Source organism: Mytilus edulis, chromosome 7, assembly GCF_963676685.1.
Source record: "Mytilus edulis chromosome 7, xbMytEdul2.2, whole genome shotgun sequence".
Taxonomy (NCBI): Eukaryota; Metazoa; Mollusca; class Bivalvia; order Mytilida; family Mytilidae; genus Mytilus; species Mytilus edulis.
In genome coordinates this window covers 43,476,356-43,548,444 of record NC_092350.1, presented here as the reverse complement: position 1 = coordinate 43,548,444, position 72,089 = coordinate 43,476,356, and the positions used below count along the sequence as shown (strand labels likewise).

Here is a 72,089-nt window from a genome sequence, read left to right as displayed (position 1 = left end):
ATGAATGAATAGACCTTTCAAGTTATGTCCTTTACCGGAAAAAAGTTCCACAATTATGCTTGCCCTTACGAAGCCATTTACCAGATACAGGTTGCAATCTTGTAATTGACTGCTCCATAGGACTATATGCAAAACAGCTGATCTTTGAAGATAAAATAAAAAATGCATCATGTTCATATCATGTATGTGCTGAGGTGAAATTGTGATATAATTGAAAAAAGTGGGTTATGCCACGATGAATAAAAAGGTACGCACCCTTAAGTCAAAGTTTTTTTTCTACTTTCTGTTTGGTATTTTACTAGGCCGCACCACTTCCAGTAAACATGATATGCTTCCACTTACCTGGATTGATATCCTCAAAAAGATGCAAGATTCTATATATATATGTTTCAATTCATCATAAACTTTTAATCAAACAGAAAAAAAATGGACTATTTTATTTCCCTCCATGCACCGGAAACTGGAGTTTTAATACATGACTGGTACCTACAGGGGAATGCATGTATTCCTGCACTATCAAAGTTCTGCAAGTGTCTTCGTGATCGTCATTTGACAGGATAAACTAGAAATAATTTGTGTTCCGTGGGTATTTAATCACAACTCAATAATGATAGCAATTATCAGTTATAAGACTTTAATTTCCCATATAATTCGTTCAATACAGCATTGTGTTGTTTTCAAGCAATCGCTCAACATTGGGAAGGACGTTACGACGCCTATAAACGCACGAATGATGTTTATTGAAATTTCACTTCCTATTTAAAGTCGGCTTGTACAGTGCATAAAATAAAATAAACATACAGATATATATGGGTTCTCTAAAAATTGTTTAACATTTCACATTGTTATCATACTTTAACTTTGTTTAAACCTATTTATTTACTTCTGACCTTAATTATTTATCCCTTATAATTTTTCATAAACTATGTATTTGCATTCAGGTATTACTTATCAAGTTTATTCGTTCATTGTGTGTTATTTTGCGTTTTTTTTTTATTGAGTTAAGCTTTCAAATTGATATTTTATAGTGTGTCTTTCTATGTTGTGATGTTATACTATTGTTTAAGAAAAGGAAGACGGTTTGGTACCATTATAAAAACCTTTATTCCCGCTACAAATGTTTGCACCTATTCTAAGTCAGGAATCTGATGTACAGTAGTTGTCGTCTGTTTATGTTGTTCATACGTGTTTCTCGTTTTTATATAGATAAAACCGTTGGTTTTCTCGTTTGAATGGTTTTACAATAGTTATTTTGGATGCCTTTGTAGCTTGCTGTTGGTTGTGAGCCAAGGCTTCCTGTTTAAGGCCGTACCTTGACCTATAATGGTTTACTTTTATAAATTGTTACTTGGATGGAGAGCTGTCTCATTGGCACCCATACAACATCTTCCTTTACCTATCTTCTCACTCTATATGGAATTTTCGACCCCATTTATATCGAATACGGTTACTAGCACACTGTGTTATTAATATCAAACAGCGATGTTATATTGGGAACATGTGAAACTAAGTCAATTAACCTACAATTTGAAAAGGATTGTAGCGAGCCCGGTTTATGTCAATCGATCGCCAAATATGATGGTTTGTAGAGATATCTTCAAAATAAAACACTTTTCAGTGACGTCTATTTTCATAGAATATATATGGCCTTGCAGTTTGTCAATTGTTTTCAATATTCAAACAAACACTGTACTGAAAAGCCTGTTCTAAATTATTACGACTATACTCCTGCATAGCTTGATAAGAGGATAAAACAAAATGCTGAATATTGACAAATAAAATTCGGCATCGTTCATTCACACAAAATGCAATATGTATGAATGACTATCCAGGGGATGATACATTAGGAAGATACATTACTTGAAAAAGTAAAATAACAAAGATACCGAACTCCAAGAAATGTTTAAAACGAAAAGTTTGTCAAACAGATGACAAAATCACAAGCTCAAACACACTCAACAAATGAAAAACTACTGTCATATTCCTGAACTGTCAGAAATGCACTTTTGAAACTTTCAACATACGGCATAAGGCAAATATACGTACGAGGCACATTTTCAAGCTATTTTTAATTAAATAAGTGAACAATGTATTTATTTTTTAGATACTAACTGTCCGACTGTTTAATTTAGAACCCAACTAACCCATGACGTAACAAGTCCATCTGCTGATTTTCATTTCGTATTTGACGATATTAAGCTTAATATTGGTAACGGCTACAATAACCACCATGGTACCGTTGTGGCACCTGTTTCAGGCATATTTTTCCTAAGTTACCGATATACCATTACTCCAGGTACTAGTAGTTCGTTAATTCGGCTTATCATGAAGATAAATGGGGAGATAGTTTCTCATGCCATGAGTGCGTATGAATCTCACTGCATCACGGCTTCGTACACGAATATCAACCATCTGAATGCCGGAGATGATGTTTGGTTAGAAGTGATAGAAAACAATGATTCCTTTGCGATCATTGGAAATATAGCAACCCTTGGACCTTATTCTGTATTTGAAGGATTCCTTATCACATGTTGACACACCAAAGCATTTCATAAGAAATATTAAAAATATTTTGTAAACTGTGCGCATCTCCTTGCCGTTCTCTTCTTATTTTGATATGAGACGCAGCAAAAAAAAAACTAATTTCACATTCAAATATATTGATATTATCCATTAACAATCCAAACTTTTAAGATTGGGTTCCACCATGTATATATCATCTAGAACTAAAAATTAATGAAACAACAGATACGGTTTCCTCTTCCTCATTTTTAGACTTAATTTTTTTATTAAGAGATTTTTATACCTCAAATGAGTGGTCATCTAAGTACCGGAATCTATGACAAACGGGTTGATTTTAATTTTGTAATTATAAATTTCCCCAATCTTAGTAGCAATATACCAACGAAATTTAAATATGGGTTATGCATTTCATAACGAAGTGTCATAGCAGAAAGTTGATGAACCAGGCATATGTCAAAGAACATCTCGTCCTTTTTCCTCGAAAGATACAAAGACCTTATTGATAAATATTCCGTATTAACTTCACAAATAATACACAATGGTCTTGAAGTATAGATTCTATGTACCGTCGTTGTTTATTATCTTAAAAACGTGTTTTAGTATTCTTATATTTGTCTTTTTAAATTATTTCTTTTACTGTTTAGACTATTTTTTGTAATATTCGGTTGACGTGGCTCGGTACGTGTACATCCGGTCATTGTGGTATTGTCCTATGGTATTCTTGACTCTTGTTTTTGTAATTTGCTTTCTCTATATGCCTTTTTGTTTTCCATATAGACAAAATCTTTTGTTTATATAGTGGTTAAGAATAAACACAATTTTGACTGCTATACCCCTATTTTTGACATTTTTACCAATTGTGTCTTTGTTTGTTCACACATCGTTATCAATGTCAATGGAGTTCGGAGTAATAGTAAAAATGTTATTTTTCTTAATGGAAATTGGCTAAATACGGTAAATCTCAGAATTGCAGTTATAAATTTACTCTTGGACTTATCAATTAAATTCTTTTCTACACCTTTAGCAGGCTAAAACAATTACAAGAACGATTTTATGTGTGTTATAATGCGGATATGACAAAATCGGCTAATGCGCGATATCACCGGCCGCGGAGACACCCGGGACTCCACTGTAATGAAATATACAAAGTATAGCAGACGGTATTGAGCAGATAATTACTAGTATACTATGTCGGATCTTTATGTTTGAGCTCGAAGTATATTTTTTTTTTTAAACCCTTTTCATATATCTTAACTAAATTACTAAACAGTTATAAAAATGTCAAAGGTTAAAGTTAAGATTTGTTGTGCAATAGAAATTTGAAATCTTAAAACTGACATTATATATAATAAAACAAACTTACAGTTATTTTTTATTGTATTAAAATTTTAAAGGCTCCTTACTGTTTTGATAAAATACTTTGCTTAATACAAAAGGATTAATCCAAAATCTACAGATTTGGTCCGATAAACCGGTTAACATGTATAATAATTGACATTCGGTACTTCCAAGTGCTAATCGGTTAATCGTTGACATCACTAATAAATAATGATATATAACACAACAACAGTAATTAACAGGCTGGAATGTATAACGGATCACATCAACTATCAAAATGAAACCTCCTACACAAAAAAATACACGTACAATTCAATGCTGTTGTAGTAAATGCGAGTACTCTTGTATTGGTGCTATGTGTCTGTTTTATTTTAAGTTAGTTAAAAGTTATGTTCGTACTGATCTACTGAGAGTCACTAAACCATTTTATAAATTCAGTTTATATTTTTAATTTGTCCTACTACGCCGCTGACCCAGAGTTTAGTTAATTTTTGTTGTTGTTGGGGGAGGGGTGAATGCTTATAAACAAGTTAACCCATGTCAGGATCCTGTAATTCAGCGGCAGTCGTTATTCATTTTTGTCATGTTAGTTATTCGTATATCGTGTTGTCATTAGTAACACCGTTAGTTTTCTCGGTTTATGTGTTCTTAAATTGAATATTTGAAAACAAAATAGATAAATACAAGTTCCTCGTTTGACCTTCATGTGTTGCTATTTTAGCACATTTTGTGCATGATCCTTCATTTGAATCTCCAGCGTTGTTTTTTATTTGACCCTTTTTCCTCGTTTTATTCGAGCGTCACTGCAATACGCGCGTCTGGTGTACAAATTCATGGCAAAATTTGGGGTAATTTGTTCATTTGCATAGCGGCCATTTTGCCTTATTATGACGGCAGCCATTACAATCGGAGTATATAAGCCCCTTAAATAAAAATGCCAATATGCCAATACCTATGTCGAATGAACAATTTTGTCGCTTAGGTGAATTGTACATGTTTAAAGGCTTTTGTCTGGACATTGTCTTCTCTGAAATCATTTGGCCTTTTTAGTTTAAAAATCGGAAGCGTAACCATAGTATAATTGCTATATAAGATCATATAAAATGACGGAAAATCGTAAAATAGCAAGATTCAAATCAAAAATACATATGCAAGAAGATACTGTTCATGATTTGTTCGCATACAGGGAAACACCTTGTAGGTTGAATTTTAAAGTTAAATAACTTTTAACTTACCTGCTTTCTCAAGTTTTCGACCAAAATCTTTTAAAAACATGATGATTTCAAACTTCCCATTTCGTAAAAAGTCAAATTTTAAGCATTTTCCATTAGAATTAAACAGCAGTTTTTGAAAATATCAACCAAAGGAAGTTTTTAAAGATACACTAGTTTTAGATACATGACGGAAAAGGACTGGATTATCTGCAAATCTAACATAAATTATATTTTCAATCTTAAGCTAAGGGAGGTAATTTGATCAAACGGGACAAAGTCACGTGGTGCAAATCATTTGAATAAAGAACCCTTGATTTTGCCATATGCAGTTTATTTTTTTAAGCCTGGTAATTTTAATGAGTTTATTGGCATTTGAAAACATTAGTGCACTAATATTTTCTTTTATGACATCCTATGCTAACGTGTGACATTTCAAAAAGACTATAGTTCATTGTTTGCTTTCATTGGCGTTTAAATAATGAAAATTCAATGGATTATATATTTTTTTTCTTTCATTGTTTTCCTTGTTCTTCTATTGAAATACACGTACATAAATGATAGTTTTATAAATTTCATAGTATTCTTTAAAATAAGGCATTTTAGAACAATATAATGAGTTCCTTGTTTGATATGATTTTTCCCTATTGTTGGTGATTGGGTGTCATTTGTTAATTTTTGTCCTCAATTCTCTTCAACTACGTATTTGTCCTTTCACTGTGACTATTTTTTATTCCAACGTCACTGAAGAGACATTTGCAGACAAAAGTCACGTTCCTCGAAAATGCAAAATTCCAATCCTGGTATCTATGATGAGTTCACTTGCAGCATACGGTAGCAATTTACTCTCTTGTTATGTTTCCTGATAAGTATAAATATGATAATGATACAAAACATTATCTCATTTTTGTATATGTAGGTAATATATTTGGGGATAGAACCGCACACTTATTCTGTTCAAAGACTCTAAGTTTGAGATATAGTCATATACTTGATTTCATTACCAAGTAAATAAATACAAAAAATTTGCATAAAATTAAAAAAAAAAATCCCCAAAAAGAGATGGAGAAAAAAAAAGGAATATATTTTTCCTTTGAGCATATCTGAACTATGAAGCGATAGCAAATCCCAATATCCTACGTATACACCTACATTATTCATAAAGGTAAGATGTGAAAACTCTATATATATTATTTTCATTTTTATTAACTTTAAAAATAGACGACGAAAAACTTTTTTAGCCGCCTTTTCGTTTTCTTTTTTTGTTTAATGAAACAGCGGTGCCAATCAGGATTCTAAATAAGTTTTTAAAAAACTTCAAATCTTGAATCAACATCTTTTTTAAATATTTGCAACAGTATCAAGCTATTTTCCCCCTTCAGTACCATTGTCAACGTCTACTTGTTTCGCCTAACAGAAGTTCCAATGAAACTTAGTTATAAACATTGTCATAATATTCTTGTTGGAACAAATATTATATACCATTTATTCCGTTAGGAACATATACTGAAATATTTATTCCTGTGGAAAAAATATTCCAGAATTGTGTTTCTTTTTGGAACTTGCGTTTGTATATTATGAATGAACTTCTATTCCGTGACACCATTAACCATGCTCATGAAAAAAAATATAAATACATTGTAATTCTAAATAAGAAAACCTTTTGTACGATGAAGCTTAATTGTGTACGCCTTTAGCGCGTTTCCGTCGAAATGTCGACAAGGACTGGCGAATTTAAATTACAATCTACGACATATCATGTTTTGCTTTTGTTCAGGAATTTTTGAAGAAAACTAATTCTAAAGCAGGAAATGTTAAACTACTACTATTCAAGGAGTCGTCAGTTAAAATACATGGCGTTTACGGAAGGTGAGGACTAATGTTGGGTTTTCAGAACTAAAGAAGTTATAATTTCTCATAAATAAAATTTAAATGACATTATGGAATCTAAATTATTTAATAAGGATGTCCTGAATAGTCAGTGTATGTAAAGTGCGGATCCTAAAATATCATTTTTACTGTATATGCAATAAATGTCTAATGTAGAATGATAAATAAACAGACGAACTTTTTTTAATTTTTGAAGAAAATGAAGAAAATTAGTTAAAATGTTTATGTTCAGAAATATATAATACTAATAAAACAAAGTAAGAGATGCGAGCGGGGTTTTATCGCGCCTAAAGCCATCCAGCTGTGAAATATATACCAAAATAGGTGAATATTTAGGACATTTCACGAACAGATCGTGCAGGTGCTTTATAACTAACAGGTAAGATGTTGTTGCAGTAAAAAATATTCATTTTAATACAATTATTAATGTTGTATAACGTAGAATATGTTTTGTCATTCAGTTTCTTCATATTTAACTAAATTCCACTATGATGATTTCGTAATGCTAGTCATGTTTACTGTCGAATAATGATACTATGCTTTCATTTTCACTGTGGAGCGAATCATTATTATTGTATATGCGGTGCATTTTCACTGTATAATTTTTTTATTTTTATCTATTACAGCTCATTTCTTTAAGCATGTAGAGCAAGACTTTAGTTGACTTGCTTGCTTTTTTCATTGGATAATCATTATGATAACACCCAATTTAATTCAAATATTAAAAATACAGGTTAAACTATGCCTATTCGTTTTGTTTAAAAATGTCAATCTTATTTACAAAGTTTGTATAAACAATTATACAAACAAAGCAAGCATTCCAACCAAAGTTTTGCTTTACATGCATTAGGAAATTAGCTGTAAAGCCTTAATTTAGCCGACTTGCTCAAACAATAGATAAAGTAAGAGAAAGATTTGATAAAATTTAACTTACGGAGGAAAGTTTGGTTTTAAAACACTCTAATAAATTCAATAGAAATAACATTTATTTCAAATGTATTCCATTTAGTTTCTTATAAAGCGTATAGGGATCTTTATCCTTATTTTTTTTATCCATTTCCATGACACTTCACCACTAATTACGTACATCTTGATATAGATTGAACCTTTGTTTTCCCGTTTGAAAGGTTTTACACTGGAGCCCTTTATAACTTGCTGTTCGATGTTAGCCAAGACTCCATGTTGAAGACCGTATTTTGACGGATAATGGTCTACTTTTATAAATTGTGACTCGGATGGAGAGTTGTCTCATTGTCACATACGACATTTAAATAAGGCTCAAAAACGAAACAAGACGGGATAAAAAGGGATAAAAAAATCCACGCTACATTTTTAATATATCTATAATGGGCTTAATATGAGTCAAAAATTGTCCTTTCTTATGCTCCACTTCAGGTACAACCGGGAAAGTTAATCGTTTATAAACTTTTCTGTCACCATTGCGTTTCAAGATGCATATTTCTGTGTTCGCATGCGTATGTATTGCATGGCAGATAACGTCCTCAAATGTACTCGTCTCAATTTTACACAGACTGCACCTAAACTCCGCCATATCAATCTTTAAACTGCAAAAAAATATAAAAATATCTTCTAAATTTTGGTTAAAATCAAGGAGAAACGTAATCTGAAGAATACAATATGACATTTTGAGAATCGCTTTTGTTACAAGTTTGAAAAGCTATATATTTGATGAAGAATGAATGAGGAGTTTGTATTTCAATTTGAAAATACATGTATCATAAATCCTAAACTCATCATTTAAGTTTGTTCATTTGTTGCAAGTGCATTTATCACATAATTCTATAATAAAAATTCCTCGCATCTTTGGAAATTCTACATTAATAATGACTGCACTAACAGTGATAGTTCATCGCATCTATAATTAAAATGGATCGCTTTCAATAATCGATATGCTATATTATGATGCTTTTATAACACTTATTTGAACTTTAATGCTATGTTTGTATATTATAAAGACATATCACAATGAAAATATGTTAAAACTTACCTTCAAATCACTTAACTTGATATTTTCAAAACGTAAACAAATACAGTTTTCCCATGATCCTTTATTCTACAATAGACATATCCGCATATAACAGTAAAAATGAACTAGCTGGATTCGCACTTTATATACACTGAATAGTTTCCATATCCTTGTTGTGAATCTTTTTGTTGTGGATTTTTTGGTCTCTTATTACACAAAAAATCGATCGATTCACCTTTATTGACATTTGATTGATAGCAATTATGTAATTGATTCTATCACTATTCACAATAAGCTGTGCAACATATGACCAGAGTTATCTTTTGTTCGTCGTATTTTTGATCTGAGTGTCACTGATGAGTCTTATGTAGATGAAAAAGAGGGACGAAAGATACCAGAGGGACAGTCAAACTCTTAAATCGAAAATAAACTGACAACGCCTGGCTAAAAATGAAAGAAGACAAACAGACAAACAAAAGAACACATGACACAACATAGAAAACTAAAGAATAAGCATTATGAACCCCACCAAAAACTAGGGGTGATCTTAGGTGCCTCGGAAGGGTAAGCAGATCCTGCTCTACATGTGGCACCCGTCGTGTTGCTTATGTTATAACAAATCCGGTTAATAGTCTAATTCGGTAGGTCACATTCATGAATGGGAAGGGGATTGTAGTTCTTGCGTATTAGATCATAAACCTTGTATCTTTAATTATTAGCATGCCGAAATGTACTGTTGTATTGTTTATTTCTGTATTTCTCTATCCTGAATGTTCTTGCATTTATTTGTACCGTAGTCCTTTCATGTAATGTTGTCATTTTAGTTCCATATTTAACATTGCCATAAAAGCGCGAGGTTTAGCTAGCCACAATCCAGGTTCAACCCATAATTTTTCTTAAAATGTCCTATACCAAATCAGGAAATGGAAGTTAATATCTTTCGTTTCTGTTTGTGTTACATTGTCGTTTGGTTATTTGTTGCATTTTAGTGTTTCTGTTATTTTGTTGTTTTTCTCTTATACATGATGTGTTTCCCTCGGTTTTAGTTTGAAACCCGGATTTGTTTTCTCTCAAACGATTTATGACTTTTGAACAACGGTACACTATTTTTGCCTTTATTTATATACATCTTTCCTCTTCCCTGTATCGTTTTAAGAAATAACTCCTACATTTAACCTTGACCTTCCTTTGCATAGGAGGAGGGTGTTTTACGTAAAAACTGGTGAGTCATAAAACATAAAAGGGTTAAACGAATATCTTATTAGAATATACAATTTTGTTACAAAATAGTGCCTGTGTTATACTTTCAACTATTTTCTTCCATGAAAGTCCTATTTCTATGGTTGTGTTCTATTTTCTTTAAGCAAGGAGACAATGTTCCTGGGTTTTTTCTTCTTGCAAACTAGTACCTGAAATACTTCTCTGCACACCATTGATGTGTTTCTACATAAAATAATTGTCACATGTGTGTTAAAGGTTATCACTTATAATTAATTCACGAAAAATCATATGGGACCTGTTTAAGGAAGATACTGAGACTTAAAATAGTCACAAATCAGGATAATGTTTATATAATGTTAGGACTGATTTCCGACATGCCTGACTATACACGTCGAAGTTAACTAAGGAATTCCCTATTGGTTTACAGTGTGGATATCTTGATCGCTGTTCTAAGTCTTTGGTGTATTGATTACGGACATGATAATCTATACTATTCAAATGTTTTATCAAAATCCGAAAGCGTTCTATTTCTATACCAAAACGTAGTTGCTCTTCTTCTTAAAAAAAAGTAGATAGGCTGCAGCCATATTTGTTTATAAATTAGCTGTCGTAAAATAAACCAAAGTTACGATCATCCTCAAACCATCTTATAAGTTTGTGTGCTTAACTTATGAAATTGTGAGGATAATGATATGTACTGATATGCATTTAGGACGTGTCCTTGTCTATAGTCACTTTCGATAAACAGGCCCCAGGTCTACAGATAACACGACTTTTCATCGAGGTAGACAGATTGCACTGCATGATTATTATCTCAACAACTTAAAAGACGCAAAGATACGCCATTGATTATTATGATGTTAATAGTTTCTCTTTTCTTCTTTTTTAATGTGGATGTTTTTGCATTGAATAACACACAATCATGCGACGGAGATCAATCAAGCAACATATGCTTTTTTCAGAAATTGAAAACTTTAGAACAAGAACTCACGACATCACAGTCAGAAGTTCTGACCTTGAAGAAGGCAGTTGAGACTCTTCAAGCACAAGGTAAAACATTTCATTACATTTGTTTCATTAATTCAAATTATGAGAATGATCTATATAATTGATATTTTCACTTTCTGATATACATGTAAACTTTGCTTGTTTGACTTTATAGCTATTTTGATCTGAGCATCACTGAAAAGTCTTATAATCCAGGTGCCTTTGATAACTTTTAATAAAGTACACACTTGAAGAGCATTGAGGACACGAGAAGTATTGCCAAATATAACTAAGGTTGACTATTCCTGTGAATCATAATCATTAGTAGTTTGTATTTCGAACATCACTGATTTGGAAAGCACACAAAAAAACAAACTAAAAACGATGGTGAATGTGGTGGATTCAGATTTCAGAAAAGTAGTCAGTATTACAAAAGGTTCTAAGTTTGCATCCCTACTTTCCGACTTGTTTCTGTATCTATGGTAAACAGAATTCATACAAAACCTTTGTACAGTCAAATAAACTTTGCGTAATTCTTCAATGTCACACTCAAATATATTAATTACGTCCTTCACTTAATAACCGACATTTGGACGAGTGCATCTCTTTTATCCCACTGAACTGGACACTCGTTAATTATAAAATTTAAACAAGAGCCTCATTTATAAATCTCCGAATTGACTTGGACTTTAAAAAAGGATCCATGACAAACGTAGTCAGTTTTCTTCTCTAATACAAACATTCTTTTAGTAGGGAAACATGTATGAGGAATAACATTGAAAATGGATATGGAGAATGTGTCAACGTAACAACAACCCCACTGAAGTGCAGAAAACAGTCCAAGCCAACTAATCGGTTTTAACACACAGAGAATATCCTGCACCCTGAGTTGTGTTTCAGCTGGCCCCTAAAAGATATGTACTAGTTCAGTGAAAATAGACGTATCACAAGTCCCCAAAACATATAAAATAAAAATAAAAACATACAAGACTAGCAAAGAGCAGAGGCTCTTGACTTGGGATAGGAACAAAAATGCGGCGGGGTTATACATGATTTGTGAGATCACAGCCCACATATTCCTGTAGCCTATGTAGGATAAAGAAAAAGTTACATACTACATAGATTAATAAAGGACTACTAGCAGTTAATGACGTGCCAGTTCTAGACCTCAATTTAATTAAATCAAAATATTATGTTCTCATTATATGAACAAGATTATGGAAGAAACAACAAAGTCAATAGATTCTTTCAAATTGTTAACATTAACACATTATATCAAAGAAAGGATATTTCAAACCAAAATAAAAAAAAAATGCTCCCTATAGTTTTCCCTCTGAATCAAATTAAAAGGTATACTAGTATGTTACTTCATAAAAGAAAAATATGTTACGCTCGTTTACATCTTCATACAGTAAATAATATATTCATAAAAGTAAGTGTCTACACAAAAACTACTTTCGTGTAATGCGTGTATTTGTAGCTATAACGTTGGTGTATAAATATTCTTTAAAGTATCAACGCCGATATTGGAATGTTGGATGAAACTATACTATATTAGCAGGTTAATTAATTTAGATTTGTTTTCTAAAACTGCAGTAAATGTTATTCGATATGATATTTGTTTTTCCAATTTTGTCTATGTATGTGTCATCTGTTGTACTGTCATTATTAACTTAGCTAAATTTTTAGCTAAATTCGTGTGACGATGGGGACTTGTATTCATTGTTTTAATTACTACACTCAATGACTCAGGTTTCTGCAGTTTTAAAAACCCATCAAACAACCCAGGCTAATAATTAGTTCGATATTAAAGGTATTTCAGAAATATTAACGGGTACATAAAACGCATTTTAACAATACAATCATGCAATACACTTGATAAACTGATAAAAGTCAAGTCTTTTATAAACATAAGCAAGAATTATTATCTGTCGTTGTGACCGAACAGATTACGGAACAAAAATCGGGATAATTGGAGTTTCTACGTGAAGGGGCCTGACAAAAGGATATATCATAAAATATACTATTGTATTGGCTCTACGCCAAATGAATAGAATTTCGTTGTTATTTTTTAAGTCATTTAAAAGAATCTATAGGACTAACCGAAGATTGCCAATGTGTCCTGCTATTATGTTTGATTAAGGTTTCTTTTGAAAACCATGGCCCATACAATCATATGGTGAGGTTTACGATGTTCCTTTTGAGACCCATTATGAAACCATTCATACCGAAACGAAATGATTTGTAGAACTAAAATTATTTGAAATTAACATAAAACACTGATACTAGGATTAAAGTTTGGTACCCTAGAGATGTGTGTGTCTACATTATATTAATAAGACACATCAGTGACCATCGAATCAAAACATAATTTCTCTACTTTTTAAACATGTTAAATGACTTTTGATCTGTCCTTCTTATTTTGTACTCTTTTAATTTTATCTTAAAAATTTAGTATTGTGTTTGTTTCAATGATGGTATACTGGACAGTTAAACATGTATTATCATTGGAAGTGAAACTGTTTTTTTTTGCCACTGAAATCCGCATGCCAAATTAAATCTACTAGACTTGTAGTTTGTCAAGTAACCTTTTTAATAGCAAAAGCTATCACTTAGATTACCCCTTTCGTTGACGTGTCTTCCTCTAGGGTATGTCAGTGAAGAGCACTATTGTGTTGCCATGATAAATGATTGCTATGACTCAATTTATGTAGGCAGAAGAAACATTCAAAACTCATTACTTAAAGAGAATCCGATAACGCCATTACAAAATGGAAAAAAAACGAAGACACAAATTAGTCAACAAAAGCCAAAGTAGAAACTAAATACCGAGTATCACGAACTCAACCAAAACAACAAGAGATGATAATATGTGTTACAAAAAGGTATGACAGCCGTCATATTGATCAGTGTATTACCACATTCCATGAAAAATCTTATTATTTAAATTCATCATATCAATAGGATGGATTTTGAAAACGACAATTACATCATCTCCTTGGCTATCTGTCAAACAGATACTAAAGTATTCAACTATACTATCAACCAGCTTATGATAGAATCCGTAAAGTATACGACGGGAAGTCTTCAATTTTTCTTTTCTAGGAACCATTAATGGTACAGCATCATTTTAAGCATCATCGTCATTCAATGAAAGTTTTAGGAAACGCAAGCACAGGAATATCATATCCACTGGGATATATATACTCCATATGCAGGAGATTTTTAAATGTTGCTTTATAGAAATGGAATGTTAAACAGTCATCAAATTATTAATAACTAGAGATGACATCATTAATATGGGGAAGTGATGTTAATGGATAATTCTATCTCCTTCGTTTTCCAATAGAAAGCTTTTGTACGAAGTTTATCTTATAAGAATGAATCAACAATTCGATAAAGAAATTTACACAGTTGGTTGCCATATGAATGCCGGTTTTCTGTTAAAAAAAAGTATCACTCAAAGTTAACAAATATGTTGCCAATGAAAAAAAAGGATCTTAAAGTTGTTTATTTGTTCAAATCAGAGTGCTTTTTATACAAAATATGATTAATTTCCTCATTAAATCATATATCTTCATCTACATTTACCATTCATTTTTATTATACAGTAATACTATATATGGTGAAAAGAATAGCGAGGTCAAATAATTATAAATTTTTGCAAGACGAAAAAGACTTTGATTGTATTTATTTATAATAGATCTTTGGAAATTTGTAGTATCCACAATAAGTTTTTTTACACCATAAAGCAGGCATTTTACAGTTACAGTGTCCTTGGTCTTCCGTTGTTTTCCTATTAAAGGTGATGTGTTTCCCTCGTTTTTAGTTTGTTACCCGGATTTGTTTTCTCTCATTCGATTTAAGAGCTTTGCACAGCGGCATACTACTGTTTCCTTATTTTACACTAGTTTTGAAGTTCGGAAGTGAAATGTTTGTCATACCTTGCAATACAGCATTGGTGGAACGGGCAATTATATAATTCTGATATCCGGTACAATTAAGGCAAGATTCAGTTAAAATACCTGTGGAATATAAAAAAGGCATATGAATATTTATGGTTTCTTTTTTTCTTTGGTAGGCGTAAAAGGAGTTTAATTGTCAAACCACTATCCCTGTATCAAGCAGTTGATATAATGTCATTACAAAGCAAAACATATTTTTTATCATTCTGTTGTTTACATTTTTTTAGGCTTGTTCAGCTAACTAAAAATCACTGACCAGTACATTAGGCTAATTGCCAAATATTGAAACAATCAAAATGATATTTTCGTCAATGTCCAAGTCGTGAAGCAAAGTATGTCATTGGCAACGATAAATGAACGTCTTTATTGACATACACAAGCAAACAAACATTCATTTCAAATATATTCCTCCTTTTAATCACAACACTACAAAATAAATTCAACGGATATTCGTTGGTTGTTCTGTGAAAATGCGTTATTTAACGTTTAAATTCTTCAAAGATTTTTGTAAGAAAAAGACATAAGCTAGTAACAATAAATAGTGAGTTATGTCTTTCTTCATAGCAAAAATGTGCATACGACATGTAAACTCCTCTCGTAAAAGTATACATTCAGTTGAATTATTTTAAATGATGCAATGTCCAAAATCAAAAGGTAATATAACGCTTTGGTATAAGTGTTATTAAACCAAGCAATATACATTTTACTTGGAAGTAAAACATCAAACCTTCATTGACTGATAAGTGCTCGTTAACCAAGTAAAGTTGTCGTTCTTATATCGTAAGCTAATGAAATGTCTGTCAGAAATGATAAATGTATTCGTATTTAAAAAAAAATTCAGCTCACATATCTCTGTTCGATTATTGTTAATGCCATTCCCTTATTACCTTTTTCCTTATTCATGAGCACAATGTATCTTAGGATATATTAGTATAGATTTTTGTCAGTTCTAAACACTCACCCATAATACAACTGAAGGTAAATTACACACCAAACCAAATATAAATAGAGTATGCTTGTCTCTAAATAAAACGCAGTATATTTATTTTGATTACAAATATCTTTTTCTTAATAAAAAAAGTGTTGTCAAAAACAAAATAAGTTTAAGTAGGTGGAATTATTCTTTAGTTTAAAGAGTTTTTATAAATGAAAAAATAGTACAATGCTCCATGAAATTCCCATATGAGAACCAGAAATAATTTTGGAAAAAAATTTATCAATCCGTCTCCCCTATTACAACTGTATTATTGAGCACTTTTAATTCTGTCTGATCTCTTCTTTTTTATGAATATTTAGACCGTGAAATGGAGTTTTTATAGTGTTTTGTTTTCTTATTTGAATTTTAACAATTCCAAATGACACATAATTCTTCGAATGTAATCATACGCTAAAATTAGAGTTCTTAGAAAAGCTATATACATTTGTAGACCCTACAAAAATAGAATTTGATTTCTGAATTATTGAAATTCATGGATGTGTATATGTTTATACGATAAATATTAAAAATGTTTAGGTCTTCAAACGGAATGCACTAGATGTAAACCCTTTTTAAGTAAACATAGACATATCATAAAGAATAGTTGCATTAACGGTACTTATTTCATCACATCAAATGCACATTTCGATAACTAGTTTCTCTTCAGTGATGCTCGAGGCCAAAATATTTGACAGTATGCATACGTTGAAGAGCAGATACAACTACAAAAGACTTTCATTAATATCATACCCGGTCAAGGAATCATAATTATGCAACATGGAGATACATTCCTTTTATTGTGAATGCATTGCAACAAATTAAGAGGGAACAATATGTGTATTGTCATGCAAGTAACGAAATATTAGCTACTGGGATAGTAATACCTTCGGGGACTAACTAGCATTTTACAAAGTAATTGTTGTCATTCTACACAATTAGCAACTTCGGACAAAGACACAAAATCTTTATAATTAGGAGCAAATGGTTTGAAGAAAAGATATGATCACCGTGGCAGTTGAAGGATACTAAAACTCCTTAAGTAGTATGAAGGATGTTTATAGTATAATTATACACATAATTGATATAATACACGGGAAAACTTTATTTTTTTCAAAAATCAGGACAAAAGAACTGTCATATAGAGCACACAAGAAATAAGAAAATCAAAAGTGCAAACATGTTAACAAACGCAGCATAATAAATGTACGAAAACATGTGCAAATGTGTCATTCAACAATAAAAAAAGATTTAAAGAGCAACAAGACTGTTACCTTATCAACCAATAACATGCATAACCCACGCCTCAATCTACATGCGTCCCGCATGATTAAATAAGACTAAAACATAATAAATAATACTTTATTTAACCAATATCTTTAGTTTGAAATGGATGTCCACTCAATGTCTGAAAAGTTTTAGTAGGCTTCTTTAACTTCCACTATACAGATTTTCGTTGGACCATCCCGATAAGTTGTTTCAGTTGTTACAGTTTTGGTATACAACATCGAGTCTTTTTGAACCCCACACGAAACTAAACTCGCTTTCGTTGTATTACATGTTGCACAGAGGGCAATACTTTCCTTATCATTAACTTTACTTCCGCTTTGTCAGTTTATTTTTCTAGGCTGTCAACACAAGAAATAAGAAAATCAAAAGTGCAAACATGTTAACAAACGCAGCATAATAAATGTACGAAAACATGTGCAAATGTGTCATTTAACAATAAAAAAAGATGTAAAGAGCAATAAGATTGTTACCTTAACAACCAATAAAAATTGCATAACCCACGCCTCAATCTACATGCGTCCCGAATGATTAAATAAGACTAAAATATAATAAATAATACTTTATTCACCCAATATCTTTAGTTTGAAATGGATGTCCACTCAATGTCTGAAAAGTTTTAGTAGGCTTCTTTAACTTCCACTATACAGATTTTCGTTGGACCATCCCGATAAGTTGTTTCAGTTGTTACAGTTTTGGTATACAACATCGAGTCTTTTTGAACCCCACACGAAACTAGACTCGCTTTCGTTTTATTACATGTTGCACAGAGGGCAATACTTTCCTTATCATTAACTTTACTTCCCCGTTTGTCAGTTTATTTTTCTAGGCTGTCAACCGGTAATCCTTTTGCTTCGGTATTCTTACTGCCAACTGCAATAAATTCTGGTCCCAGCCTTTCAACTTCGGGACGTAGTCTTTTGTCTTATTATCCGTCCTAATTCTTTGTTACAAACAACAGTACGTTCAAATAGTTTACTTGTCACCATGTCGTCATCTTTCTTATTTTCAGACTCTTTTAACCCTGTATCCTTCTTTTTCTTCTTGTTCACTGTGTTCACTTTCATCACTGTCTTGTTCAAGTATGTCTCCTGGATCCTGACTTTTCCAATCATCCTCAGACTCGGACTCTGATGAATCACTCAGCAGGTCTTTACTCTTGCTAGTACTTTTTTCTTCATCACTCTCGCTGTCATCATCTTTCTGATGTTTGGATGTCATGTGTCTCAGCAAGTTCTTCGACTTGTCTGTATGATTAAAACAGCCACCTTCAGAACAAAACAATCTTTCATTTCCACAGGAAGTCAGATGTTTATCCCTTTCTTCTTCACATTCAAATGAAGTTGGACAAAATCCACATTTGCACTGTTCTTTTCTTCTAATTGTAATTTTTTGTTTTTGCCATCTTGATTCTGCAAATATCAAACAACAAACATTTAATCTATATACAACAATAATCTAAAACTTAATCAAGTATATAATCAGCCATCCAGACTTGTCTTTTCCTTTCACGGCTATCACTTTCTTCTTCTATACCTATTCTGTCATCCTGATCTATGACGTTATTAAATATATCAGTTTTACATGGTTCTGTTACTTGGGGATTATCAATGTCTTCATACATTTCCCCTCTCAACACCTGATTGTGCTTGAGTTTTATCCTATCCACATGAATGATCTGTGGGGTCCCTCGGATACCAAAGTCAACCTTATACGTAAGGTCACTACTTTTCTCTAAAATTGTGAAAGGCCCTCTCCAAAAACAAGTCAGTTTTGGGGATTTTCCCGTTTTCCTTACAGGGAAGTAGACATATACTTGATCTCCAGATCTAAAACTTTCATATGATAATTAGAGATCATGATACTAGTACCTATTTTGTCTCCTCATTTCACCTGGCATTCTTTGCCTTACAAAATAATGTGCATCCTCTAACCTTTCTTTTAGTTCCCAAACCCATTTATGTTGTGGTATACCTTTAATAGATGGCGGCATTTCATTCAAGATATCTAACGGGTTTGTACTTTTCCTACCAAACATAAGACGGTTTGGAGTCTGTCCAGTTGTTTCATGTTCGGAAGCTCTATACGCCATCATAACAAAGGGGATATACGTATCTCAATCTCTTTGATGTTCTTGGACACATACACTAAGCATTGTCAATAATGTCTTGTTGAATCTTTCTACCATACCATCCGATTGAGGATTGAGGATGATATGGTGTAGTCCTGGTTTTCTTGATATCAAGTACTTTACAGACTTCATATCGTCGTCCCTGGTCAGAGAGAATCTAGGACGGAACGCCAAATCGAGCTATTAACTCCTCTACAATTATTTTGACAACAGTACTTGATTCCATATTGGACATAGGGAATGATTCTGTCCATTTGGTATAGTATTTTGAAACAACTACATTATTACATAGATATACCGATTGCCATTTTCAGTTTCCGGAAGATCCCCAAGAATATCAGTAGCTAACCTTTCCATAGGACTACTTGTTTCTACTATGGCCATTGGAGCACGTTTTTTTTTCGTTGGGGTTTTCCTAAAAGCACACTTATCGCAATCAGCGACATATGCTCTAACGTCAGCTTGCAAACCTGGCCAATAGTAAGACTGACGTATTTTCTCTAAAGTCTTACGAACACCTAAGTTACCTGCATACTTTGCATCATGACAGAAGTGTAAAACTTGTTTTCGTTCAGACAATGGAATTACAGCTTGCAATTTCACAACTTTCCGTTCTTTGTCATAAAAATGTCTGAATACAATCATCTTGAAATTCTAAACTATTAAACTGACTACATAATGACCTTATAAAGAAACCTTTACCGGATACCACCTTGTATAGTGGCATTTGACCATCTGTCTGCCACTGCTTTACTAATTTAAGGTCTCTGTCGTTTGATTGTTTATCTTTCAACGTCCAATCTGTATCATGGTCAGGCATCTGACTAGTTACTATTTTAACCTGACTTTCGTCAGTCTTGTAACTATCACTGCTCGTTTTTGACTGCCAGTCTAACGTATACCAACATTGTTTACAGGGAATACGACTTAGTGCGTCAGCATTCCTGTGTTGGGTACCTGGTCGGTGTTGAATGTGCATATCATAAGCACTCAGTGTCTCATTCCATCTAGCCACTTGGCCTTCTGGGTTTTTGAAATTCAACAACCACCGAAGTGAGCTATGATCCGTTCTGATCGTAAATTTTATCCCATATAAATATGGTTTAAAATACTTCACAAAGTATACCACAGCTAGCAACTCTTTGCGATTCACGCAATATCTACGCTCGGATTGGCATATGCTATTACCTTTTCCTTACCGTCTTCATGACATTGTGATAAGACACCCCTTAATGCGACATTACTAACATCTGTATCTAAGATGAACTCTTTGTTAAAATCGGGATGTGTTAATATTGGGGCGTTTGTCAACTTTATTTTGAGTAGATCAAATGCATGCTGACAATCAGATATCCATTCAAACCTATTGCCTTTTTCAGGCAAAACATGCAGACATTTAGAAATTGAGGCAAAGTTTTTTATGAACTTTCTATAATAGCTGCACAGACCTAAAAATGAACGAACTTCAGTAGGGTTTGTTGGAACAGGCCAAATTTGTACAACTTAAATTTTCTCAGGATCAGTGGCTATCCCATTTTCTGAAAATATATACCCTAATTTACGTACCATGGTAACACACAAGTTACACTTTTAGCCTTTAGCTTTAAGACTGCTGATTTTAATCTGTCAAAAACTGTCCTTAAATTAACCAACATATCGTCTAATGTCTTGCCAAAAACAATAATGTCATCTAGATATACTAGACATATCTTCCATTTGAGCCCTGCTAGAACTGTTTCCATTAAACGCTGAAACGTTTGTGCAGCACAGCAAAACCCAAACGGCATTACCTTGAACTGAAACAACCCTTTTCTAGTCGCAAATGCGTCTTATGTTTATCTTTCTCAGCCAGTTCAACTTGCCAATATCCAGAACAACAGTCAAAAGTAATAAACCAGCTGTTGCCTGCAAGATGGTCAAGTGATTCATCTACTAGTATTCTAGGTAGTGGACATGCGTCTTTATTGATAGTCACGCTATTCAGTGTCCTGTAATCCACACAAAAACGGTACGTGTCATCCTTTTTCTTAACCAAAACTAAATCTGCAGCCCATGGGCTGTATGAAGGCTCTATAACCCTATTTTCTAACATTTTATCTATATTGTCATTAACAACCTTCGATAAATGAAAAGGTGTGCGGCGAGGAGGTTCTTTGAAAGGCCTAGCTTTACCAGTTTCTATTTCATGTTTGACTAAACTAGTCTTACCTAGGTCTGAATCTGTTTCAGCAAACAGACTTTCATATTCTCGCACTGAACTTTTGACCTTCTGTTTTTCTGACCTTGATAATTTGTCAGATGTTCTGTTCAAAAGATCATGCAAATCTGACCTCAAACCCTTTTTATTTTGTCCGTCATTCTGAGAGGGCAAAGATTTTGCTACGTGGCTGTTTTCACACATCTGTGCAACAGTTGTGCCCGGACATATAGTCTTAGCCTCGTTCTCTACGTTCATGAGTCTGACTGGTATACTGTCATTTGATTTGAACAAGGAACGTGCCGTCAAAATGTAATCTTTCCCTTTATTTTCACTAGCTTCTACTAAAACATCATTTGTTGGCAATGTCTGACCTTCTGACAAGCAAACTTTTCCAGAAACTACTATCTCTGATGGAGCTGGTATCGTAACAGATTCTGTCGAAACCACCCTGAAACATTCTAATGTACCTTGAAAAATTAAGGGAACACAAAGGTTATCGATGTGAAATATGTTTTTAGACAACCAGACACTTGTTTTTCTTCATGAAGTCTAAACCCAGAATGCCATCTACGTGTAGCTCAGTTACTACGGCCTCTGAAGTAAACCTTTCTGTACCAAAATCTAGTTTAAAATAGCCTTTACCTCAAAGGTTCAAATAGTTTCCACATGCGGACTTAATTTGTGACTTAGTAGCACTCAGATGTGGCCTATACAAGTCGAGAATAAGATCGTACACTTTGGTAGAAACAAGAGTTAAAGTAGCTCCAGTATTCACTATAAACTTGACTAGTATATCATGAATAAGTAACTCGACATACATTCCTGCATTCTCTGATGCTGAAATGACAGCGCCTTTATCTTTATTTGCCGCCTTTTCTCCAGACTTCAGTGTCCTGACCGATTCGTCCGTATCAGGTCCTTTCGTATATCCTCCTCGAGTATTTTGTTTCTTAACATTATTGGGACAATTTCTTGCAAAGTGGCCTATTTCACCACAACTAAAACATAGGCAACCCCTTTTTCTGTTGCTTTGAGTATAACTTGTCTCCCCACGTGGTTGGAACTTCCTTTGAGAATTTAAATCCTTAAGCGTCATCATGTCTTTTGTTAAAGATTGTAAATTATTCTCAATTGTCTGCATCCATGTCGCCATATTCTCCATTGATACAACAGTATCCGGACTATTAGATGCTTCTGTCCGTTCGTCACTCGTAGTCTGTCGTAATTATATATAAGTGTCCCATGCTTTTCATTGTTCTACTCTCAGCTTTGTTATAATCTTCAAGCTCAACTGCCAACCGTATAGTATCTTTGAGACATTTAGGACAAGACTGTTTAATTCTAAGTCTCATTTCAGAGTCTACTAATGCGTCCAAAAATTGTTCCTTGGCAAGCGTGTCTCTTAATTCTAATGGGGCAGCAGTGTGTGCCAGATTAGACAGTCGTTTATCTGACTGACCTCACTCCGGTAGAGTTTCACTTGCTTTCTGGGATCGTTCTTTGAATTGAACGCGATAAAGTTCCGTTTGACTGGATAGAGCAAAGCGTTCTTCGAGTGCAAATACTAGGTCTGAAAATATTTGTCTCTTTTTTTTTGGTAAATCACCAATGACTGCTTGGGCCTGTCCAATCAGTGACACGGCCAAGTACAAACCTTTTTGATGTTCAGACCACATATTAACAAGGGCACACATCTCAAAGTGTGATAAATAATCCATCCAAGGAGTAAGGCCATCATATTTTGAAGGTTTGATTTTAACATCATTAGATCCAGAGCTTACAATATGAGCAGTGCTTTGATTTTTTGTTGATTCCTGCTTAGGACTAATAATTTGAATTTTGTCTTGCCCTATGGATTTTCTATTATTTACCTGATGATTAGTTATGATATCCCTATCTGGCAAAGGTAGTGCATCACCCACGGCTAATCCTACAGGTGATGATAGAAACGTCCCTGTCGTCACTACGCCTGAATCATGTTCTTTGTTTTCAACAACTTTTGGACGAACACCCTGACATCTAGGTATAGAAGATGTAAAACCTTGTCCATGTTGGATTGTGTTTTCGCTAAAAGGATGTATGTGTCTACTTATTTCAGCAATCTGATCGTCAATGTTTGACATATTTATTGCAATAGTTATCAAAGGTACCAGGATTATAATTTAGTACGCCAGACGCGTTTCGTCTACATAAGACTCATCAGTGACGCTCATATCGAAATATTAAAAAGCCAAAAAATGCAAAGTTGAAGAGCATTGAGGATCCAAAATTCAAAAGTTGTGCCAAATACGGCTAAGGTAATCTATGCCTGGAATAAGAAAATCCTTAGTTTTTCGAAAAGTTTTGTAAACAGGAAATTTATAAAAATTACCAATACAGTGTAATCAAAATGAAACAATTTTTATAAAATAAAACACTCGTGTTACAACTCAGCCGTTACTAACAACTATGCCTCACACTGTAATCTTTCACGTAAACACTAAAGTCAACTGACAAAAAATTAAATGACAATCAATCAATAAATCAAATAGTATATAGACAACTTGAATCCCAACCGCTAGCCACCAAATATGTAACGTGTAACCAGACGTTTATAGCTTAAACGAACGTTCCAGTAAATACTTGGATCCAACGCTTCCTTCTACATGAAACATGCATATATACAACAAGATTCCTCTTGTTTGTTACCCTAACAACCAATAAACATTACAGTAACAATCAATAACCACAGTTTTGAAAAATCACGGACAAATTCAACGGCTTTCTCAGTAAATAAAACACACTACAAAGGCAACTCAATTTCTTCAGTGCATAATAAAATATATGGGTCACAGTGCTTTTTTGAAGCCATAGTTAGAATGTGCAAAATTGTCAGATAGTACCTTCAATTAACTCCGGTATTTAATTGTCGTTTGGGAGTATTTGTGGGTTATAACCACTCTACTGTGGAGTCATTCTTTTAACGTTTTACGGTTCCGTTTTTGTTCGAATTCAAAATTACTTATTTCGACGTCAATTGAAAAATAACAACTTTCAAGGTATATAGAGGTTTCATAGATAGAATTTTTTAAATTGCATCATTTTGATAAACGCACCGTAACGCTCGGTATATTGATATTGACACACATAGTTCTATACATGTTAAAATGGGCATAGAACATGGCATGACACAATTATTTCTTTAATATGATAATTATATGACGTCCTTATTAAGCTTTGTAAACACAATTTAACACATGTAAACGCATCAACGTACTACTAGTACGGCGGCTTTGTGAAAAAATTGTGCACATCCTGCTATAAGCATGACATTTGGCATAGACCTTCCTCGACTATAACTCTTTTATTTAAGATAGAAAGGAATTTGAAGAAAAAAATGTCTCACTTCCGGTAAATCCAAAATGGCGCAGATCATACTTAAATCAGCACAATATCAAAGGCTAGTATGTGAAAATAAACAGTCGATGCACATATATGCATGGCTATACATCTTTCTATAATTTTTCAGTACATTTAGAGCATTTTGTTTTATTTAACATTTTAGCCGTTTTCATGGCAACGGCAGCCATTTTGAAAATTTTAAAGTCAAAAGTTGTATGAACTTGCCAAATAACATAATTGTCAAGTTTTATTTAATTTGGAACATTTTCAAACTTTTTGACTTTTTTGCCGTGTCCATGTCAACGGTGACCATTTTAGAAATTCCAACGCCAATTGACGCTTCCAAACATGACAGTCAACATTATGGTAAAGTTTCATTACGTTTGAAGCATTCTGAAATTTTTGAAATTTTTGCTTCTGTATCCATGGTAACATAGGTTCCAATGATTGTCCAAATCATTCAAAATCTATATATAGTGGACAACTAAGAGTTTGATGATTTTAAGTTCAAGCATACCAAAATTTTTCACCAAACCCTGAAGTTTTTAGAGCATTTTGACCTTTTTGCATTGTGTCCATTTTGGAAATTCCAACGCCAATCTGTACATCTAACAATGTTGCAAGAAGTTTCAAAAAATTTGGAGCATTTTGATATTTTTGAAATTTTTTGTGTAGTTTCCATGGCAACATAGTAGTTCCAATGATTGCCAAAGTCATCCAACACCCTATATAGTGTGTGTTTCCGTTGTGTCGTTTGTTTTCTCTTATTTTTGAGTGTGAATTCACATTACTATAAGACGTGTCACGGTACTTAGCTATCCCAAATTCATGTATTTGGTTTTGATGTTGTATTTGTTATTTTCATAGGATTTTGTCTAATGCTTAGTCCGTTTCTGTGTGTGTTACATTTTAATGTTGTGTCGTTGTTCTCCTCTTATATTTAATGCGTTTCCCTCAGTTTTAGTTTGTTACCCCGATTTTTTTTTTTGTCCTTGGGTTTATGAGTTTTGAACAGCGGTATACTACTGTTGCCTTTATTTATAGCATCACCAATAAACCCTTATTGAAAAAAAACATTCGAAATATAGTGATATACAACGGTAAATATGGTCATACTGAATTCAAAATTGTTTTTGAAAAACTAAAAACAGTGGTTCGAGTTAGTTAATATTAATATCTTTTAGGCAATCAAAATTCTTTTCAAACATGTTGATAACCTGCTTAATACTTGACAAAAAAATGATTATTAGAATCAAAAGTTGAAACAGCTCTTAGGTATAAGTATTATTAAATTGAGCAATATCTAATTAAATGTCGTTCCATGACGGTTGACTTGTGAAAATGTATGATATGCAATTCAGATGTCAATCATTGTTTTTGTTCATTTTTTCAATGTAAGATTTGTTTGATTAAGAATTTAAAAGGGACTCGCTACCATATAATGACTGCTTTGTTTTGATGGAATTTTAAAAGGGTTATTGCGAACATTGTTCATGCTTTTTGAATTAAGGTTTTTAAATTTTTCATCTAATAATATAATGTTCTGGGAATTTGGAAAAACGAGACATACTTATTCTTGGCTATTAAATTTTGGGAGTTCATTAATGAATTTAGATTAAGAAAGGCGCTTGACCCGAGTAAAAATCTAATTTTCTAGCTATTTTGAGTATATCAAACACTATTTAATTAGAACAGAAACATTAATTCCTTAATCTGAGCATATGATTGATACTTTATATCCTGGTCTGTTATTGTTCCGATAATCTGTGAATAAAATGATTTGCATGTAAGTGAAAACATGTGTTCTCGATATATTGTAAGCACGTAGTAGTTCATCATGCATTTTAACTCGTTCTAAAATCTTATCTAACTTAGTTCTCCGCACTTGCTCCTCATTGCATTCGGTTGTTTATATTTAATGCATGAGAAATTCACCTATGACGCGTGACATGTAAACAATCGATCAGTTAATAATGAGAAGTAATTTGAAGTGCAAAAAACTGATATACACAATATAAGCAAATACTTCACAACCATTTCTTAAGTAAACATATAGTTCTTGAATATTGAATTCTTCATTGATCAATACATTGGTATGGGCAGTTTACAACCATGGTTAATGAGGTCATGGGAGCATTATTGTAGGTGGAAAATAAAAGTTGCACCTTCTGAACTAATTGTCAGTATTTTTCTAATTGACAATTACTATGAACTCTTACAGCAATGTTTGGAAAATTTGACCTGAAATGAAAAGTGAAAATTCATCAAAATTGGTGGTTAAGCTAAATCCGGTGCAAAGTCAATTGTTAAGAATTGGTGTTGCTTTACCTAGTTTTTGGTGGGGTTCGTGTTGTTTATTCTTTAGTTTTCTATGTTGTGTCATGTGTACTATTGTTTGTCTGTTTGTCTTTTTCATTTTTAGCCATGGCGTTGTCAGTTTATTTTCGATTTATGAGTTTGACTGTCCCTTTGGTATCTTTCGTCCCTCTTTTACTGATACGATATGCTTATACTTTAAGCAACAAAATCAAAACTAAGTTTATTCTATGATATGAAAGATTGACCACTTATTGATATGAACTCAGATATACAGTCAATAAAAAAAAATGGCCAACGTAGATACAAGTATCTTGTCTTAGGGAGGGATAAATCCTACTTTGTAAAGGATCACTCTGATTTAAACAAAAAATTCTCTGAAACAAATGTTATCAAGATGCTTGATTTCTTGATTGACAACATATTTGTTACGTTCGGAGGTCGTATTTATCAACAGACTGTCTGTATTCCAATGGGAACAAACTTTGCCCTTCTACTTGCCGACTTGTTTCTTTATTATTATGAGGTCGCTTCATGCAGGAATTTCTTATGAAGAGAGATAAGGAGTTAGCAATATCCTTTAACTCTACTTTCCGCTATATAGATGATGTTCTTTCACTAAATAATTCAAAATTTGGTGACTATGTGGAAGGCATCTATCCCATCGAACTAGAAATAAAGGATACTACAGATACAGTTAAGTCAGCCTCATATCTAGACTTACATCTAGAAATTGACAATGAGGGTCGGTTGAAAACAAAACTTTACGACAAAAGAGATGATTTCAACTTTCCATTTCTTAGTAGCAACATTCCAGCAGCACCTGCATACGGAGTATATATCTCCCAAACGATACGATATTCCCGTGCTTGCATTTCCTATCATGATTTTCTTGAAAGAGGGTTGCTGCTCACAAGGAAGCTATTAAACCAAGAGTTCCAAATGGTGAAGTTGAAATCATCCCTTCGTAAATTTTACGGACGCCATCACGAGTTGGTTGACCGTTATGCAATAACCGTTTCACAAATTATATCGGATATGTTCCTTACGTCGTAACCACAATCCCCTTCCCTTTCAAATTGATAGGATATATAATATATTATACTGGAATGTACTGATATTAACATTTATTACCATTCTGATCTTCGTTTTAACTCACTGAGAATATGGAGCATATTCTTTTTAATGATCAACAATTTTTAGCATTGTGCACTTGGTCTTTCTACATCGGGAACCAGTATAGCATGTAGTGAACTACCATGACTTATATTACATATCTGACGTTACAAAAAATACTTTTGAACGCATCAGGATTTTGCAGCAACAAACTTCCCCCAATACTGTATTCCGGGCTTGTCCTTCATATATTATGACATTGAAAAAAAACAGCCAAACCTTAACGACCGAACAATGGGTCGATTGATGTATTCTTTAGTACAATTGTACTTTTAAAATTAAATTAATAATCAGGATATATTTTAATGTTTTTAGACCTAGAAAAAAAACCTACAAATACAGTCATTTGTAGTAACGGGACATTCGGTGTTTTTGTGACGCGAAAGTTGTAGGTGGGCGTGGCGTAGGAACATCGTCATTCTGAATCATGACAATGATTGAAGTGTGTATATAAATAATATACAATAAAACATCTTTATCTTTTGTTTTAACTATACAATGGTGATTTGGGATTACTTTATTCTATCTGCAATATGTATTTTTTACTCTCTTGCTCAAGGGACAAACGACGAAGGTAAAAGCAAACTTCAATTTCATTAACCTTTTTTTCAAGTCTTTTTATTTTTGTCATGTGGTTTTGAGGTCAATTAGCTTAAGCGTGTAGTTATAATTCATTTTCTGATATATTTTTGTTTCTATATTTACGTTTTGGTTTATCATTTGAATTAAGTCTTTCTCGTTTAATTTAACTTAATATTAAGTTTTTGTATAATAATTATATGTTATTTTGTGTTATTTGTCGCATTAGTTCAAGCCAGGTATTAGAACCGATCCATCTTTTAGATTAATATAAGCCCATACCGCATAGTGAGCTATAAAAGGCCCAGAAATTACAATGTAAAACAATTCAAACAGGAAAACTAACGGCCAGTGGTATAAAAGTACAACATCAGAACACACTATAACCTCATATCTGATAAGAAATATTGGTACCTTAGGGTGTTTTTTTTGTGTCTTTGTCTCCTCTGTTTATTTGATTGAGCCATACATATCCTTCTTTCACATGCAGTGTCAAAGAATTAATGTTATTAAATTATTATTTTTCGATTCAACGAAAACTTATGTAACTGAGGAGATCGATTGGCGTTTACCTCTTTCAACAATTTCAATTTTCAAACTTATAACTGTTATGAAATTAAAGTATTGGTGCGGTAAACCAAAGTTTAGATTGTTTGGTTACACTGGCATGGTCCTTTTTGTTCCAATGCTCAAAAACTTTAATCTATTAGGATTCTGATCATAAATAATTATCAAAGGAACAATGGTTATAATTTAGTACGCCAGACGCGCGTTTCGTCTACATAAGACTCATCAGTGACGCTCATATCAAAATAAAATGTTATGTCTCGAAAGTGTCCGGTGAAGGTTATTCCAGAAAATAACAATTCTATAATTCTGTTCGTCCAAAGCGCTATTAATCTTCATCAGAAACGCTCAAATCAAAACATTTGAAAGCCAAGATTGTATAAGACCAAAATAAGTGACGAGCTATATATTATGACCAGAAGGGACCTAAAAATAGCAAAAATGTATTTACGTCATGTTTATCCGAGGAAGAAGGAACCTTAGTTTATTTATTAGTTTTGATAAGTCAACGGAAGTTGTATTCTATGTTTAAGGGTTTTTTTTGTGAAAGGGGGAGAGAAATATTACATTTATTCCAAATATTTTTAGAAAAACATGTGACAAAAATAAAGTATTTTTTAAGCCATTATGCAGTATCTCAGGAGACTAATCAGTATTAATTCTTTATATGTACATATGTCAATAAAGTTTTTTTTTGGTTAAACGTTGTCACATTAAGTCATTATAAACGTCATCAATGACAGATGATAATAGCACCTTGTATAAACTTTAATTGCTGTGTAATACTTGTATGTCAAATATATGATAGTGTATATCAAAATAAACAACAAATATAAATATAAAATGGGTCCCTCTTTTAAGGTATATATACGGGCTCAGGACAATTTAGCCAAATATATAAGACTTCTAGGGGATATTTTGGCGCAAACATTATAAAAATAGATATAGGAAGATGTGGTGTGAGTGCCAATGAGACAACTCTCCATACAAATAACAATTTAAAAAGTAAACCATTATAGGTTAAAGTACGGCCTTCAACACGGAGCTTTGGCTCACACCGAACAACAAGCTATAAAGGGCCCCAAAATTACTAGTGTAAAACCATTCAAACGGGAAAACCAACGGTCTAATCTATATAAACAAAACGAGAAACGAGAAACACGTATATATTACATCAACAAACGACAACTACTGTACATCAGATTCCTGACTTAGGACAGCCCATTTTACCGCATGATTTATCCGTTCACCTGTATTTTCGATAGCCAGTTTTAACGAGAATTTTTTCGGTTTTAATAAAAATAAAAACAACGCTTTATAAATGTCATGCACACGTTAATCTAGACAAAATAATGATAAGGAAAATTTCGTATCGGAATGTTTATCAACAGTGTTTTTAAATAGGTGCAAATCACTGAAATCACTGAAAACGTACGTTCAATATAAACTCATCATATTCATAGATACCAGGATTGAAATTATGAATATGCGACATACGTGCGTTTCGTCTACAAAATACTCATCAGTGACGCTCGAATAAAAAAGGTTATAAAGGCCAAACAAAGTACAAAGATGAAGAGCATTAAGGTCCAGAAATTCCTAAAAGTTTTGCCAAATGCAACGGGACATTAATTGATTTTTTAATATTGTGTTTTGTATACGTTGTCTGTCTCTTGGTCTTTATGACCATGGTCTTTTTCAACTGACGAGTTTAAATGTCCCTTTGACATCTTTCGCATGGCTTCTGTTTGTAACAAAGAGACGAACAAACTATAAGCAACAATACAATACAAACACATTTTTGTTTTTGTAACGAAGCATACAATAACATTAACAAAACAGATAAAACATCTCAAACTATCGCTTTTTTGTGTGATTTGGCATTCACATGACCTTTTTATATTCAATGTTTTTTTGAATTATTGGAATACAATAAAGATAACAATAAAGTCGTATAGATGCCAGAAATAAAATTGACAGACGTGCGTTTCGTCAACAAAAGACTCATCAGTGACGCTCGAATGAAAAAAGTTTAAAGGTCAAATAAAGTACGAAACGGAAAACAATATAGTTCTTCTATATAGTTTTTTTTTTTGGTGTAATTTCTAAGTTTGTCTGTTTTATTAATATTGGTTTTTATATTTAATTGTGTAACAAAATCACTAAAAGTATGTCTGTTTTAACATTTGTAGAAATGGTAGATATTGCTGCAATGGACACCAATAATACGGAACTTATCAAAGGAATGCCTGAAACATTACGTTTTACGCTAAATACTATGACCAATAGAACACCCATTGTTCTGAATTTGAAACGTAAGACATCGGTTAAAGAAAACAGTTTTGTGTTCGTTGTACGTCGGGATAAGAACGGGAAAATGGTACTTGTGAAGGAAAATATTCCAGTCAAACGAGTAAGTTTGCTTAAAACTCTGTATGCTTGATGTCTTATAGACAATCTATTATTTTACTTATTCAAATGACATTTCAAGATTATATCAGATTTATTGATAAATTCAAATTAGGTACACGTATTCGTGATAATAATGCAAAAAATAAACCAATTATACTTTTTTTGTTCAAATATTTCCATATGTAGCCTGACAAAAACTATTTCACATGAGTCAGCTTCATACCAAATTTAGAATGATAAAAATTCTACTTTACTGGTCTCTTCGTAACAGAATGTTGGACTTTATCAAGATAAGAAAACTGGTGCAGCTTTTACAGTTCAATGTGAAGGATTAGAAGATGGACGTTGCAATCCAGTATTGGTAAGTTGATAAAAAGGTATTGTTGTCGAAAACATATTCATATTATTTTCGGTTAACCATGCTTTTTAAGAGTTATACAGCACATAAAACGTCTTTGCTTATTATACATGAAAAATGAGATCAGCTATACGTCCACAAGGCTGCAAATTCAACAACACAAGTAGACAGCTTCATGTAGCATCAAAATCAAATATACAGATTTTTCAACCATTGTGGCGATTTTTGGGTACTTTTCAATAACATTTTGTGCAAAAGAGTTAAAAAAAGCATGGACATACAGTGATTTAGAGGTTTTTTATCCCGCAAAATGAGAGTAATCAATATTTTAAAACCGAAGCAACGAATACTGTTCTCGTGATAACCAGTATACATTTAGTGCTCAGTTAGCTGCATCGATTCGTTCAAAACAAATTTTACAAATCACCATTATGTTGTTTTACTTTAATGTATCTAAATCAACAATTTACAGTTTTGTTTTTGTTTTGTTTTGTTTTGTTTTGTTTTGTTTTGTTTTGTTTTGCTTTGCTTTGTTTTGTTTTTCTTATGTGTTTTTTGGTTATGTTTTGTTTTGTTTGTCTGCATTGTTCTGTTCTGTTCTGTTTATTTTTGTTTAATTCTATTCTATTTGATCATATTTCCTCATTGGTAGTTTGGTAGTATACATATCGACAATGTTGAGTACGATTTATCGGAGATATCGTCAGCCGATATGTCAGCCCCTACAACTACCAGTCCAGTAGTGAGACGAAAGAGGCGTGCCAATAAAAAAGAAGACAAACATAAAGAGAAACAAGAAAAGAAACAAGCAAAGAAACAATCAAAGAAAGAGAGAAAAGAACAAAAATGGAACGAAAAACAAGAGAAAAAAGAACAAAAATGGAACGAAAAACAAGAGAAAAAGGCAAAGAAAAAGCAACAAAAAATGAAAAGAAGAGTATACAAACTTACAAAACGAAGGAATAACAAATGGTTTGAAGATGACTTAAAAATATTTGGTATGACTTTGTTTCTTATAAGACTTTATTAAAGGTTCATTATTTACTTTTACATCACTTAATATTTAGTTGACAATATAAGTCTTACTTATCGTAGAATTTTTATTAAAACATTAAGCCCACCAAACTCCCTCAGTCTCTCAGTATTTGGCTGATTTCACTTTGCAAGACTATGTTAAAACATTTAAGATGTAAAAGCACAGCATTTCAATATACCATATAATTCCCCTACATGTTCCAGAAAATTATGCAAATACAATTCATTATATAAGTCACCATACTTATTTTCAAAAACTACATTTGTATGATGTTGATTATAAACAATGATGAGCTAGTCGGATCTTCTTTTTTCACAGACAACACTGTAAGCAATAACATAATCATCAAAAAGGAAACCAGTAGACCACTTGGTAGAGCTATGCCATTAAGGATGACTGAAAACATCCTTGATATTTCGAAAGAAAAACTTCCGGTACTGGGACGTACCGTTGTATCTTCAAGTCGATCACGTGTAAATGTTGCAGCAGACGACACTTACAATGTAGAGCTTCTTTTAGTAATTGACCATTCTATTTATATGAGGTAAACTTGTCTCATTGGTACTCATACCACATCTTCCTATATCTTTTTATATTGAACTTCAATTTGGAAACCAGGTTACTATAGAACTTTCTGAAATTACAAGCCAACAATAGATGAAACCCATACTTTCATTACGGTTTGCGCCCAAGTGCGTTCTTCAGGAACGCCCTAACCGAAATCTTTTAAAACCAGAGATGTAAAATTTTATATTTTTAAAGAGGGGGGTCGGACCTTTGTCGGAACTCTGGGATCGGGTGTTTTTCAGCTCGGTATTTCGGGATTGATGTAGCAATTTACACAGTAAGGAAAAAAAATTAAAATTGACACTCATAATTTTTAAACACCCTCTTTCCCCTCCTGTCTAACAAAGAAGGCTTTATATATGTGTTATGCATGTATATACTTATAGAAAGAGAATCTTCCATAGATTTGATTTCTAATGGTCATAAGGGTGAAATGTAATCCCTTTTGGGTGTAACCATGGCAACAATCTGCATTTCTTAGATACAAAATATAGCAAAAAAGGGGGGTGAACATGTTACAAAAGTCTCCAAAATTTGGTCTAAAGGAAAATTTCAATCAATTACAGTGATACCATTCCTGAATCCATAGGTTTATATCTATCAAGTGGTCCAAAAAAAATTATATGCATTTCTGCTCGTTTATCCATAAAATTGAATTGAAAAGATCGAGCGAAAAATCTTTGTTGATAAACACTACAATAATTTATGGACCTATGGACGGTACGGATAGGAAAATATGGAGTGTCAATCATATAAATGGCCTATAAAACATGTTAAAAACAATCTAAATGTTCATATAAACCCACTAAGAAGGCTATATTATTCTTCAATTATCTAAAAATCAATTTTATTGTACAAAAACTTTCATATTTAAAAAATTCAGGGGCCATAATGCGAAACTAAACTTCTAACTGTGTATTGCTACCTGATCCTTTCGGGATCTGGAAATTCTTGTCTCGAATTTCGGGATGTGGGGATTTAAATTTCTTTTAAATTCGGCACCTCGGGATTTCACGTTTTTTAGCGCAGGATCACGGGATCTGGACCCCTCCGAGCCCTCTCTTAATATGTATTATTATATTAGGATTTGTCAAGTATAATTTTTTTTTCATGAATAGCCCACCATGGAAACTTGTGATGACTTCACCTTTCTATTTTGATTTTATACAACATATATTTATAACAAATGCTACGCTAATCGCAAATGGCATAAAACACCGGTTTAGTGTAAATTGTTGTGCAATTGAGTTCAGTATTCAACGTTCCATAAAACTTTATTATGTACAAATAACAACCATAAGGGGGTCAAAGGCAAAACAATTATAACTACAAGGAAAAAGCACAACGTTGGACTCGATGTCTACAATTTTTTCTCCTCGTGTTTCAGCAGATTAGATTTAACCTTTTTTAATGAAGCGTGGCTTTGAATCCTTAGCAAATTATATTCCACTTGATCGTAAGGGGAAAATCGTTTAAAATGTCTTTTAAATGTTGTTTAATTAATATGATTAGTTCTGATTTGAACCTGCTAAATGTATTAAAGCTTTTACATTAACATAACATTATGTTCAAATTATAATTTCAGAGAATATAATGCTATCAACGACCCTAGCGTTTTTAATAAAGATATGGAAGCAAAATCGAGAATTCGACAATATTTTGGTCACACTGTAAATGGAGTGAGTGACTTATCTATTGTAGGATACTGTTATAGTAAGATAGAGGCAGAATATATCGAAGTGATATTCATACGTCGACGAAAAACTGACAATGCCATGGCTAAAGAATCGAGAAAAAACCGGCAAACGACAAACAACAATCTACAAAACACAATAGATTTGAATAACACCTAAGAGATATTCAAAATGATAAATCGAAGACAAGCTGACAACACCATTAAAAAAAACGAAAAACGACGAAGAAGCAAACAACAGTATTCAAAAACACAACAAACAAAACTGAAAACTGAGCTTCACGATCTCCAAAACGTTTGGTGATCGCATGTGCCCTGGAATGGTTCCAAGATCATACACCACATGTGACCATTACTAGATTTTATAGTTGCTGCAAACTTTATACGAACCATTTGCTTTTTTTATATTTAATAATAAAACTTGAGGTGTTATTACTATTTAGTCCGCCAATCCTATAATCCCGTTTTCCTATTTTTATAAACACATCTTCTTATATATTAGAAGCAGTGGTCTAGTTTTTACTTAGTTTCAATGTGAAACTGACGATACTCTTGCATGTCTTGTGTTCTGACGCATTTTTTTTCAAAATACATAGGAAAACTTTCTTTTTTTTCGTTTCATACATTTTAAACATTTCAGACATACATTTTACGACAAACATAAGTCATTAGGTTTATTTGTATGTAATGTACATAGTGTAACGAATACATCAATGCAGTATATAAATTACCTTTTAATGACATTCATTTTCATTTTAGATGAATTTACGATATGACAACATAGAAACAAACAAGTTTCACATCAATGTGGCGGTGTCCGGATATATCATTGCTGATGTAAGAATAATTAAAAGTGGTGGTGTATACGGTGGTGGTTTTTTAAAAGATAAATTTCACTTGCACACAAAGTACTTCTTGTCATTAAAATAAAAAGTGATTTTTATCAAATACCTCTTGACACACCTTTGTCTTGATGATTTACATATGTTTTCGTTACCTTATATTTTTTTCTCTATTGTACATCATTTGGTGTTGATAACTGTGTCCTTTGATAGGATATTTTACGAATTAAAACTCGAAGGCTACTTAGATATTACATTTTGAAGGTCAAATTATAATCTCTATGTCTATTTTGGTACCCCTGTGCAGGGACTTTCTATACTAAGGTTAGTATAGATGCCCTGTGTTATATTGAGATTGTGTCTTATTGTCGATACCTCAACCTCCCTTTACATACGAGAAACACTATATATAGGTGATATTTGAACATAACAATACAATGACTTTACTGTACTGGTGTATAGCGCTACTAATTAAATAAATGTCTATTGATATTAGTTTCGCTTTATTTTGGTGAGAAATATAAAAAGGAAAATACATGTCATCAATGCGTATTTTACAAAACCAGTTATTCAATGAACATAACTTAGAAAAACATTTTAACCTCAATTGTGCAACAAAAAAATGATCTTAAGCGTAGTAAGTTTATCATAGCACTATTGTTTGTTCCCTTCATAGAAACCAGACATTGCTGTATGGACAGCTAAACGAACAGCCGGTAATCCCAGAGATTTGGTCGACTCGGACGACGCGCTCGATCTGTTACGTTCTTGGAGAATGGAGGTGTCACAGCTACCAGAGCATGACCATCTGATGTTGTTCACTGCGTATGTTTTGTTATTGTTTTACCATTATAACATGAGAGTCTAGATGGGGTCTTCATTTCTGTTTTTAAAGATTTTTCTATTACTATTTCCTTATTTTGGGGACACCATTTTGTATCCGCAACTTCTTCTATACATTTACAATCTATGGAAACTTTCTCACAATTTTATCCTAGTTATTCTTATGCGCACCTCCTGATTTTTTAAGATCATGTTTACAGTTTCCTTCAGCAAACTATTTGCACACAACAGAACACATACATTTGAATTCCCTTTTTGTCCTAAACCCCTTATCAGAATAATATGTACTTTTCTCAGAAATTTCACCATATAATGCAAAAGTTCACATCTTATTTTGCTTTTGATCCCAATTACTGTTTGACTTTTTACCATATCATGGCATTGCAATAGGTGGATTGTCATTTTGTAAGTTTTGCTTATATCTCCTCTTGTTTAATCTGCGTTCACTAGTTTGTCTTTTCTATTAATGAATGATTTTTCATATTCCATTTTAGATATGATCTGTACCGTTACAGAACCACTGACAATAAAGTTACAGGTATGTAGTTTTAATTATTAATACCTTTTTTCCCCCAATGAACGATACAGTGGGTCATGTCAGCAGGTGTTTAGCTGACCACATAAATCCTTCTGTACGGTGCGTAGTTAAGTTGTTGTACACCGTACACAAACACTTTATTTGCATACTCGTTTATTACCCAAAAGGTTTCAAGGAATGAGTAATCACAGGTAGGTTTATGATTTGTAACTATTTCGTTTGCCCTGTATTAGCTTTCTTTCAGATAAAACATGTAAATGTCTCGACAACTGTATCGAAATTGAAAGTTGGTGTTGACATTCACAACTATTTGCGCATGCACATGTTAATTGCTCTGATTAGAATATCAAAGTTGTTTTATAAATGGGAAAAAATCGATGCGAAAACTCCTTGGGAGCAGGAATTTCGAATGTTTAGAAATGTACACTTAATATTGATAAAGCAAAACAAAGATTTTCGTTACTGTACCCGCTTGGTTAGTACCCGCTGTACTGATGATACACAGTGGTCAGACAAACAACACATCCAGAAGAGAAAATAATTTGTGCAGTAAAAAAACATAATCCTTTAATTAATGCACCAGTTTTGATAGATCAGAAGTTGTACTTCTTCTTGGGACACAAATTGCGAGAAGCTTTGTGATTTTTATGTTTGTGTCTTTGTTCAAAGTAAAGTATTTTTGTTTTAATATAAAAGTATCCTTCAATAAAGGGTGAAAAAGAAAATTTATTGTCAGTCACAAGAAACATTTTTGAATATAACATGTATAATATTATCAGATTTGTCACGGTAATTGTTTTAATTAAATTCGATATATGCATGTATTATATTTTCTTGCTACTGATACTAAGCATAATAATTTTCCCCAAGTTTCCACATTTTGCAGTTGTCGATGCATGGAAACTTTTTTTAATTTTAGCTGTACTAGAGAGACAGAGAACAGTAAAGGGATATTCTAACTCATTAGACAGAAACAAACTAGCAACGCTATGGAAAAAAAAATAATACGAAAAACCAAACTAGTCTTCAAAACACAACAAAAAAAAACTAAAGACCGAATTAGCTGTGAAGCTTGGTGATAACTAGAATTATAAAAGTTCTGTCACATACACCCAGATGTATTCATCCTTCCTTGTTCAAACTCTCGCTTCTGAACACTCCTAGTGATTTTCATCCCGAAATATTGTTAATCCCGAAATGTGTATCTGTTTAATTGCAGAAAAATCGATACATTTTGCTTTTTTTCGAATATTGAATAATTATTCTGTTTTCATTTCTTTGTTATGGTCGTGCATTCTCAATAATAAAGCATTTATTTTTCAGGCCTTGCATCATTTAAAGCTATGTGTTCCGCGAGTAGTGTCTCTATAGTGGAGGATAATGGTGTCCATGGCAGCATAAGTACTGGTACCCACGAGTTAGCACACAGGTACGGAAACTAGTTTATTTAATATAATGTACTGTCATACAATATACAATATTGATACCGTTAATGTTCGATGTACACCCTTGTCATCAAAGTAAATTGATAATTAAACGCATGTTTCAAACAACGAAATTTTGCTTTTTAACGAGACCTCAGAATTACAGATTTAAAGGAAAGCAGGTATTATTATGCAATTACTTTTTTAAATAGAAACTGATACTGTAAATACTCATTACATTTAACTATCATCCCTATTAAGGTAACTGGGATTGAAATATTATCACTTTTGGCTACTTCCGACCGGCAGTAAAATGATTGGCATTGTTGGAAGTACGTTTGGTTATGCGGGATATTTTAGTACGCAGCAACATTCGGTCACAATGGGGACTTTAAATTCGATTGCTCGTGTAGAGAAAGTGTCACATTCTCTGCAAACGGAGAATCCTTGCAACAAATGTTTGAGGAGTCCATGGTGGCCTGTTGCAAAGCAAACTTCTGTCACTATACAATATACCCTAATTTTCCTGTGGCAGTCCAAATTTTCTCGACCTAAATCCTATATGGTCTCTATATGTATTGTTCATTTGTTTTTTGAACATGCATGAAATATTTGACACTGGGTGTTTAGCAAAATAATCAATCAATCAACTAAACCATCTATTTACAGTCTCGGAGCCAGACACGACGGAAGTGGCACAAATATCTGTTCATCTAGTTCCCAATACATCATGGCCGGCACAGGAGGAGTTACAGGGAACGGGAATGAACTAAATCCATGGAAGTTTTCTCCTTGTTCAATTGACGAACTTTACTCGTTTCTCTCTGGTCTGTAAGTAAATACTGCTTTAATAAGGAAAACAAACTTTGAGGTTGTTTTGTTTTTTTTAATTTTCATAGCACATTATATTAATGAATGCTACATACACTGCTTAGTCTGCCGTTCAATCGTTTTTCTCAACGTTTATCAATACATTTAGGAGAAAATATCTATGGGTTTTATTTTCAATATTATACAATTTTAAATTCCCATTTGTAAATTAAGATAACTTGTCTGCGTTATGGTGAAGAATATTGTTCATTTTTTTATCAACTAATTACACATTTCTGTATAATTTGTGTTACGTAAGAATTACATAAATGTCGTAATATCCTAAATCGAACATCTTTCAACGTGAACATATGGCTTATGTCAGTTAAAAAATACTAATTAATATGTCACAAGTCAGGGCCGTAACTAGTCTCTTTTAATATTGAGGCAAAATATATTCGCCGAGCGTAGCGAGGCGAAAAATTTTGGCGAGGGCTCTGAGAAAAATAACGCAAAATCGTGCATTCTGAGCGTTTCCCGGACTCTTTCTTACATAGAATCAAATCATTTTTAGCTATTTTTTCGACAATATTCTGGTCTCAAAGCAAAAACATAGATTCATTGTTATTTAAGACTTTAAAGTTTATGGGAAATTCAAAACATTAAAAGACCGATTTGTAGAATAAAGCAAAAATCGTAATTCTCATAATCATTAATACCGGATCTGTCTGTCTGTTCTTGTCTTGTATTGTGCTGACTTGAGATTTTTTATGACTAGATTTAAATATAGAGACAGTCATTAGTGCAGTAACATACGTTAAATACTAGTACTGCTCAAGTCGACACTAGGGACCATATTGACCTTGTTTTACGGTATTTATGATTCTTTCATTATTAAAGACACTCCAGCAACTATTAAGATGAAGAACAGGAATAAAAACTTTGACCATTGATCATTTGTATTTTTTTCTATACATTGACATTGTGTGCGATTATCTCCCGTGAACGTGTACTTCATATTCCTTTATTTTCTGTTAAAGGGTCTGAACACGACTTAATGCAAATTTAACCCTTGAATATAAAAGGTCATATGGCAATACATTGATGTTTTTTTTCAACAAATGATTTGATACCGGGAAATTGGTGGTCTTACTTTAATTTAAACCATGTCAGCTATCTAGTTTTATCCACAGGCGCTAGGGTATATGATACAGTTGTTTTTTATTTATTTTTTTGTTGATTAAGATATTAAATTTTCTATATTTATAATACATATCTATCACTTCTGTGCATATCTCACCTACAAAAAATACCTAATTTTGCAATCCATACTGAGAAAAATTGGGTATGGTTTTATATACAAGAAAGGCAGTTTCGTATTCTTTGATATCAAGTTCAATTCTCCATGCAGAAACGACCACTTTTTCCTGTGTCCTGTAGCATCATATATTCTTAAAATATTTTCTCGCATAATGCCTGGACATCAGTGGAAATGCAACATTACACAGTGTGGCACGTTTACAAATGAAAATCAACACTCAGACTAGTCATTAAGTAGGACAATAAATGAACAAAAGACAAACCCGGGACACAGAAGTACAAACAATAGACCATCAACTCTGAAAACCAAAAGTAAAATGAGAAACATGGATTACGAAAAATATGCAGGGGCGACATCAGAGAGTGAAGAGAACTTGCTTCTTGCAAGACACTTTCAGTGAAAACAATTTGATATGAAGACAATCTTTTGTTTTAGTTTTTGTTTTTGCTTTTTTTAAATTTAAAACAGGAGGCATTTGCCTCAATTGCCTCAATGTAGTTACGGCCCTGCAAGTTTAAAAACAGAGATTGGAGTAGACAATAATTGATTAAAAAAACAAATATTTGGTGTATCTCTACGTCTGTTTTTTGTAACCTTTTTTCCGATTGTTGAAGCTCATTTTATTTTACCGATTGAATTAGCAAATACAAAAGCATTAGTTCTGTAGTATGCAGCTTTTTTTTAGAAATTACATTTCAAAATATTCACAGAAAACCGGTGTCTTATTTTTTTTTTTTTCGCTCTTATGGTACGATGAGTCTGAATGTTGTATTGTCACTTCATTCTTTGTAATTTGCCGACTATCAAAGCTTAGCTTAATTAGTGGTATGAACTTTATAAAAAAGAAGATGTGGTATGATTGCCAATGAGACAACTGTCCACAAGAGACCAAAATGACACAGACATTAACAACTATAGGTCACCGTACGACCTTCAACAATGAGCAAAGCCCATACCGCATAATCAGCTATAAAAGGCCCCGATAAGACAATGTAAAACAATTCAAAGAAGAAAACTAACGGCCTTATTTATATAAAAAAAATTGTTTCAAATCTTTAGTAGGATGACATGTAGTTGGTTGCATTCTTGTTTTTTTTGTCTTATAACGGTTATCCCTTTTTCTAAATATAAATCACGCTACATCTCCTGTTATTCTTTGATGTTATACATTTGAACATATCAGATTATTGAATGAATATTTCATTTTAGCGGACCAGGTAGTTGTTTATCCGATGAAGCACTGATTTATGATATGGACGAATTTAATGAAGTGACTCGTAATGAAATCGGACAGATTTATGATGCAAACGAACAATGTAGACAACGTGCTGGAAAGAACTCCTTTTATGGTTGGGTATGTTATTTTGTATGTGCATCTTTTATGCAAAAATCAACTACCACTTTTGTTTATAAGAATAAAGAGATATGGTTAGATCTCCAATGAGACAACTTTCTATCAAAGTGCAAATGAAGTGGATGTAAGCTAATATAGGCAACTGTACGTCCTTAAAAATGAGAAAAACCCATACTGTACAGCCGGCTATAAAATATCCCGACATGAATAAAATGAAAGAAGTCAATTAAGAATACTTATGACCAGATTTATAATAATTAATTCCTCACAATTTTGAATTAAAGCTACTTAAGGTTTTGCAGAGAATAAGTCAAGAAAAACAACAAAGTGGCATAGAAAAACTATAATCCATAATCCATAATCCATATCAAGATGCACATAAAAGTTTCGCTAAATAATAAATTTGAGTTTTAGACTTATTTCGACTTGTACATGTAATACAGTAGTTTTAGTTGATACATTTAAATCAATTTCCCGGAAATACTTGTATATACATACTTGATCAAAGCAAGGGTTTGAACGGATCGCAAACGACAATAATAACACATTTAAAGGTTGGCCATCAAGAAATATCAATGTCTAAATCCTATATATTACCATAATATGTCATCTCACTACACATAAAAATTCATTACTTCATATACCTAGTGTGCATTTAGAAACCAGGATGCTAGCTATGATTTATACATGATAAACTACATTTTAGGGTGGTGGTCTTGGAGAGTTCACAGATATTTGTACATCAATGGCATGTAAAAGTGAAACATCAAAGAATAGTTATCTTATATATACAGCAGCTAGAGGAACGTCTTGTGGGAATCAGAAAGTATGTTTGTTTTCGGAATTGCAGAAACTACAATGTATATAATTTAATCATTGCATATATACAATAATGTAATAAAATAGTATATTATACATTTGTACAAAGTACTACAAAAGCACTGACAAAGAACGCAAAGGCTTGTTGTAAGAATTGTGAAGTAAGAACTATTCTCCTTTTTGGAGTACACACAAGAGCATAATTGCACGTTTTGGTTGGATGCGCATAGACCACTGTAACTTTTCCATGTAACTATAACTTTTCTATAATATAGTGTTTTGTGACTTTTCCATGTCATTTTTTTTGTTTCTGTTTGTCTTCATTGACTATGATGTTTGATTGTTCGTTATGTATTTTCCCACTATTTACATCCTTACCTTCTTTTAGTCCTTTTTGGGGTTTTAGCTATTCAAAGTTTTATACGATTTTCGACATTTTTTACCTAGAACATCATTCAATAGATGTCAATTGTAAAATATGCACTGCAAATGTTTGCACCTGTCCTAAGTCAGGAATCTGATGTACAGTAGTTGTCGTTTGTTTATGTAATATATACGTGTTTCTCGTTTCTCGTTTTGTTTATATAGATTAGACCGTTGGTTTTCCCGTTTGAATGGTTTTATACTAGTAATTTTGTGGCCCTTTATAGCTTGTTGTTCGGTGTGAGCCAAGGCTCCGTGTTGAAGGCCGTACTTTAACCTATAATGGTTTACTTTTTTAAATTGTTATTTGGATGGAGAGTTGTCTCATTGGCACTCACACCACATCTGCCTTTATCTACATGTATTAAAATTGACAAGTTAATGTTTGTTTAGTTTAAAGATATTTTTTCAAAATAGATTGACTTGAATTGGGCAAAAGGTCAAAACCTACAATTGTAGCCCTCTCCACACTACTACCGTCAATGATAGTATACAATCTACGAGCATCTTGCTTCCGATGCATGGAATTTATCACGTGATGTTTTCATTTTTTTACCAATGTCCGATGTTTATATAAAATTTTACAAATAGACATTGTTAAAGTTAAACTTATCCAATTATTATTATTTTTTTATTACAGTGGTGTTTAAATGGTTTGTGTTCAAGTGACCGGGATGCTCCCGAAAAGGATGGTAATATTTTTTTCAATAATTATATATATTTAGCAATTACAAAACTCATCAATATATTTCAATCTTTATGTAAAAAAAAACCATAGAAATAAGTGTCAACGTTTACTTATGTAATATTATGCTTAAAACCAGAAATAACTATAAAACAAAAGCGCTGAGAAAGAACGCAAATATACATTGGCTTGGTGAGATAGAAGACGTTTAGAAAATTATTATAAACTATTGTAAATCAAAGTGTATCAAAATTACAAAATATGAAATATGCTACCCTTTTTATTTACCCTGGGAAATTGGAATTGGTGTACTATGAGGGGCCCCTAAGTATGCATCGATGAACAGTTTTATAGGGTCGTGTACATCGGGTATTTAAGAATAAAGTGTGTTAGTATAAGATTTAAAACAAAAAGAGAAAACACAAACATAATCATAAAAACAATCAGTAAAACACAATTGAAATAACATAATATTTGTATCTTTATTGAGTGCAAAAATAACATGATAGATTATGTTTATTTGGGAAGCAATAAATATATATAAGCCATTGCAAGTAAATAAAAGACCAGGGCTTGTATGTATAAAACCACGTAAGTTAGATATCCAATCGTTTTCTAATTTATCGCAGGAGTTATGGAAAAATCCATCTTTCGGAACAAATCTTAACTTTAGTAGTTTAATGCATATAAGCCCAGATCTTTATTAATACAAATGTCTACACACGCAGGTAATTTCCCCTTGAGGATTTAATTTTCCAAAAAGAATTAAAATTCATTTTTTATGTGTGAATCATTTCGTTGTTTTGCGTCATTTTCAACCAAGAATGCATGTACTGATAAAGTCTACATTATATTTCCGATGTTAAAATGTATAAAAATTGAAATTATAATTATCCAGTACAAATAAGTGCTGTTTATGTAATCAAACTTGACATAAATTACGTCATAAAGGAAACGAGGCATCTGAACTTTCATGTTCACGAATACTGTTTAGAAATATTGAAGTTCGCGATTATCGTACTGAGATTAAGATCTCAACCAATCAAAATACTGGATTTGGTGTTACGAGTAACAAAAATAAAACTTAAATTAACATGAATATTTAATTTTTTTTAATGTTTGTGTGTGTTTGTAATTAGATCATTTATTTTTCATGAATTTACAAAAATTGATATAGTAATATATAAATAAATATTGTTATTATTTCTAGAAAAGTGTGTACACGGAGACTCACAAAAGTTATTTGATGGACAAACATGTCCACAGCTGATAAGTGATGATCCCAGTAAATGTTACGAGAAATATTACAGAGAATTCTGTTGTCAGACCTGTAAAAATATTGCTAAACCGACACCTGGTTTGTACTTATTATGTTAAAGTATTCGTAGCAAATAGTAAAATCACAAACATTTTGAACTCTGAGGAAAATTAAAAACGGAAAGCCCCTAATCAAATGGCAAAATCAAAAGTTCAAATATATCAAACAAATGGATAACAACTGTCATATTCCCAACTTGGTACAGACATTTCCTTATGTAGAAAATGATGGATTAAATCTGGTTTTATAGCTAGCTAAACCCCTCACTTGTATGAATTTACTACTTTTAACTTTTTGTGACTGGTTAAAATGCGAAACAATTGTACATAGAATGAGTTGCGTGCGTGCACTACATGGATTCACAACATGATATTCATATCATTGATAATCATATTTGTTGGTTTTAGGTTGTGAGTTTGGAGATAAGAACAGCTTTTGTTCGACTACATCTAAGCGGCCACATTTATGCTACAGTCAAAGGAATTCCGAGATTTGCTGTGATAGCTGCCAGGCGTTAAACACGGGTTACCAAGGTAATCTATATATTTACTAAAAAAAAGGTAAACCGGAAATTCGGAAACATCAGCATTGTTTCAATGGACATTAGTGAATCTACCGCGTGTTTATTATCTGGAAAAAGCATGATCATTAAGTGTATCATTTTGTCTCATTGCAAGAAGGAATGATAAGGAACTTGTGCACAGAGAACGTTATTTAGAACTTTAATGCCACCATAATGGTCACCTCGGCCATAGTCTTGCAGCAATTTTATATCCCACCTACAATAGTAGAGGGGCATTATGTTTTCTGGTCTGTGGGTCCGTTTGTCCGGTCGTTTTTCTGTCCCGCTTCAGGTTAAAGTTTTTGGTCAAGGTAGTTTTTGATGAAGTTGAAGTCCAATCAGCTTGAAACTTAGTATACATGTTTCCTACGATATGATTTTTTTAATTTAAATGCCAAATTAGTGTTTTTAATCCCTATTTCACGGTCCAATAAACATAGAAAACGATAGTGCGAGTGGGTCATGGTGATCATCCGTGTACTATGAACACAATTTTATTTTGTTCTGCGCCAAAACCTTACTGAAATTATTTTATCATGCAACTACAATAGCTGATAAAATATATGTTAACTAATAATGTGACTTGTGAACAACTTTTTATTATTCCTCTTACACAATTTGTAAAATAATCTAACATTTATCATCATGTTAAACCCAATTGAACTTAATACCTTTCAACGATCGGATGTGAGATTAAACTAATTAATATGATAGGAACAAAATAAATCGATTTCCGAGTTGTTGGAAAGCAAAAAAAGAGTAGCATCAAGGGTAAGCTTTGGTAACAGTTTGTTTAGTAATAATGGGTTGTGACTGCTAACATAAAATATCACAATGCACATAACTTCATGTTCTTTCATCTCATTTACTTGTGTACATCTCCATCCCCTTTGGCAGAGGGAAAATAGAAGTCATTTAGTAATCTAAAATACTATTTTTATCAGGATGTGAATATGGAGATAAAGTTCATGAGGTAGTTGGAGGTACATGTTACAAATGGAGATGTTCAGGAAATCCAGATTACCAGAAGAGCTGTTGTCAAACATGTGGTATTATACCTGACACTCCAATAGTTCCTAGAACGACACAGAAACCAAAAATTGTCCCAGCAACAACAAAACAGACTATACAACCTACTCGACCTCCAACGCCGCCCGTACAGACCAGACCACCACCACCGCCTGTACAGACCAGACCTCCAATAAAAACTAAACCTCCACCTCCACCTTCACGTATTCCTACGCCATCCGGAGAGTTGTGTGTAAGAGCTGATGGCGTATTTAGATCTATGACATGTAGTGTGGTGGCTAAGTGGATTTCCGATATATGTCAGGTTTCTGTATTACAAGATGCGTGTTGCGAACCATGTGCAACTAGAACTATAGGTAAGTTTAGATATTTTTATGTTTTATATTTTTAACATCTTGTCCGATTCAAACGGTGATGTGATCGTTACATCTCAAATTAACATTTCAAACCATATTGAAAATGAAAGTACATGGTATGAGTGCCAATGAGATAACTATCTACCAAAGTTCAAATGCATTACATGTATTGCCTCCTTAGTAAATAGTATTGTCGGTATTGCTTTCATTCCCCTTATACTTTTCTTTGCTTTGCATACAATTGATAATGCAGATTTCTGAATATAGACGGCAAACTGTTTTTCTATTTTTTATGAGTAATTGAAGGTAATGACAACATGGATAAATGGTAATCTTTCTTCTATATTTCAGCTAATGATTGCCAGGACACTGACACATGTTCTAATGTGAAACCTATAAACTGCTATGATAATTTTGTTAGGGACAAATGTTGTGCCACTTGTAAATCATTTGAAACTGGAGATCAAGGTAAATATTTTTTTTAAATATATGACAGGAAGAAAACGAAATTAATTATTACAATTATGGTTGTACAATATTTGATAAACTCTAACACAGTAATTGACGAAGTAATTAATTTGACAATACATTAGTTAATAAGAAAACGCCTTCACAAGTTACTTATCAATATCAAACGTTTAACGCAGTTTCCTCGATTAACGTCGCAGACACTTATCTCAGGAAAAAAGATATATATCTTAATATAACACAAGGTACTTAACTCGCATTTTAGAAAAATGTCAGTCGGTGGCGAAATTCCGTTGTATGCCGATTTCTCAGTTGTCAACCCTACTAACACGTGTTATGTCGTAAACCTAAATTGATTTATCTTCACAATGGTGTATAACATCCCTACTTTTGTTGTCGGAATCACCCGAAGCATTCTAACCCAAGTATGTCAATCGTAATTACTTCATTTATCGACGCAAAATTGGAAATAAACGTCTCGCAGTAAAAAGTATTTTCCCACTCTCTTTATATATCTCGGTTTTTTATATCTCGGTTTTTCAGAGACAATTACCTGTGATTAACGTTCATTATAAGAGCATTCGAAGTATATACTTGAAACACTTAAAATAAAATTCGTGTATGTGTCTGTAAGCTCGTGTTTATAGTAAGTCACAGTATTGTTCCTTAGTGCACCTAAGATCACTCCGAGTGTTCATGTTTGATGGGGTTCGTATTGCCAGATCTGTTTTTATGTGGTTTTGTCAACTGTTTTAGTCTGTTTGTCTGTTTGTCTTTTTTTTTCTTACCATGCCGTTGTCAGTTTTATTTTCAACTTATGCATTTGAATGTCTCTTTGTAACCCTTCGCCTCTCTCCTTGTAAAACACTAAACCAAACATTTGTTCAATATTTACACCCCCATACTCCATATTTTAAGATTAAAGGTTTTTTTTCGTTTGATAATTTCCTAGCCTGGTACCTTTGATAACTATTCTATATTCTATTTACAGGCTGTATGTACGGAGATAAATCCAGTAGCTGTACCAGATATGTGTTTTTATGGCCAGATTATATATGTTCTAGACATCCAGATAAGTGTTGTAGTTCGTGTAAAAATAGATCGCAACGTAGGGCAACATTGACTATACTGTCCAGGAGAATGGAAAACAACATTGCAAACGTCTTGGAAACTCCTCCAACTAAAACTCCATTTGTTACATCAGTTGACATTAATAATAACATTGATACTTCAGTAGCTTCAATAGACCAACCTACAAGAGGAGATCAAATACCTATCAAAAAGGAAAAAAAGAAGAAAGACAAAGGAAAAAAGCAAAAGAAAGGTAAAAAGAAACACGAGAAAAAGCATAAGAAAAGAAAAGATAAGAAAGGTAAAAACAAGGTGTGAAAAGATGCAAAAGTTCTTCTTTTTGCTGATTTATTAGCATTTCACCTTGATCGCTTATCATGCAAGCAATACACGCATTTCATTTGTATTTTTATAGTCTTTTTTATGTTTTATATAAAATAAAATCATTATGCTTTTCATGCTAGTTTTGTTCAGTGGAGCCTTTTTTTACATTTTGTACCATGATGTAGTTGTGTCGCTTATCATGCATCCATTCGTACATGTTCCATTCCTTTAAATGCATTGCTGCTTTGCATATTTTCAGAAAATATCAAGTGAGAGCACACTCTATAGAAGTCTCTACTACAGCCAATATGGTTTCAAAATATTTAAACAATATTATTTGCAATTTTTTGGCTATATGGATATAAATATGTTATATGTATTAGTTTGTCTGTTGATACTTGGATGGAGAGAAAAATACTGAGCCTACTTCACGCCTGCCTTTTTAAGAAAAATCCTGTCAATCTTAACTCCCATTTATTTGTATTGTAGACCTGTCATGTAATGTTGTCATTTTAATGTTATAATTAAAATTGCCATTAAAGCGGTGGTTTGGCATACCACAAACCCACCATTTTTTTTTCTTAAAATGCCCTGTACCAAGTCAGGAAAATGACCATTGTTATATTATAGTTCGTTTCTGTGTGTGTTACATTTTAATGTTGTATTCTGTTGTGTCGTAGTTCTCTTATATTTGATACGTTTTAGTATGTAACCTGGATTTTTTTTCTCTATCGATTTCGAACAGCGGTATACTATTGGCTTCTCGCTTAAAAGGAAGCACTTAAACCAAGGGTTCAAAAGGATGTAATCGAACAGACGCAATAGCGATATTGTTCATCTTTACTGAATATTTGTTTTACAAATGACGATCGTGGATATGCTCCAATTGACGTACACAGTTCTCTTGTCCTTGAACGTGACTTCATCGAATTTTCCTTAAATGAACAACCTGCAATGTTGTATAACTGTTTAGGAGAGATTTATATTGACTTTTGTTTTGGTCTTTATAATTTCGTTTCATAAACGTGGTCGAGTTTTTCGTGAAATTTCCTGCAAAAAAGAAATCCTCCACAAAAGACAAATGATATAGACACTATAATCAAATGATTTAATAAAATTAACGGTACCAATTTTTCTTGCACCAGATGCGCAGTTCGACAATACATGTCTCTTCAGTGATGCTCGTGGCCAAAATATTTGCAATCCAAAGTATATATAAAAGATGAAGAGCTATAATCCAAAAGATCCAAAAAGTATAGCCAAATCCGTGAAAGGAATCAGAGCTTTGCATGAGGGAGATACATTCCTTAATTTATAATAATTTCTAATATTTTGTAACAGCAAATTTTAATAACACAATAAATCCGTATTTTCATGCCAGTACCGAAGTACTGGTTAACATGCACATTACAAATTAAAATAGGTTGTTGCAGTTTGCGTTCATCCTCAATTTCAAGATCAGGGCTTTCGGTCCAAAAACTTTAATCAATACTCAGAACAAAATCTGTGCTCGAAACAACAAATCCAGTGTTTTTATTGGTTAATTCCTAAATCTGCGTACATATATCGTACTCAAAAGTTTTATGACCTCAAAGCTAGATGTCGATGAATTAATTGTAAATACCTGCCTTTTTAACCGGATTTTTTTTTTGTGACAAAAAGTCGGTTATTGATTTGGGGATGTACGTAACTCATGAACCGTTCAACCAAAGCTTTTAAAATTTTAATATGTTGTTACTGACAACAAAATGGAGGTCAAGTTTGATATTGATGATTTTCACTTTAACCGTGCATCTGTTATTGTTCTTGTAATATTGAAAAATGCCAGAATGTTAGAACTATTACAGTCTTTATTGAATTAACAACTATATTGTAACCTCAATTCGGAAACACTTAGCAATTTTAAAGTGACGAAAATCCATTTACAATGTAGTTACAAAATAATGAACGGTTAACTATTAATGATAGTAAACTACAATTTAAGTTTAAATAAATCAAATCTACAGTATCAGTATCAAGATTAACCGGCGCAAATATAATCATAAGTGCTCTGCTGGAGGAATTATATTGGTTGAAGAGTGATACGGTTTATTATATTGGAAAAGCCATTGGTTGTAATATACATATATCTTACATTTTTTTTACTAAATTTACTAAGAAAATAATAAATATAAATTACATTATTATCATAACATCAAGGGTATTTATTATTATTATAATATTTCTTTATACAGAAAAAGAAAGTGACAATTTCAAAGATAAGCATCATAAGAAAAAAGGAAAAGGAAAAGGTAAAGGTAGATATAGAAAACATTGGCATAGAAAAGGCGGGAAATGGAGAAGGCACTATCATGGTTGATGTTACATTTGTGTTTAGTGTGGACAATCACAAAATAACATGTCATTGTTGTGTGAAAAGAGATATTAACGTTTGATAGTTACTACTCTTAGTTGTGTGTTGCATGGGATTGGTGGTTGTTTATTAATGTAGATTATTTTAGTATCCTTAAAACGTGTGCCATAAATAAAAAATATTAATTGTTTAGTTTTTTCATTTACAATATGACCCAGTGAATGTCTTTCTCCCTTAGTTGCTCTATATGATATTTAACATTTTAATTATTGTTTTGTAAAACAATGGTCGTGTGCTCTAGAATTGTTATGTGAAACCTGCACCATGTGTGTTATTAGTCTATTTTTTTCACAAAAAGAAAACCATTGTTTGACAGTTCTTGTTGAGTTACATGTGTAAATGCATAACCTCACTAAAATGACATCAAATAATCGACAGCCAGTTATTCGGAAAATCTAACCGGTCGAACTACTAATAGATAAAGGCAACAGTAGCTTACCGGTGTTCAAATGTCATAAACCGATTGAGAGACAAATCCAGGTAACACGTACACCAAAACCAAGGGAAAATAAAACTCATAAAAGTGCTAATATAAGTTCTCAGAAGTGATTATACAATACATAAAAAAAAATGATAAAACACACAGAGGTATTAAAAAATCACACAAGTGTGCCAACAAAACAAATAGCAATGGTAACACTAAAAACATGGCAATAAAAAACACAGAAACGCAGATATAACGCGATAAAACATATAGCAATACTATTAAAAACACAGAAGTGCTGATAAAACAAAAAAAATGAAGCTGATAAACAAACAATAGTGCTGATTAAGGTAGCACAATACAAAGATTTTTTTACTTCCAATCACTAACCTTTGAAATGCTGTAACTTTCTTATTAATGCATAGAAAATAATAAAAGAGGTATATATAGATAGATAAAAGATTAATCTTTTAAATGAATGCAATATTTTTATTATGCAATCATTATGTTATCAATTATTATGAAATTAGTGGCAAAACCTGGGTAAGTTCACTTGAATGAATTTAGCTCTATCATCTCTTTAACTATACAGAAAATTTTAACGGAATCTTAATCAACACATCATGGGCTTCAAAAGAGTGTCTCAGATTGTCTCTATGGTGTTCCATTCTCTCATAAATCTCTAATTAGTGTAAACATCCTAACCACATAAAAGAAGATAATGTTCAATTAGGTGTAAAATTTGTTCTATACATTCTATCTGAAATCTGAGACACCCTTTTGTAGATGATGGCCATAGGAACAACATATAATAAAATCAACCCTCTAGGGATACCTATGCAGAAGCTAATTTCATTTGAAAGTGGAAATTTGGTGAAAAATATTTTAGACACAGTTAACATTATAATTGGTTATATAATTGTTGCATAATACTAACATTGCATTTATTTGAAAGAGTAATCTATTAGCTATCCAAAACTACCACTTTTATAAATGTTCAAGCATTATTAAGAAAGTTACAGCATTTTAAAACTTGGGAGTTGGAGTTATAAAATCTTTGTATTGTGCTACCTTAAACACTACATTGCTTTTAAAACAAAAACAGAAGATCGATAATATACACAAATATTATGATAAATACTCGTGGGTAAAATAATAAAAATAGCAGATAAAACAGCTTCAGATATTTACTTTTTTGGAATGATGTTTCATACACACAAAAACAATTGACAATTCTATCCAAGCAATTATGCATAACAAATTGCATAATTTGAATTGGTCTATGATATACACAACTGTAAAACTAATTACTCAGATATGATCATGAACTGTGCGCCTCTCCTTGTCGACCTCTTTTTATTTTCATTTGAATAGGAGTTCCTTCAGAAACTTGTAGAAAACAAGAAGATCAAAGAAGCCACGTCATTTAATTTCACCTTCAGATATATTGATGATGTTCTTTCCGTGAACAATCTAACTTTTTCGAATTGGGTTTATTAACATATCCCCCAGATCTAGAAATTAAGGCAGGGGTATGTCAATGACCGCCTCGTCCTTTTTCTAGAAAAGTTCATCAGAAGGTACTTAGACCTTCTTGGTAAATATTCTTGATCAACTTCACAAATAAAACACAATAGACCTGAACTATAGGTACTTGGTACTGACGTTGTTTATCATCTTAATTAAGTGTTAATAGTATTTTTTTATCTGTGTTTTTGGTTATTACTTTTACTGTTAAGGTGGCTCGGGGGTACAAAAATTTTAGCAAAAAATTAAACCTCTATTTTTTCATTACAAATTTTATTTATTACACTATCAGTTGTTACTTTATGATATGGTACAAAAAACAACCCAAAAAAATGATTTGGTTTGGCCCCAGATGACTTTAAAAAATGAAAAAGCTCCAAATTATCTCCCTTTGGTGCAAAAATGCCATTTTTTGGCCTTAAATTTGAAATATCTTTTTTAACTCATCGGTGACCTATATTTTTATTATTGTTTTCAAATAAGCTGTACATAAACTAAATAATTGTAAAATTTAAGCGATTTCTTATATTAGGTTATTTTTTTATTTCGATATTTCCTCTTTTTCTCCTATTAGTTCAACAGAAAAAAAGGACATTAACAAAAATGTATGCTTCTTCCAGAGGCAGATTTTAGCTTAAATGAACGGTGACCCCATTTTTTTATTTCATTTTTCTTTTAAGTATATGATAAAGTTCATTCATGAAAAAATATAGCGAAATCCTATATTAGAAAAAAAAAATTATTTATACCCAGGAGCCCCCTTAAGTATATTTTTGTGTGATATTCCTTTGACATGGCTCCGTTCTAACATGTATACATCCCGTCATTGTGTATTTGTGCTATAGACGAAAATTTGTAGTTTTTTTGCTTAAGTATTTTGAGTGTATGCCTTTTTGTGTTTACTTGTTGCATTTTGTGCGTTTTTATAGTGATTTAAAAGATTATTACACAATGTTGACTGCTCGTTTCCCTTTTTTTTTTTTTACATTTTTAGCAATATTTAGTTCACACATTGTTGTTTATATAATGGCATCTTAGGCGACTAACATACAAGTGAGATGTTTAGCTAGCTATAAAACCAGGTTTAATCCACCATTTTCTACATTAGAAAATGCCTGTTCCAAGTCAAGTATATGATAGTTGCTATCCATTCATTTGATGTGTTTGAGCTTTTGATTTTGCCATTTGATTATTGGCTTTCCGTTTTGACTGTTCATCGGAGTTCAGTATTTTTGTGATTTTACTTTTTAGTTGTTCGTTTAGCTTTGCGGCAATATTTGTAGGTGATTCGATGCAGCTGATGTGAAAATGGTCTCTAAAAATATGTTTATTCTTTTGGCCTACAACGATGATGTGTGGACAGTAATTGATTCATTAAAGTCATATGAAACCTCAAATAAAAAAAAATATGCATATGTTTTTATAACAAAATGGATAGTTGTCATTATTAAACTTATGTACATATAATTTTTCTGAAGAAAATTCTTTAATTTGCCCACATTTAGAAGGAGTTGACTTTTTTATAATTGCTTGCTTCCAGGAAGCAATTTGCCGACATGTTTTCCGTTTTCAAAGTGACCTTAGCGTGACCTTTTCTCATAAAAATTCGGTGATCACAAAACGCATGGATCTGTCACTGAAATAAACTATTATCTGATTGTTCTACACTTGCTCAATATCTATGCTTCTTTGTTGATTGTTTACTATACGGTGACAATTGGTAAACTACGGCTTTGAAACACGATAATTAATGAGCTGATATATTTTCACTTCATAACAGACAGAGAGAAAAAAATACGATTTTACGATATTTTTGCGTAAAAAATAATAAAATCGTGCACAGAAGACTAAGTTTATGATATATACATGCATTGGTTCAAGAATTAATTAAACATTATTTTTCATCAGTCACTCGTTTCATATGACTTTAAGAAAAATGATGGAAGACGACTTTATATCTTCTTGTGAAAAAAGGCATGTTCATAAGTTTTTATGTATGAACAAATACCAACATTTATTTTATTTTAAACTCGCTTTATATCCTTGTATTATTTTGTTTTGTTTTGTTCATAGCGTACAGTATATGAATCATATTATCAATTTCATTTAACTTTTTAAGTTAACTTTACTTTTTGAAAATTTAATTCTGCTTAGTGTTTTGAGTATCAAATTGTATGAACTTTTTAATTTATGGCTTGTCCAGATTAAAATAAGATTCAAACTTTATTCTTTATTTTTTTATTTCTTTGCAGATACTCAAAAGTCAATTGTGTGGCATATAAAAGTGTTTAGAAGACCCAGAGTTCGACGCATATATCTAAATCCCAGTCCTGTTATTTTTAGACTTATCTAGAACTTCACTACTAAATGTGAAATATACACTATATGCATGTAACTTTCTTTTGATTTGAATTATCCATTTGTTTGTACATAATGATGAATGACTTTTTCGTGACGATCACATCCTTTAAAATTTGCAGAATATAATTCAGCCCTAAACACTTCAGTGTTTTCATGTTTTTGAAAGATAGGTTGATTTGTCAATTCGATGCACCATGCGTGTTGCCTATGATTTTTAACGTGTGTTGCTGGTTTGCTGTCTTTATGGCGATAATTTCACATTTTCCCATTATGAAATTAAGTCGACAAGTTATTTTTCTACACATTGACAATCATCACTTTTCTAAAAATAAGGAGATGTTGTATTATTGCCAATGAGACAACTATCTACTAAAAGTTCAAACACAGTGGAAGAAATAAATTATATGCAACCGTAAATAGTTATCAAAGGTAACAGGATTATAAATTTGTACGCCAGACGCGCGCTTCGTCTACACAAGACTCATCAGTGTCGCTCATATCAAAATATTTATAAAGCCAAAAAAGTACGAAGTTGAAGAGCATTGAGGATCCAAAATTCCAAAAAGTTGTGCCAAATACGGCTAAGGTAATCTATGCCTGGGATAAGAAAATCCTTAGTTTTTTGAAAAAATCAAAGTTTTGTAAAACAAGTAATCTTTAAAAAAATGACCACATAATTGATATTCATGTCAACACCGAAATGTTGACTACTGGGCTGGTGATACCCTCGGGGACGAAACGTCCACCAGCAGTGGCATCGACCCAGTGGTGTAAATAGTTATCAAAGGTACCAGGATTATAAATTTGTACGCCAGACGCGCGTAAGGCCTTCAATAATGAGAAAAGCCCATTACGTTTAGTTGGCTATAAAGGCCCTGACATGGAACAATACGAAACAATACAATTAAGAAACTAGCGACCTAATTTATCCAAAAATAATTTACAAAAAGCAATTATGTTTTTTATAAGACATGAACCAACTACAGGCTCCTGACTTGGGTCAGGCACATACAGAATTTGGAGGAATTAAACATGTTTAAAGGCGCCAAACCGTTGATATAGTTCTGTATTTCCACTGCAGTTTATAACAGGCTGTGATATGACTCCTTTGTATATTGGAGTTCACAACTTGATTCCCACGACATTTAACGATTCTTGTTATATTAATATTATATCAAACCGGTATGCGTCTTGACGAAAGGCACAGTTAGCAATATAAACGGTACCAATTGTTCTGCACCAGATACGCATTTCGAAAATAATGTTTCTTCAGTGAAGCTCGAGGCCAAATTATTTTGGATCCCCTTTTTTAACGATCAATGCTTTAGATCTATCCGATTGCAATGCTAGACCACCGTTAGTTATTCCTTCACGAACATTTTGCTCTATATATCGAATGACTCACATAGAAAGTTAAATATTCTATAGTAAACTTAATAAGGGGGTTGCAAACTTATTTATGCAATTCAATATGTGGTTAAAACTAAAGTTTTGAAATGAAACATTTTTATTCTGAATAAAATAAAAATAAAAGTATTTGTAAAAGAATTTCAGGAATCAAGTACTAACTGTTTCCAGAAGATCTGCCTCTACACACTAACATGCGAAGACACTATCCTAAAATATTAAGGTGAAATTTATTCATGTTGTATATTTGAAAGTCATAAATGTGTTAAAAATAAGGAAGCACGTCGAGTTTCACAATATTCTTGAAATACATCATTCGTCTTACTGGTAAACAGACACTTTTCAAGGACTTAAAAACACTGACCGATTGTAAATTATGCAATCGTCAAGTTTCTTTGTAAATACTTCGTTACTCAAAGCGATGTGCAATTTAGCATTTATATCATGGGAAATATTTTATTTTTGCAGTGGATAATTCTCCTGCTGATAAAAATTAAGTATACTTTTTTTTATTAGTATTGACCCATAACTTTTAAAAAAATCTTTAAAAAATGAATATATTGAAGAAAAAAATCATTCTTACAACAATCAATCTTCGAAATTACAATATACTTAAACATGTAATTTGGCCTTTATAACTTTTTTGAATTCGAGCGTCACTAACGAGTCGTTATAGACGAAAAGCGCGTCTGGCGTTAATACAAAATTTAATCCTGGTATATATGATGAGTTTATATACAACCACTGGGTCAATGCCACTGCTGCTGGAGTTGTGATCTTCCGAGGGTATCACCAAGCCCAGTAGTCAGCACTTCTGTGCTGACATGAATTATCTTTGATATGGTCATATTTGTAAATTGACTATAACAAAACTTTTGAATTTTTGAAATCCTAATGCGTTTCTACCTCAGGAATAGATAACCTTAGCTGTATTTGGCAAAACATTTAGGAATGTTTGTCCTCATTGCACTTCTCGTACTTTATTTGGCCTTTTAACTTTTTTGGATTTCGAGCATCACTGATGAGTCTTTTGTAGATGAAAAGCGCGACTGGCGTTAATACAAAATTAAATCCTGGTTTTTTATGATGATTTTATTTATATGTTGCCGCTTCATTTAACGCATAAGCATTCCTTGTAAATGTAAATAAAGAAAATCGCGTCGAACGGTAACTGGAACGATTCTGTCCCCTTTAACGGTCAGTGTCCTCTCGGTCGATAGTCAGTCGGAATATAACGACTAAAATTTATGAAATATATAAATAAGCAGATGAGGTATGATCGCCAATAAGACAACTATCCACTAAAGTTAAATTCAAGTGGATGTTAAAAATTATTGGAAATTACCGTAAGGCTTTCAAAAATAAGAAAAACGCATACGATACATTAACAATTCAATTTTATTTGTTACAAAACAATTATACGAAACACAGATATGACAGATATGAACCAACAACATCTACTAGACTACAGGATCCTCACTTGGCCCTAAACCTGAAGATTTAGGTTGACAGTTGAAAAACGCTTATATATTTAACTGTGTGCTTTTAGCTCACCTGGTCCGTCGTCGTCGTCCGTCGTTAGCTTTTACAAAAATCTTCTCCTCTGAAACAACTTGGCCAAATTAAACCAAACTTGGCCACAATCATCATTGGGGTATCTAGTTTCAAAATGTGTGGCGTGACCCGGACAACCAACCAATATGGCCGCCATGGCTAAAAATAGAACATAGGGGTAAAATGTAAATTTTGGCTTATAACTCTGAAACCTAAGCATTTAGAGCAAATCTGACATGGGGTCAAGATCTATCTGCCCTGAAATTTTCAGACAAATCGGACAACCCGTTGTTGGGTTGCTTCCCTCAAATTAGTAATTTTAAGGAAATTTTGCAGTTTTGGGTTATTATCTTGAATATTATTATAGATAGAGATAAACTGTAAACAGCAATAATGTTCAGCAAAGTAAGATCTACAAATAAGTCAAATTACCAAAATTGTCAATTGACCCCTTAAGGAGGAGTTATTGCCCTTTATAGTCAATTTTTAACCATTTTTCTAAAACTTCAGTATTCATTTAAAAAATCTTCTTCTCTGAAACTACCAGGCCAAATTGAACCAAACTTGGCCATAATCATCATTGGGGTATCTAGTTTAAAACAATGTGTGGCGTGACCCTTCCAGCCAACCAAGATGGTCCAAGATGGGGGGGGGGGGGTAAATTGTATATCAGTTCAACATCTATTTGCCCTGAAATTTACAGACAAAACAGACAAACCGTTGTTGTGTTGCTGCCCCAGTATAAGTAATTTCAAGGAAATTTTGCACTTTTCGGTTATTATCTTGAATATTATTATAGATAGAGATAAACTGTAAACAGCAATAATGTTCAGCAATGAAAGATCTACAAAAACGGCAAAGGACCAAAATTATCAGTTGACCCCTTAAAGCGTTATTGCCCTTTATAGTATTTTTTTACAATTTTCATAATTTTTTGTAAATTTTTGTAAATTTTTAGAAAATATTTTCCACTGCAATTACTGGGCCAAGTCCATTATAGATAGAGATAATTGTAGCAACAAGAATGTTCAGTAAAGTAAGATCTACAAACACATCACGATCACAAAAACATAACTTTGTCATGAATTTATCTGTGTCCATTGTTTAATATGCATCAAGGTGAGCGACACAGGCTCTTGAGAGCCTCTAGTTCTATGTTGTGATGTTATGCTATTTTTTCAGAAAAAGGGAGAAGGTTTGGATCCATTTAAACGTTTAATCCTGCTGCAAATGTTTGCACCTGTCCTAAGTCAGGAATCTGATGTACAGTAGTTGTCGTTTGTTTATGTAATTTATACGTGTTTCTCGTTTCTCGTGTTTTTATATAGATTAGACCGTTGGTTTTCCCGTTTGAATGGTTTACTTTGTTTATGTGTTACATATTTGTTTTTCGTTCATTTTTTTACATAAATAAGGCCGTTAGTTTTCTCGTTTGAATTGTTTTACATTATCTTATCAGGGCCTTTTATAGCTCACTAGGCCGTACGGTGACCTATAGTTGTTAATGTCTGTGTTCTTTTGGTCTTTTGTGGATAGCTGTCTCATTGGCAATCATACCACATCTTCTTTTTTATAGTACACTAGTAGTTTTGGGGCCCTTTATAGCTTGTTGTTCGGTGTAAGCCAAGGCTCCGTGTTGAAGGCCGTATATTCACCTATAATGATTTACTTTTTTTAAATTGGTATTTGGATGGAGAGTTGTCTCATTGGCACACCACATCTTCCTATATCTATTAACTCACCAGATTGATTGATACACAAAAAAACACGGACTGGACTGGGCTGGGCTTGGCTGGACACGATTTATCCATCCCTCATTCCTAACCACAACAAAACACTAAGTACAGATCCTTGAGTACTCGCAGTTACAGACTTCAATAATTGCAAAGCAAATAACAAGTTTAAATTACTAAAATATGAATGAATCAGTTCACATCCAACATGTAATGCATTAATTGTGAAGACCTCTTTGACAGCTAGGGAAAACATGACTTTGTGCAATGACAAAATATAGGTATCGTCGGATTGTAGTTTAACAATAATTTTCAATATAATTTTGATTTACTGATAACAAAATCATCATTTCTATAAATTTCCTGTTTACAAAAGTATGAATTTTTCAAAGTACTAAGGACTTTCTTATCCCAGGCATAGATTACCTTAGCCGTATTTGGCGCAACTTTTTGAAATTTCGGGTTCTCAATGCTCTTTAATTTTTTCCTTGTTTGGCTTCATAATCATTTTGATCTGAGCGTCACTGGTGAGTCTTATGTAGACGAAACGCGCGTCTGGCGTATACAATTATAAGCATGGTACCTTTGATAACCACTAACAACGTTGGATCGATGCCACTGCAGATGAACGTTTCGTCCCCGAGGTTATCACCAGCCCAGTAGTCATGGTAGTCAGCACCTCGGTGTTTACATGAATATCAATTATATGGTCAATTTTATAAATTTCCTGTTTACAAAAGTATGAATTTTTCAAAATACTAAGGATTTTCTTATCCCAGGCATAAATTACCTTAGCCGTATTTGGCCCAGGTTTTTGGAATTTTGGGTTCTCAATGCTCTTCAACTGTTTTCCTTGTTTGGTTTTATAATAATTTTGATCTGAGCGTCACTGATGAGTCTAATGTAGACGAAACGCGCGTCTGGCGTATAAAATTATAAGCCTGATACCTTTGATCACTAAGACGTTAAGCACGTTATTGCGTCCATACCGTGTTATCAACCAGTCCACACTAATTAACAGCTATTCTATAAAATCATAACACCTAAATTATATAAATTTTATATCCATAGATGAGACAGGTAAATACTATTCCGAAAAATACTACAAATTGTTTCAACGTTGTCGATTCGGGACGCTATTTATGGTGGATCATCTGTATTTCCTCAGATAGAATTTTCTCAATAGTAAGATACTATCAACAAGACCACAAAGAATAATAATAATTCCGATCACTGGGGTTGTTTGTTTAGAAGAGGTTCTTAACATCAATTCTCTGTAATAATAGACCAAATATGAAAAATTTTGGCCAGATTATTTTTTTCCGATTACTTTTTTTTAAGCTGACATGGTCCAAACTAACAGTCAAATTAAAAAAAAAATCAATAAAAAAAATCTGAATAGTCTGGTTGCCTTGGAAACCACGTGCCATCATATGTATATATTAGTATAGCAAGGAGAAATGGCTAACATTGTATTTTATTGTAAAAATGAGATAAAGCATATCGTTTTTTGTTATTTTCATGGGTATAAGAGCAGATTATAATCATTTAAACTGCTAACTGCCAAATTTTTCGAAAAAAAACCCTGTTTTTTGGTACATAAGGTGGTCCACTTAACATGATTTTTGCCGATTTTTGTCATTTTTTACATCTGATTTTACCGAAAACGCAGAAATCCTCACATAAAAGACTATAAAATATAAAATTTTGGATGTTTTGTCAACAAAATGCTGCAAAACAATTCTTGGGTAATGTTGCAGAAAGTTGCCAATAGAGGAATATTAGTCATTGTAATTTACCCTGAAATCCCCCCCTTTTTTAGGTTCTATTTGTAAATAAATATTTCATATGAATATTTTCATGAAAAAATAGTCCTTTCTTATGAAAACAACTATTTTTAGATGTTTTGAGGGTAATTGTATCATATTGCATGTTCCAGCAATTAAAAATTTCATGCACAAACTAATCTGGATGTAATTTCGAAAAATGAGTTATTTCCTTTTTTTGAAAATCTTCGTTCAATAACATTGAGACAACTTGATTATACTATTTCTGGATCACTATTCCCTATTTGACAGCTTTACAACAATTATCATTGAAGTATTCAACAGATAGAGACATACTGAATTATGAATGTTGCCTGTCCATTTTTAAAACAATTTCCGAACATAATTTGTGACATTTATTACACTGAAATATCACATTGAAACTCTGAGTATTGAAAACTTTCAACTAGTCTATGAAACACAAGGTAAACGTTGGACAGAAATTGACTTAATAAATCGTGTAACCGTCCTCTGAAACATATTGAAAGCCTAATAGAGGTCAGAAAAAGAAAACCCACTTGTGAAGTTCCCGATTCCCATAACCTCAGGAAAATAAATATCTAAGCATTTTTATCGTAGGCTTTTTTTTGTAAAGTTTTAATCTAAAATTCAACAATGGGCAATCTTATTTTTATACGACCGCAAAAATTAAAAAAATTTTGGTCGTATATTGGTATCATGTTGGCGGCGTCGTCGTCGTCCGAAGACATTTGGTTTTCACACTCTAACTTTAGTAAAAGTAAATAGAAATCTATGAAATTTAAACACAAGGTTTATGACTATAAAAGGAAGGTTGGGATTGATTTTGGGTGTTTTGGTCACAATTGTTTAGGAATTAGGGGCCAAAAAGGGCCCAAATAAGTATTTTTCTTGGTTTTCACAAAATAACTTTAGAATAAGTAAACAGAAATCTATGAAATTTTAACATAAGGTATATGACCACAAAAGGAAGGTTGGGATTGATTTTGGGAGTTTAAGTCCAAACAGTTTAGGAATTAGGGTCCAAAAAAGGGTCCCAAAATAAGCATTTTTCTTGGTTTTTGCACTCTAACTTTAGTATAAGTTAATAGAAATCTATAAAATTTAAACACAAGGTTTATGACCACAAAAGGAAGGTTTGGATTGATTTTGGGAGTTTTGGTCCCAACGAATTAGGGGCCAAAAGGGTCCCAAATTAAACTTTGTTTGATTTCATCAAAAATTGAACTATTGGGGTTCTTTGATATACCGAATCTAACCGTGTATTTAGATTCTTTATTTTTGGTCCCATTTTGAAATTGGTCTACATTAAGGTCCAAAGGGTCCAAAATTAAACTTAGTTTGATTTTAACAAAAATTGAATTCGTGGGGTTTTTTGATATGCTGAATCTAAACATTTACTTAGTTTTTTTTATTATGGGCCCAGTTTTCAAGTTCGTCCAATTAAATCGGGGTCCAAAATTAAACTTTGTTTGATTTCAACAAAAAATCAATATATGGGGTTCTTCAATATGCTGAATCTAACCATATATTTAGATTTTTTAGTATTTAGGACCGGTTATCAAATTGGTCCATTTTGAGGTCTAAAGGGTCCAAAATTGAACTTTATTTGATTTCATAAAAAATTGAATTCTTGTTTTTTTTTTATATGATGAATCGAACCATGTATTTAGATTTTGGATATTAGAATACCACAAAGGGATGGTAAGAATTGTCTTTTGGAGTTATGGTTCAAACCGTTAAGGAATAAGGTGCAAAAAAGGGGGAAAGGGTTGCCAGGTTAATGGACAATTACTTAAGTACAAAACATAATTTAAAAGCAGTGTAAGGTTGGTAATTGAAACTCATTTTAAAAGCTCACCCAAACTTCTCTCAAATTATGTATATTGGAAATTTACCAAAAACTTTGTTATTAATATATTCCATTGTAAATTTGCCAAAAACTTTATTTTAATGAACTTCATTGGAAATTTGCCAATATAAAATGTTGCATTTGAGTTATCTTTCTTTGTCCAGAATAGTAGTCAAATCAACTTAAGTCATGACTGTATGACATTTTACATTTTATGATGCATTTAAATGAGTAGTTATTGTTGAAAACTCCATTAGAAATTTGAATTGAGATCATTTTTGGAATAAGGGAAAGGGGAGGTGAAAAAAATGGTGGGATTCAATTTTTCTTATTTCAGATTTCAGAAATGAAAAAGAAAATTTCTTCAAAAATCAAAGGATTAATATTCAACAGCATAGTGAATTGCTCAAAAGCAAAAAAAACAACATTGTAAGTTCATAAACCACATTCATTCTGTGTCAGAAACCTATGCTGTGTCAACTATTTAATCACAATCCAAATTCAGAGCTGTATCCAGTTTGAATGTTGTGTCCATACTAGTCCCAACCGTTCAGGGTTCGACCTCTGCGGTCGTATAAAGCTGCGCCCTGCGGAGTATTTGGTTCTAAATGGTTAGGATATTCAATAAAATTGAGAATGGAAATGGGGAATGTGTCAAAGAGACAACAACCCGACCACAAAGCAGACAACAGCAGAAGGTCACCAACAGGTCTTCAATGCAGCGAGAAATTCCCGCACCCGGAGGCGTCCTTCAGCTGGCCCCTAAACAAATATGTATACTAGTTAAGTGATTATGACCGCCATACTAAACTCCAAATTGTACACAAGAAACTAAAATTAAAAATAATACAAGACTAACAAAGGCCAGAGGTACCTGACTTGGGACAGGCGCAACCATTCGACGGGGTTAAACATGTTTATGAGATATCAACCCTCCCCTATACCTCTAGCCAATGCAGAAAAGTAAACGCATAAAAATGTGTACATTGAAATTCAGTTCAAGAAAAGTCAGAGTGTGATGTCAGAAGATGTAACAAAAGAAAAAAAACGAAATGACAATAATACATAAATAACATCAGACTACTAGCAGGTAACTGACATGCCAGCTCCAGACTTCAATTAAACTGATAGAAAGATAATGTCTTCATCATATGAATATCAGGCATAATCATTCCCGTGAGGGGTTTAGTATCATACCATCATAACATATATGAGAAGACCATAACCCTAGTCATACCAACAACTGGTTTTTTAAATAAATGTGTTTAGTTCCGATGCAAAGACACTATAAGTGAATCAATATTAACGCCAAAATATGCAATCTTTAATGACCTGACAACAGTATCGTAACTATATCCCTTCTTAATAAGTCTATTTAAAGGTTTTGTTAGCTTCTGAGGTGAATACTGACATCTTTGTGCTTTATAAAGAATATTTCCATAAAATATTGGATGCGAAATACCTGAACGTATAAGAAGTCTGTATGTTGAGCTAGGTTTACAAATAATGTCCTTATACCGATGATAAAACTAAGTATATGTTTTGATTAGTTTGTGATATCGAAAACCCTGGTGTAATAATTTTTAGTAATACAGAAATTTCTCTCGTTAAAATCTAAAACATTGTTACATACACGAGCGAATTGTACAAGTTATTCTAGCTTGAATGTTATTCAATTTACCTGTTAACCTAATTGTTTTACATTTCATATACATTGTATCAATTTTCAAAGAGTTGGATTGTGGTTGAAATTTTCAAAAGTAGTATTTTGCTCTTTGAAAGATTGGCTGACAAGAAGAAAGAAAATTTCCATCTGCCTTTGCGTTTAGTCTGACATATAAGTCACTTTGATAAAAGTATTTTGCATATATATAAACCAATGTACTAATTTTGGCCTAAGCACTGCATTGACGTCTCATTTTTCTTATTCTTGTTTATAAAATATATTGTTTAAAAATATTTTTACAACTGCATCATGTGTATGATACATATATTGATGTGAAACTAAATGGGTATCGACCAAAACCGTCAAAACAAAATGATTTATAGTGCAAGCAATTTGAAAGTTAACACATGTATTAAAAATAACTTGAATACATGCTGAACTAATCATGTTGGGCCATATAAATTTTTTGGGAAAAAAAAGGGCACCCCCACCCCCTCTTTTTTTTAGGTTTGCATTAAGGATTTTTTATTGTCAACCATAGGTCAGTCATTTGAACAAACATATTCAACAAGCAACAACATCAATATAGCATGTTAGTTGGTTTATATGGTGGAAATTGTCTGGTATGATAGCAAACATATGAAAAATTGGCCTACATGAACAGTTTACACCCCTAATATGACCCAATTTGAACTATCCGACATCGATTTAAGATATGTTTACCCAGATATTTTTTTCACTAATGATTAGTTTAAGACCTAATCTAAGTGTAGTGAGTCATGTTTTGGCTATATTTCTGAAAAAAAAAATATTTTAGGGACCAAATTTGGTCGAATTTGACTCTTTTTGCTTAAGATCCACAGTACCTAAAATAGCTATTAGGTCTGATATTCTATACTGTATTTCACCGTATGTGATTTACCTTAATAAATATATTTTTATAAAGCATATTATGTTGTTCATTTAATGATAAACTATTTAAAGCTATCTGCCATAATAAATGAGCTGTTCATAATTGAAATTTGGTCATTTTGAGGTAAATTTTTCCTTGATTGCTAAGGAAATTTATGTTCCTTAGCAACCGACAAGAAGGACTGGGATGATAAAGATTTTAAACTGATTTTTATGAATAATGCAACTAACTTTGATGTTAGAGGTAGTTTTTCTATCACATTATTTTTTTTATGTGGCCAGCAGTTTGTTGATGCATACAGAGAATTGATGTTAAAATCTAAGGTAATTTCAAAAAGATTGAATCCTTAAAAACTGATAAAAAGCAAACGACATTAACCACACAGCTTACAGTCACAAACTTCAATTTTAAGTCTGAGAATACTTGCACGTGACATAATTAACAAATCTCATTCAAATATCTGTTTATAGATTTTTTTTAATTTGGGCACAAAATACGTTCCCGATATAAATGTAGGTAGTGAGAACATCAACCATCCTTGAACTTTGAAAAGTATTGAATATAATCATTTGAAATAATATCTTCAGGTTTTCTACCTCTAGACAAAGATTACCGATGCCGTTTTTTGTTTTGGAATTCACAGTATGTTAGCGCTGTTAATGATTCTTTAGTGAATGAAATGCACGTATGGGAAATATGATATTCTAATATGACATGCTTCTTTCGCTTTGTAAAAAACACCGTGTGAAAATTTTCGATCTATCTATACTTAGCGGAGACTCAGAACTATACATAATAATGGATGTTACAATATACCTCCCACGTAAATCTACATGTATTTGAACCTATTTGCAAACGCATTGCCGATTTTATTGTATTGGAAAGTGTAATAAAACAAAAAACAAAAGAACTTTAATTCTTATTAAATGCATAATAAAAAGAATTAATATACTACAAATAGTTGTGTTTATTTCCTAAATATAATAAAACAGCTATATTTTGTTCAATGTCAATTTCATCATGGAACACTTTCTCCAAAATCAGGGGTTCATTAAGCATGTTAAGGGATGAAAATTATCTTGATATTTATGTTACGATTTTAAAAGCTATATAGACAATAACTGTTTAGTGTCTTTAAATATCAGCTGTATTTGTACGAGGCTAGGAAACAAGGTGTATGCGAGCTTTTAGCGAGCTATTACACCTGTTTCGAGCCGAGTTCAAATACCGCTGATATTTAAAGACACTAAACAGTTATTGTCTTTATCCTGCAATTAATTCTGTATATTATTTGTGTTTTGAAAGACACAAAAACATTTATTTTGCATTTATTTTCGATTTGAAATCCCTTGAGGCCCGTGTAGTAATACGATATGTAGTAATCACACATGCAGCAGAAGACGGATTCGCAAAAAAGAATTATCGAATGTTCAACAATAATACATCGCTCAAGGTGAATAATTATCTATTTTAACATAACAAATAATTTCAACAGTAAAAATAAATAACAAAACATTGTCCAATTTGAGACAGGAGTGTACGAGTTGTCCCGCTTCAGACTCGACATTCACTAAACATGCATGCTGAAATTGACATGGTTGTTTGTGTAACACAATCATACACATTAAAGTTTTGAAATCGGTAGTTGTCATCGTAGAAAAGACTGCGGTTCCTGTGTGTATGTTATCAGAAAATTGGTGTGATTCTTATTGCTCAAAAGAAATTTTTGAAAACAAACAGAACGTATAAAAGTAAACTTTAGTCTGCAATTGATACGTCATTGGAATGCGACTCCCAATACACATTCTGAGGTCACATAGGTTCATACAATACTCAGTCCGGCAGTGGGCGGAGCTTTTAAGCGATATCTGTATAGTGTACAGATACAGCATAGCGATATCTGTAGGGCTGTATCTGTATAGTAGGACACCCAATTGCAGGATAAATATATATACTAGTTTAAGTTGCAGTATAAAAACAATATAATTTATTTGTAACCATCGAAGGTCGTTTAATATTGTATTAAAATAGAATTCTGAGGTAGGTTTTTTTATTTATTTTCCATTCTATTGCATTATTCGCATATTAACTGATTTCAGCGAGTCAACATGGCAGCTTCTTCGTTACGAAATGTCAATTTTGGTTTCGACGGTAGCTTACGAGAAAACATGTAAATTAAAAATCGTAAATATTGGGTATGACAATTAAACATATTTTTTCTAGCGGTTATTAACGAAATAATAAATGCAAGCTAAAGATTTATGATAATATTTGAGCTTTATCTAACAAGGAGTAAAAAAGAACAGCTACACACACGGCATACCCATCCTCGCTTCAGTATTTGAATGAACGTATTTTTCCTATTAGAATGGCAGAATGCATACATAGAAGGAGGCGTTTATCTTGTTGGCGCATCTTTGTTTATGTTTTCTTTTATTATGGCTATTCGAATTAACATTCTTACGTACATATTGTGCCGGTAACTATGGGTTGATTATGGATGGATTTATAATTCAGCTGGTAAATCAATTTATAAAATCAATCAATCGGTACGTAGGGCAGTATTATTTATAATTGTTCTGTATCTTTCTTATGTCATCACCTTTCCTTTAATTTTAAAGTTAACTCCGGATATGTTTTGAGTGCCAGTAACAGTAAAGGATTTATTTCAAACTCCGGACAGTGATCGTTTCCGTTCCGGAACTGTTTTCCTTTACTCCATCCATTAGTGCAGATGGCAGTTAGGTCCGCTGCTGTATGCCCTGAGGTAATCGGTGCCCTCAGGTAATCGTGGCAATAGTGCCCATATGCGTAGTAATAACATGATCTAAAAATAGAATAAACTAAAAATACATCATTGTACTTTCTATTTCGACTGACAGTATATGTGCGAAAAATAGGAGAAAACAGGAACACATACAATTTTTTACAATAAGTTACGACAAATAATTCACGAAAAAAATCCAAATATTTGGTTTATTTGTGATCAGTGCAACGTGAACAGATTTTAATTTAGTGAAACGTAAATGACTTAGAATAATTAAAAAGAAAACACTTTTTGAATGGCGATTTAAACTTTTATAATAATAGTTGTCAAAAACTGGTTTCATAGAGACTTATGTAAATAAATGTATATATAATTATTTAAACTAACTATTAAAGAATAAAAGTTATCCACACATGCATAAGGCAGCAAACATTTGATTTTCGGGGGGGGAGGGGGGGGGGTTATGGATTTTTTTTCTTCGGCGAAAGACAATATTTTGGAGACAGGTCGAAAACATTTTTTGCTTTCATTTCAATTTTAGCATTACATATAGTGGCAGAACAATTAGAAACAAACTTTAAAAAAAACATAGCCCCCCCCCCCCCCCTGAAAATGAAATGATTGCTGCCTAAGTTTCGTGAATGTCCTGTTGAAACTTTGACTATCATTGTGTTTGGTAATATATGACACTTACATATGGACAGATTACGCATATATTGATTTTGGTTACTTCTTTTAAAGTAACATAAGTAGAAAACGATAACATTTAATAGATAGGTTAATGAAAATCAGTCCATCTTGTCCGACTGCATGAGGGGCGGCGGCGGATCCATCCATTTAAAAAAAGGGGGTTCCCAATCCAGGACACAAGAAGGGGGTTCCAACTATATGTTTCCATTCAAATGTATTGATCTCCAAAAAAAAGGGTTCCTATACCCAGAACACCCCTGGACCCGCCACTGTCCATTGTTCAACTACTAAATTGTCTGTTTTACTTACTAGTACACTTGGTACAATAAAAAACCTGATAATAAATTGTTCAAATAAGGCCTTTGAAAATAGTGGAATTAATTACTTTTGGAGTGTCAAAAACTCGTTGGAAGTACTTGATAAATTGCATGCATATATTGGTGATTTTAAATCTGTTCAAAGTTTAGATTTTTCTACCCTATATACCACTTTGCCTCATATTCTTATTGAGAAAAAAATCACATCCCTAATTAACTGGGCATTTAAAAAGTCGGAATGCGAGTACATATGTTCAAACTCTTTGCGATCATTTTTTAGTAGCAATAAACAAAAGAACTATGTCAATTGGACATGCTTTGATACTATTTATGCGCTTGAATTTTTATTTGATAACATTTTTGTTATTTTTAGAGATTCCGTACATCGTCAAGTTATTGGAATTCCAATGGGGACTGACTGTGAACCAATTATTGCGGACCTGTTTTGTATTGTTATGAGTTACAATTTATGACTTAAATTAGCAAAGACCCATCTAAACAATATTTGGTACAAAAATTCAACAATACTTTTAGATATTTGGATGATATATTGGCTCTCAATAATAACGACTTCCGTATGTATACTAAAGAAATTTATCCTGTAGAACTTACTTTAATTAAAGCTAATGATAACAATGACCACTGCCCTTTCCTCGATCTTGATATCTATATCAG

General features: G+C 32.5%; 1 protein-coding gene across 4 annotated transcripts; it reads left to right on the top strand.

The window, feature by feature from the left end:
* The first annotated feature begins 29,011 nt into the window (after positions 1–29,011).
* On the top strand, positions 29,012–56,718 carry LOC139481543 (uncharacterized). Of its 4 annotated transcripts, none has more exons than XM_071264948.1 (21): positions 29,012–29,160; positions 31,925–32,145; positions 32,416–32,505; positions 33,155–33,500; positions 33,857–34,082; positions 35,691–35,784; positions 36,558–36,635; positions 37,317–37,465; positions 37,978–38,021; positions 39,345–39,450; positions 40,115–40,276; positions 42,786–42,930; positions 43,637–43,756; positions 44,813–44,864; positions 46,068–46,214; positions 46,583–46,708; positions 47,682–48,122; positions 48,474–48,590; positions 49,582–49,962; positions 52,220–52,276; positions 56,602–56,718. In XM_071264948.1, exons 1-21 carry the CDS (start codon positions 29,085–29,087, stop codon positions 56,700–56,702), a joined length of 3,279 nt encoding a protein of 1,092 aa, XP_071121049.1. In that variant the 5' UTR covers positions 29,012–29,084; the 3' UTR covers positions 56,703–56,718. The 4 variants fall into 4 exon arrangements, with proteins under 4 accessions (XP_071121049.1, XP_071121051.1, XP_071121050.1 ...); XM_071264950.1 differs by having other exon boundaries at positions 49,582–49,914; positions 56,602–56,717; XM_071264949.1 differs by lacking the exon at positions 56,602–56,718 and having other exon boundaries at positions 52,220–52,527.
* Positions 56,719–72,089: the final 15,371 nt, after the last annotated feature.

What these genes read in the sequence shown, in the direction of transcription:
- LOC139481543 (XM_071264948.1), top strand. Translation starts at nt 29,085, where the DNA reads ATGGTGATTTGGGATTACTTTATTCTATCTGCAATATGTATTTTTTAC. An exon ending in TATTGCTAAACCGACACCTG is followed by an intron (nt 46,215 to 46,582) that starts GTTTGTACTTAT and finishes TGTTGGTTTTAG; the next exon opens with GTTGTGAGTTTGGAGATAAG. An exon ending in ATGTGCAACTAGAACTATAG is followed by an intron (nt 48,123 to 48,473) that starts GTAAGTTTAGAT and finishes TCTATATTTCAG; the next exon opens with CTAATGATTGCCAGGACACT.